Below are 72,089 nucleotides of genomic sequence, written 5' to 3'. Positions count from 1 at the left end.
GAAAATCGATTTTGGAAACACACAAAACCAAACCTTGAACAAATTGTCATGTTGCGTGGTGATGTCTGCGGCATTCATACTTTTCATTGCTATTATTAAACTTTTATCTCCACGTAGATTATTTGCATAGTAGTAGTATTCTTTTATTTAAAGTGGAGAAACCAAAACAGGCAGATGCCTAATAACAATGGACCCACTGTGTAGGGTATAGCCATGTTACATGTTCAGATATGAACTCAAGCTGAGAAATGAATACGCCCTCTTCCATTTATGGGTCCACGAAAGCCAAAACAGGAAGTAAAGTTCAAAAAACCCACTTTTTACAGCATTGTGTACACCGGGTACAATCTTCACCAACTTGCTGCCTCCCCCCCCCCCCCAAACAGCGGCCCAAGGCCCATCGAGCACTCGGAAACTGTGATCGCATGCATGTGCAAACAGATTTTAGCACTTTTCAGCTAAAAAAAGCTCAAAAAGGGCGATATTCACCAAAAAACGCAATAAAGGGCGAAAGAAACGGGCTTTTCCAAAAAGGGCGAAAAGGGCGAGCACCTTTGGTAGGCACTTCACCCCATTTTTTGAAATCGCGTTTTTTCCAGGTTTATCATCGGTAATCGTTGGTGGTGGGTATCACAAGGTCACACAGAAAATTTTATTGAAATCCACAGTGATACTGTAGTATCCCTGCCCGACCAATACGGAAGTAGTACGGAACTAATACGGAGCTTTGCCTGATGTATATTAATTTTAGTGTATCTCCGTATGTAAGCGTACGGCGTCTGCTGCATAAAAGCGGCTGCGCATTTCTGTTTTGATGAAGAGGAGATTTTGATAATAACGAGCTATTCAACCTCCAGGTGAGCACCGGAGAGAAACTCATTTATTCCCGTAGCTATGCAGAAGACGTTACTTCAGTAACGTCTGGCGCTAGCCAGGGTCCACACAGCTTTAATTTGGTGTTTGTTTGTGTGTTTGTTTGTTTGTGTCACGCCTGGCGCTATCCCGTATCTGTCCCGTACTGTACCGTACCAGCAAAGACAGCTGGCCACAATATTTTTGTTTGTATTGTTTGTGCCATCGACATGTCTGGCGCTATCCCGTACCTGTCCCGTACTGTAGTATCCCTGCTTTACAGTTTACACATGACTAGTAGTACATGTATTTTGCATGACTCTTATTGTTTAGAAGCATACAGTACTTCCTACATTTACGATTGTTCTTCCATGATCCTTGCATGGCGCCACTACACACTGGAGAGTAGCTAGACCAACACTAATTATCAGTAGTCTTCATTGTTTCCAAAATACAATACTTGTGCCGCTATGCTTCATTTGCAAGAGGTCCTTGTGCAGTTGTATGGACTTATCTTCACTGCGATATCTGTGTAATGCTCCAATGCTTCCTTTTAAGCACTGAGACGTGCTGCGAGTAATCAATGGCATTTCCAGATTGCTTGCTACACTATCCCATACATTCTTTAGCTGTTTTGCTGCCTGCTGCTTGTTTCCCGCAATAGACCCCAGCTGAAGCTTCCTAGCTGGCCCCCTTGCCAACAGCCTTGTTAGATTCTGTATAAGTTCTCTAGTTTACATCTCAAGAGGGAGAGATCAGAGAGAGAAGAGAGAGATCAGAGAGAGAGCAAGTTCACTTCCACTTTGATATAAGATAACCTCCAGGCCGTGCCGGAGTAAGTTCAGATACGTTAGTTGACTGACTGTGGGTAGTAGCCTCCTAGCCTTAGATCACGCACGTTACATTGGTGGCAGCGGTGACGCACGTTACAGTACCATCAAGAGTACGGTACCATGAAGGGAATGAGTATATATGCGAAGTGTATCGGGGGAATGCATTCAGTGCAGTAACATTTTGTGTGGATTTGTGTGCGAGGCCGAGATCCCACTAGCAGGCTGGCTGGGCCGCCTGTCGACCAGCCCGGGAATCGCATGTACACCGATACCATAATAATTATAACGTATATACAGTCCTGTAGATGTATAGCAGGGGTCATAATATGTAAACGACTCCCTGCTGTATGGGGAGATTTTCTGGAAAGAAATACGAAGTAGGGAGACGAGTAATGCATCAGAATGGATGTTAGTTGCCGTCAGTATAATAATAATAATAAGAAGAAGAAGAACGCCCGTGATCGCCAGAGTCAGCGCCGGTCCCAGGAAACGTCAGGACAGACATCCCGTCCACTTCAGAACGCCCGTGATCGGCAGGGTCAGCTATGCAGAAGGCGTTACTTCAGTATCTCATTGAAACGTTTTTGCAATACAATGATGTAGCTAATCAAAGGAAAAAGCATTTTCATCAGTTCTAACAACATGCACGATGAGCTAGGCAACAAGCATAGCGCAGGGCCCTGAGCTTCAAAGCTCTCTCGTTTGCAGCTTCTTCTTTCACTAATAATAATATCCCAGGTGTGTACCTGAGAGAAGAGAAGAATAAAACGAACTCTTGATTTCACCGCGCCTACCACTCGGCTACCCATTACATTGGTGGCAGCGGTGTAGTTTTAAATAAAACAACGTGATTCGACCCCAGACTCCGATGGCTCAACCCGCTACAGCTCCGTGCGACGAATCAAGATAAGAATCATGTTTCTTGCCTTCCTCGGCCTGGCACTGCTTATTAGCCTGCAGCTCAGTCAGGGTGCTAGCGTGGATCACCCTTCTCTCCACACGGCACACACTGGAGACTCCGATGGCGATTCCAAGCGACCCGCTACCTACATGTATACTACCGGTGGTGATGGCGAAGCTGATGAGGACGACAACAGGCAGGCTGGTACCCAAGACAAGGAGGGTATTTCCCAAGACCAGCAGCGTTTGATTTTCGCCGGCACGCAGTCGGAAGCAGGAGCCCACTCTTCACTTGGTACTTCGCCTCCGTGGTGGGATGCAGATTTTCGTCAACACTATTCCTGGCTAGACCATCACTCTTTACGTCGCGCAAAGCGATGCTATCGACAATGTGAAGACCACGATTCAAGACGAGGAGGGAGGTCAATCAGGTCATTTGTCTGACGCAGAGCTAGCCGCTCTGAGTGACCGGCTCAACCAAGATGAAGATAAAACCTGGCTTGCCCTCCGCCATAGCTCCAGCCGCCGCCGTGGTTACTAACGCTGATTCCAGGTATGGCATTTTCTTTCCTGTCTTCCTTCAGTCTCCCTGTTCTTTTCAGTTTTCCTTTATGCGAGTGTGTGAGTCCAGTTTAGTTTGGTAGGCGTCTGATCATGGTGAGCCACGGTTTACCCAGCTAACGTGGGACAATGTGTGTGACAACGCCCCTTATAGTTATAGTGTATTCAGTTCGGTTTTTGAACTGCGATGTTCCTGGCGGGTTGTGCCAGCGAAGTGCAGCAAGAGTGCTGTGGTTTCAGGTCCTATTTGAGGACAGTTCTTTCCCTTTTGACCCCGTGAGATCGTGTGAACCTGGTGTGCTTTTACTTCTATTTTATGATTTGTTATCAGTTCATTTCTTCTGTCTACTCTAAACGTTATCATTTCCGATATAATTTGCCATCTTCCGGTTGACGCTGTTGTTCATAACTCTTCACTAATTTTTGAAAATCACGAGGGCGTGATTATCTGGAGGAAGGGAGGGTGTAGTATCCCTGCCCGACCAATACGGAAGTAGTACGGAACTAATACGGAGCTTTTCCTGATGTATATTTAGTGTATCTCCGTATGTAAGCGTACGGCGTCTGCTGCATAAAAGCGGCTGCGCATTTCTGTTTTGATGAAGAGGAGATTTTGATAATAACGAGCTATTCAACCTCCAGGTGAGCACCGGAGAGAAACTCATTTATTTGCCGCTTCTTCTTTCACTAATAATTATATCCCAGGTGTGAACCTGAGAGAAGAGAAGAATAAAACGAACTCTTGTTGATTTCACCGCGCCTACCACTCGGCTACCCATTACAATACCACTCAGATATGAAGGGTTGAAGATAGGCAGTTGCATAAGGCGAAACCAATACAATTTGTGGCACCAACAGCATCTCCGAAGTATCATCAGTGGATATAGTCACAAAACATCAGAGTGTTTTTTTCAAGCACACATCACTCACTTACACCAACAACCCTGTATGGATCGAAACAATACAGATCAAAGTTCAGAATAGGCAAGAATACGGCAATTGTGACCGCAATCACTATAGCAACTCCATAGCAACCCATAGCAACGCCATAGTAACCCATAGTAACAGCTTCAGTTTGCTGTGAAATGAACTGATAACGACATACTGGCAGGCTCCTGCGGGTACTAAAGCGTAAGAGCTATAAAGACATTCTTCTGGCACAAAAACAACAGAGAACTTCCTCGTTGTACGCCGTACACCGCAACGTGGAGGGTAAGTATGCGCGCGCGCGCGAATTACTGCACAGGACATTCGTGCCCACAGTCATGCCATCTCAAGTGATTCCAAGTTGGCAAGAAGTTCCTCAGGACCTCTGTTGGTAGCTTCTTTCCCTGGTGTGATATCTGCCTCCCTCTCCTTCAACTGCTCCATGCAGCAATCATGAATTGCCTGCTGGTGAGCTTTGAAATTTTGGCGAAGCGTGCCTGGCTGCGTATATCAAAGCATCCCCTCATCAGAGGGTTTCTCCAGCAGCCACTGTGCCTTTTGATTGTTCGTAAACATCAGTAGGCCTTTCAGCGCAACCGTGTCAAAACTTGGCTTTCATGTACGCTTTGAGAATTCGCCCAGGTAGGACGACGCATCGTCGTTCTCCTCCGCCTAAACTAAAGCGCATACTTCTCAGTGCCTACGTACATAATGTCTCCTTGCGCAGCGATGCGCAAGCCCTGGCAAACAAGAACTCTACTGTTTCCGAATGGAAAGACGACGCTGAAGACGATAAGCAGCGTTTCAAACGCGAGGAAACAACAGTTCTTTGTGAAAAAACTCTTTGCTGGTAGTGTACGTGATCTACAACTCGCAAAAATGTACGCACTATGACGTATGCGGGATCTGCTGAAAGCTGAACGTCAGAGCAACACGATGCGCCCAACTATCAGCCCGTACAACGAAGCATAGCGCGTACCTGTACAGTTTTGCGCATGCACTTGACTGGTGCCACGCAAGTACGCACTCTCACCTTATAGCTTAGCAAATTTTGACAGGTCCTGTCACGTGACTGAAGTGCCTACCTTTGGCTTTGGGAAAGGGCTACCGGTAGTCTGGTATACCCAGGTGTTGGCGGATAATGCCGGCAATATCGAGCATTATACACCACCCGGAGCATTACGAGCATTATAAAGCATTACGAGGCCAAAAATGGCATTATACGACTTTCTACATGACTGCATGCATAGTACTACACACATCGTCAATTCGTCATGTACAGATTCGTATCGGCTATAGCGTTGGTCTTTGATTGGCAACATTTATTACGCGATGTATTACTACAACTAATAATTACTTACAAGCGATAGACCACCATGTCCATGGTGCACCGACCGTACACATCATGCATGGTACCCAACAGATCGTGGCACGCAGTGCCAGGCGCAGTGCCAGTACTGCTAGCTAGCTAGCTGTGGTCCAGCACAGTCAGTGTGGAAACTCTCGCAGAAACTTCCGGTCCCGGAAGTCTATCTTCGGCCAGCAACTTTTTGAAGATCCAGATAACAACGCCGAACCAACGAAACAAAATTTATGTGAGCCAGCATGGAACGGTGGAGGTGCGCACACGCACACATAATTCCAGACCTTACCCGGTTACAGTCCACAATGTATTGTTACAAAAAAACATTCTTCATCGAAGCAAGAGTCCATGTCTTTGTCGAAGAGTAACGCTGGACTTTCACCGGACATTGACCATTGTGTACGACCAGCTAACTAGCAGCCAACGCTGATGGCTGACTCGCCGCGATGCCGTTCTTGGGATTGGGAGGAAGCTGGGCTTTCTCCAGATGAGCTTTTGGCGGAGTCCTCTGATGATAGTGACGTCGTCGAGTTGGAAACTGCAGATCCTGCCGCGATAGCGAGGAAGCGGTCTTTTCAGAAAACACTTCAAAACAGCTATTACCAAGTCTGAAAATGTTTCCAAAAGGACGCGAGTAGCTCATGGACAGAGCACTGAAGTGGCCATCAGTGCCGAAACACGGGTGCGGGAGTTCCCAGATGAGCCGCTCAAAAGAGACTATGGCAAGTTAGTGTGCCTGGCATGCCATACAACATTGTCTGGGAAGAAGAGTATAATCATGTCCCATATAATTATTGCTACCGCAAGACACAAACAAGGAAAGTCCCGTTTGGAGAGGGAAACTCAGAGGCAGAAGCTGGTCAAGGAGTCCTTCTTGGCGTATCCTCTTTGTGCCGCCTCAATATAACTGTATGTGTTTGTACCTAGCGTACATGTTTACCTGATATTGTATTATGTGTTTATCATAGCATGGGTGCAATATTATAGCGTTTTTCTTAGCCCAATACCGCAAGGTTAAGGTGTTTATATTCCATCCGGCGGAGCATTATCAGCATTATTTGGAGCATTATATGGCCTTTTGTGGAGCATTACTGAGAGCATTATATCCCATATTACCGAGCATTATCCGCCAACACCTACCCAGGAGCCAAAAAATGCATTTACAATTTTCTCACATTTTCTTGCCCATTCTGTCCGTGCGCAGGATCCAAACCTAAAAAAAGTCCAGAAGCAGCCAAGGGTGGTGGGATAGGGCCCCTCAACGTGGCCCTGGAATCTGTCACAACGGCACGAGTGGGCGTTCTCTCACAGACTCCAACAGACTAGTCCTTGGCGGATTATGCTGGCATAATATTTGGCATAATCTTGGGATTTCGCAAAAAAATTATGCTCCGGTATATTATACGGATTCCAACGTGTAAGGTCGGCATAATCTTTCGGTTTAGACAAAAATTATGCTTAGAGGCATAATACAGCTTTGTCAGAAAGCCTGCAGATGTCAGAAAGCCTGCAGATGTTTTGTTTTTTAAATACCCCAGTTACGACTCCTTGTCATAGCCCTTGGCGGATTATCCCGGCATAATACTTGGCATAATCTTGGGATTTCGTCAAAAAATTATGCTCCGGTATAGCTCCGGTATAATATACTGTACGTGTCATAGCCCGAGAGTGAGGGCTTGTAGCTGTAACTTACTGCTGATAGCTACTGTGCGTAGAACGTGGACACACTGTGTCTTCCGGACCGTAGTTGGAATAGTTATTGTACAATATACTATACGGTGTGTGCCGGCGAGGTCACCTACCCAGTGAGAATGTAAAATGATAGGTTTGGCTGCTGTCAATAGATGAAGCGCACGACTGTGCATTTGCAGTAGAAAGTGCAATACCTGTAGTTATGAATTTGCTTTATAGTAGTAGTACGCTAGGTGTGGATGTGCGTGATTGCACCTGCTTGACCATTGACTGGCTATGCTTTTAATCAAGTACATGTTGCGGTCCAGACGCCGGGTCTAGGCTTGCCCCGTTCTTACCCTTTCACACTTGGCGTATCTTATGATGACAGCCGCTTCTAGAGCACGCAGACCTGTGCGTGTATGTGTGTGCGTGTGCGTGTACGTGTCCGATCGCCGTTCCGTGCAGCGGACAAAGTAGCAGTTTAGCTGCATGTTTAGCAAGTACTATCGCTACTGCCGCTGCTTGCTGTTTTCTACAATGTGTTATATCATAGCATGCTGTTGCTTTTAGCGAGAGGTTCTTTCGGTGCTCTTCTTCCAAACACTGAACATATTCTCTGCTCTGACGAGATCAGTTAGTTATGTGTGTGTGTTGGGTTAGGACTGGGTGAAGTTGCGTTATGCCAGCCGTGACTATACTTGTCACAAAACGTTCCGAGGGTTAGAGACGACACAGCCAAGGGCGAGACTAACCGGAACACGCTGTCCGAGCAAGTTATCACAAGTGGTGCTGTGACCAGGATGGCTGGCAAGAACGAGGCAACAAAGTTCACCATTCCTAGAAGAGGCGCGAAGATCTCGGCCAGGCGCTTGTAGACGGTGCAAGCGCAGTCTAAGTATATTGAAGATGTTCAATGTATCCTGCCTCACTACTGGTTGTGTTGTTGTGGGTGCGGTAACGGGCCTCCACCAGGGAATAAAGAGGTTTGTTCTCTGTTGTGCTCGATAGGCATGGCGCAGTGATGACTGAGCTGCCTTTTGTGATGAGAATTGCACGCTGCATGATGGGCATACAGTTCGTAAGGAGAGGTATGGATGTGTCGTATCTCTCTAGTCTGTTTGGTCTAGTCCTCAAGCTGGGATGCCAGCCGGAGTGATTAGGGTGAACTATTGGCGGCCTTGTGCGCGAGGAATCATGGCATGATGTTGAGAGGCATGCATGATGAGGCTTGCACTGGTCGGCTTGGCTAAATGTGTGATGAACGGGAATCCGAATGGCGCACGAGGCTCGGCGAGATGTCGCGATTCAGGCATGGGATCGGGAAACCTGATGCGACGGTGGTCGCTTGGCATGTTCACATGGCGGTTAGGGTTACAGTGGTTGAGTACGCTGTGCCCACGTGCAATTGGGGTGTGCACTCGTAGGCGCGCGCGGGCCGTGATCGGACGGCAGCGGCGTGGCTGAGTATATCAGGCGAGCTGAGGCGAAGAGGATTGAGTTATTCGCGGATCAGTCGTCCTGCTAGCGCTATTGTTTTGTCTACTTTTCTCGTTCTTTTGCTGTGTTGACGATGGCTCAGCAACAGCAACAACAAGGCAGAGGTGTTAATGCGCCTGCTGCAAATGTTCATCAACCGTTAGTAGCTGGTTGTGCTGCTGCGGTGGGTGGCCCTGGTGCAGTGATGGCTGCAGCAGGGGGAGCGGTAGCTGGTGCTGGAGGAGCGCCAGTTGCTCCAGCGTTCGGGAGGCCTGCGGTGATGCCCGAGGCCTAAGATGGTTCCGGAGACTGGGTGGAGTATATCCAGTACTTCGATCAGTGCGCGCAGGTGAACGGGTGGAATGACCCGCAGAAAGCGCAGTACTTAGCGGTACGCCTCAGAGGTGGGGCGCAACGCTTTTTGGCTACTATACCGGCTGCAAGACAATGGCAGCATGTGAGTGCGGACCTTGAGCGAAGGTTCGCACCACCTGCTAATGAGCGGCAGTTTAAGGCTCAATTCCGCACGAGGAGGCGTAAATCCGGTGAGGATTTAGCGCATCTGGCGGATGATCTGCGTCGGCTGGTGGTGCTGGCGTACCCCAACATGCCGGGTGGGTTACAGGATGAGCTGGTGAGGGACCAGTTCATCGAGGCGGTATCTCCTGTGGCTTTGAGAGTGAGGCTGCAGGAGAATCCTCCGGCGACGGTGCAGGCGGCATTAGAGATGGCGCTGCACCTGGAAAAGGTTTGGCGAAGTGTTGACTTGCCAAGCGAAGCTCCGCAGAGGCTGGTGGGCCCCTACGGAGAGAGCCAGCAAACACAGTTGGTGACGGCCGCTGTGGATGTTGCTGAGGCTCCAGCGAGAGGACAGACGGACGTCCTGGAGCGTACTTTGAGCAGCCTGGTGAGGACGCTCGACCAACTACTGGTGAGGCGTGATGCTCCAAGTGGTCAAGGAGGGTGAGGCCGAGGAAGAACTCGGGATCAGGAGCCCGCTCGACGAGTGAAGATGTTCACTTGTTGGAACTGTGGTGAACCGGGCCACAGGGCAGCCCAATGTCCTCGTGAAGCGCAGATGGGGCGCGGAGGATACGATGGCTCGAGGAGAGGGCCTTTGGGAAACGGCAATGACTGGGGCGATGGCCCACGTGCCTGGTCAGACCATTTCTTTGGGTCGAGAGTGTAATCCGGCAGCACCTGATGAGCGTGCTGTCGAACCATCCATTCCTATGGTCGAATGCGACTCTGGAACGGGGATGTTGACCACGGGGACAATCGATGGGTTGTCAGTGGAGATGCTGGTGGTGTCCCGTCACTTCGGAGCGTGACGTCTCGTCGCGCGACATTTCGAAGCGGTCATTTCGAAGACAGTCAGTTAGGAACGGGGACACTTCGGAGTGTGTCAAATTCGGCTCTAGACGATTCGACGAGAACCAGTTCGGAGAATGGCCACGACATCGCCTGTTCATTTCGTCGTCAAACCCGCTTTTGCTGGGAGAAAAATCGCACTTCTTTTCGCCTGTTCATTTCACGACTCCCTGGTTTTAACTTTTCGCCTGTTCATTTCACGACTGCCTGGTTTTAACTTTACACCTTCGTCCTTCAAAAGCAATGGCACCAGACTAATTACCACAGATTCTTGTCGAGGTCGACGATGGCTGAGGAACAACACCAGACACCAGCCCCGACACCAGCGTCGCTACTGGATTTACAGCTGCCTGACCGTTACCTTAGAACGCATAGAACTGCCATTGTTATAATAATTTGGTTTGACTGTGAGTCTGTCACTGCATTGATGTACAAAATACCTATACAATACTACACTATACTGTATTGTACTTTGAAGCAGTCGGTCTGTAGCTGTTCAGCTGTGGGAACATTGCAATGGCGCTTCGAAACGTCGGGGGTCCGAACTTCCCGGGTCCCAGTTGACGTGCGATGAATTGTCGTGGCAGCGAAGTGACCCGTTTCGAAATGTGTCCGCGACGAGACGGTTCTCGACGATATGACCTCTTTTAACTGACGCTCGTCGAAATGTCCCGCTCCTAAGTGACGTAGAACCGGTAGATCCTGGAGCGGCTGTAAGCTTAGTATCTGTGGATCTAGCCAGGTAGCTGGGCTACGATCCGGATCGACTCACGGCGGATGTGCCTGGGTTGAAGTTTTGTGGGGCAGATGGTAAGCCTCTGGTGGTGAACGGAAAAGTGATTGTTCACCTTGGCGGTCAAGGATGTGTTTGTTCGCCGGAAATGCGGGTAGTCGATGGGCTACGATTTCCATGTGTGCTGGGACGTGATGTGCTGTGCAGCATTCCCTGTAACATAATCTCTACGAATGGCAAGCTATGTTTCAAGGTCGAAGAAAGGCGAGGGGGTGGTGCAGATGAGGCTCCGCTCCGCTTGCAGGAGAAGATTGTTCTCCCACCACACCACGAGATGACCGTGGCGGCTGTGGTGGACACTCTTGCATTCGATGGGATACCAGAGTTGGGGCTCACGGAACCAGATTGTGGGACTGCGAGCGACCCTGGTCTCTTGGTGGCAAAGTGTGTTGTGCGGCCACAAGAGAATCGTGTTCCCGTGCGATTGATGAATTGCACGGCTGAACAAATCACTCTGCCCAAGAGAGCCCAGATTGGCAAGCTGTGTGCAGTTGCAACTGTGGTGGACGGTAGTGAAGAGATGGACGAGGCGAATGACTGGTGTAGCTACGGGGCTAACCAGGATTTGTGGTCTGTACTGCGAGTGGGGAACCCCGATGGTGGTCCCGGCGCAGAGAAGCGCTCTCCAGGCGGGAAGAGGCTGCTTGAAACCGGTGGTGGTGATGACGATGGTCGGTCACACCATTGTGCGATGAGGGATGATGAGGCAGTACACGAGGCCGACGTTGACCAGCGTGGTCGTGGTACGATGCCTGATGGCTGTTACTCTCAGGAGGATGCTTGCATTCATGGTAGCATTGACTGACATGCTCCCCACCTGATACAGGCAACAGCGAGCAGCCTGTGGTTGAGGCCGAGCAATTGGCTAGGCTCAGAACCTTGGTCGAGCAGTACAGATGTGTATTCGCTATGAACATGTCCGAGCTGGGTCGGACAGACGTGTTGAAACACGAGATTAGGACTAGCTGTGATGGTCCAGTTTATGAGCCCGCAAGGAGATTGCCGTGGAGCTCGCGAGAAACATGTCGGATTTTGGTTGACGACATGCTTGAACAGGGTGTGATCGAAGAATCGGTCAGTCCATGGTCTTCACCAGTTGTGTTGGTGCGGAAGAAGGACGGATCGACGAGGTTCTGTGTTGATTATCGGAGAGTCAATGCAATAACCGTGAAAGATCCATACCCACTCCCACGTATTGATGATACGTTGGACGCGTTGGGCGGTGCGATGTACTTCTCGACGCTTGATCTGTGCTCTGGGTATCATCAGATGCCAATGGACGAGGCAGACAAGGCCAAGACGGCATTTTCCACGCCTGATGGGCACTATGAGTTCAATGTGATGCCATTGGGTGTGTGCAATGGCCCGAGCTCATTTCAACGGCTGATGAGTGCCGTTTTGCGAGGTTTGCAGTGGCAGTTGTGCCTGGTATACCTCGATGATATTATCGTGTTCTCAAAGACGTTTGACGAACACTTGGAACGACTGGGAGCAGTGTTCCAAAGACTGCTGGAGGCTGGTCTTCGGTTGAAACCCTCGAAATGTCATCTGTTGAGGACAGAAGTCAATTTCTTGGGTCATGTTGTCACGAAGGATGGTGTGCGCACCGATCCGGACAAGATTGAGACCGTGTCAGAGTGGCGGTGCCCAAAGAACGTAGCAGAGGTGCGTTCTTTTATGGGTTTCTGTGGCTACTAATATTATCGACGGTTTGTGAAGGATTTTGCATCCATTTCTCGGCCGCTGGTGAAGCTGACGAGGCAAAATCAGAGGTTTTCATGGGATGGCGAGTGTGAGATCGCATTCCAATTTCTGAAACAGAAGATGTCTTCAGCACCCACGTTGGCGTATCCGAGGTTTGAGACCGATGCGCCCCCATTCGTAGTCGATGTGGACGCAAGTGGCCATGGTTTGGGAGATGTGTTGTCCCAGACCGACGCAGATGGTCGGGAGCGACCTATTGCGTATGCAAGCAGAGGGTTGAACTCTGCCGAGAGGAATTATGGCTCGACGAAGGGTGAACTCCTCGGACTAGTGTGGGCATTTAGGCATTTCAGATGCTATTTGCTGGGTCGAAGGTTTGTCGTGCGCACAGACCATCAAGCACTAAAATACCTGAACCGTTTCAAAGAACCAAGTGCGATCGTGGCGCGGTGGCTTGAGTTTCTGAGTGATTTCGATTACGAGGTGCGTTATCGGAAAGGTAAAGTCCATGCCAATGCTGATGGCTTGTCTCGACAAGTGCAGGATCAGAGGTGTGGCACCACAGTCTCTGATGAGGTGATCGCTGTGGTATCAGACGAAAGGAGCTCAGTGGCGAATGCTGAGTCGGTCCAGAGTGACCTTCCTACGCCCTTTGTGCGGCGACGAAACTGGACATCAGCTGATTGGGCTGATGTTCAGCAACGTGATCATGAATTGACACGGCTGAGTGAGTGGCTCAGCTCCGGGTAATCTTCGCCTGACTTGACTGGTGTGAGTCCGGCTCTGAGGCATTATTTCCGAGGACGAAAATGTCTTGTGGTGCGAGAGGACGTGATATGTCGCGTTTTGCACAGTGAGAACGCAGGAGAGGGCACAAAGTTTCAAATTTTGGTGCCAGTTGCGTTGCGCGGTCAGGTGCTGAGTGAGTACCATGATCATCTAGGTCACTTAGGCGTGACTAGAACGTATCACCAGATTCAGTCCAAGCTCTTCTGGTATGGCATGAAGAGAGATGTGGAAGACTGGATTGGTAGTTGTGCGTCGTGCAGTCGACGATCGAGGCCTGTGGGGCGTGGCAGTGGCGCACCACTAGAGGTCACTTGGTCGGGATATCCATTCGAGAGAGTTGGAATGGATTTGAGTCCCAGATTGCCAGAGACAGATGCTGGCAACAAGCACATTTTGGTAATTGTTGACTATTTTACCAAATGGGCTGAAGCGTAGAAAAGGATGGATGCATCCACGATAGCTTCAAAGTTTGTGAGTGAGTTTGTTGCAAGGTTTGGAGCACCGGAGAGTGTGCACACTGACCAGGGCAAAAACTTTGACTCCAGATTGTTCAGAGATGTCTGTTCAATGCTCGGTATTAAAAAGACCAGGACGACGGCTTATCACCCTGCTGGAAATGGGTTGGTAGAGCGTTTTAATCAGACATTGGAGAAGATGATTTCTCACTATGTCGATGTGCATCAGCGAGATTGGGATGTGCATTTGCCGGCGGTTTTGATGGCTTACAGAGCCACGCATCAGGCGAGTACGGGTTACACGCCTGCGTATCTACTGTTTGGTAGACAGATGTGTCTGCCACAGGATGTCGCTTATGGCTTACCACCTGATGAGATGGTCAGCTTATTCGAGCCTAGCTACGTCAGAGATTTGAGACAAAGGCTAGCGCATGTGCATGCAGTTGTGCGGAAGAAGTTGGAAATTCTGGGATTCGAACCCGCACTATCGCCCTGCATGCATCCCCCGATACATTTCGCATACATCCTAATTCTTCATCTGTGTTGGGTTAGGACTGGGTGAAGTTGCGTTATGCCAGCCGTGACTATACTTGTCACAAAACGTTCCGAGGGTTAGAGACGACACAGCCATGGGCGAGACTAACCGGAACGCTGTCCGAGCAAGTTATCACATTTGTTTGTGTGTTTGTGTGTTTGTGTCACGCCTGGCGCTATCCTGTATCTGTCCCGTACCGTACCGTACCATCAAACACAGCTGGCCACATACAGCTGGCCGCAATATTCAAATAGGGCTTTCAAACGCAAGATCATAACGTGAAGCAACTTGGAAGAATGAGTATGAATGCGAAGTGTAGCGGGGAATGCATGTACCGGTACATGTACATGTAGCTAGCGATAGTGCGGGTTCGAATCCCAAGTTATGCCTTAAAAATAGGAGAATTTTAAAAATTTATAACATCCCTATGCTTTTTTTGCCTAGGTCATCAAGGCGGTAGACGGTGTCGTATTACCCTCGACGTACCTGTCCCGTACCGTACCGTGCCATCAAAGACGGCTGGCCACAATGAATATTCAAATAGGGCTTTCAAATGCAAGATCATAACGTGAAGCAACTTGGAAGAATTAGTATGTATGCGAAATGTATCGGGGGATGCATGCAGGGCGATAGTGCGGGTTCGAATCCCAGGTTATGAAATTGAGAATTCGAGAGCCGTGGAGATGAATAATGTGCACATTGTCACTATAACACAATGCACCATAACAACACAAGAAAGTACACCACAACAACATCCAGCTCAAGACCAAAGTGGACGCTGCGACGAGGTGATCATGGTGATGCCCCCATCGCCATCGTTGCCGTTCCCTCCCCCAGAACCGCCACCTGCATCTGCCATCGGCAGTGCTGGGGCTGAGTCTGTGGTGTCGCAGGCACGGGCAAATATGGATGAGGTAAGCACTGAACATGAACAAGAAGAAAGAAGGCTGACGGAAACGGAATTCAACAGAGAAAACAACACGATCAACATTCAAAGACCTAGACGATCAACGGCTAATTATTCAATGAATTATTACAGTACTGGATGTCAAGCACCGGCGAAGACACTGGGAACAGAAGATTTAGCAACAACAGGAACAACAACAATGACAACAACAACAATGGTAACAAATTACCATCAAGATCAAAGGAGGAGTCAACGAACAGAGGTTCAGCAACGTGAAGCGAGCCTGGGACCGATCGGTGGTGATGAGGAGAATGACACGGAGGACGACACTGAGGACGAGTTGGAAGATGAGACGGGGGACGAGGTTGCGGTTGGTGGAGACGAGGAATCGGATGGTGATTGTGATCGTAAGAAGTCTGCCGTTTTTCTTCATCTGTTGTCTCACCCTAAGTGTCTGCAGGTGTATGATGATTTTAGTTTTTCTGTTCTTCGTCGTGCACGGTACGCTAGTCAGTTGAAAGTACTTGAGGCTGTTTTCGTTTGCATAAGCCTGATGTTTGTAAGCAGAAGAAACATGTAATTGCGTTAAGATTGTTTTCGTAGGTGCACAGCATGATTGTTTGTCTCACTACACAGTTCTAGCGTTGCAATTAGTTCCTCACCCCTGTTGCACTTAGCTCTCACTTTACTTCTATTGTCTCACCTTCCCTCATTCTATTTTTAGCACTTTGTTTTTTCTCGTAACACATTATTGAATGTATATAAATTATTGATTTGGCATGGTTATTCTTCAGTCACGGCTTTCCACTGATGATTGTGACAAGAAAATCGATTTTGGTAAACCTTCATGACTTTGTTGTAGTGTGGCGATGACAGCAGAATTTGTTCTCTTTATAGCTATTATAAAATTGTTGTCTCCGCGTCGATTATTTACAAATTAAAAAAAGGAAAATTTATATGAATTTATAACATCCGTATGCATTTTTTGTCTTGGTCATCAAGGCAAAAAAGCATAGCGTAGGGCTCTGAGCTTCCAAGCTCTCTCGTTATCATACAATATTTGTGTTACTAAGAAAAGCTCACTAAAGGGAACGCACACTCACACAGTGACACATTCCACATTCGTGCACAACGGAAAGCGATTCGAAGAAACAATAACCTTGAACTTTCTACATGAACTCCGAAAAGCAACTGTTCACACCAACTAGTCTAAAACACTACTAAAAGTCCAACAACCCTGAGGAACTAAACAAAAGCAGCGCAGCACAGCGCGACGCAAGCTCCGGTGCATGCATCCGGGAACTCGCGAGACAGAAGCATGCACGTGACCTCAGGTCTACAGTCAATGCTACCATGAATGCAGAATAATAACTGATGCGTAGCAGTACAGCACAATCATGCATGTAACATAGTCGTTGGTTCAGACCTCGGGATCTTCTGAACAATTTGTATACTGTATAACCCAACAAATTCTGCAAATACTTTTGCCTAACTCATATTCAAACTGATTGAAACGTTTTTGCAATACGATGACGATTCCTGATGAGTGTTGTACGAAAACCTTTTTGAATCCTTATTTTTTTCTCCGCACTATTTCTTCATATTTTCATCGTTTTTATTGCACATTGTCTCCACCGTTTTACATTGCATGAATAAAGTATGCACAAAATGTCGATTCAAATTGTCTTATTGATTGCGCGGTTATCAAATTATTGTCTCCTCGCCGTTTGTTTCAATACAATGATGTAGCCAATCAATGAAATAAAAACATTTCCATCAGTTCTAATAATATGCATGATGAGCTTTCCCAAATCTTTCCCAAATCGGCCATTTATTTTTGGCCTATTCGACTTTTCGATCGGCTGAAAAATCGCCAGAATTGGCTGAAAATTTCTGTAAAAGGTGGAAATTCGGCTCTAAAGTCGCAGCCACCTTTCGCAGATAATGGCTACAGAAATTGTATTTGCATGTATTGAGGCACTAAACCATCAATTTTCGGCGAGTTCAGTGCACAAATTGCGTATTCGGCTCAACGATCGGTGATTTTTTCAAAACCACTATTTTCGGCCAATGTTTCCGCCGGCCGATTTGGGAAATGCCCACGGGCCGTGACGCAGGCGCGCACGAGCGGTCATGCCCAGTTGCCCACGACCCTGCAAAACATGTATATTCGGCGATTTCTTGGTAAAATCTCAGAATTCGGCCAAAAGATCGGCGATTTTCTGAAAAGGCTACTTTTCGGCGAATTTTTCGGCCGCCGGTTTGGGAAATTCAGGAACCATGAATTTAGTGAATACGCACTGATTAAATGTCAGTAAATCACACAAAGCATTTGTTAGTGCAGGATATCAAGGCCATGAACATAATTCTAACAATAGGCATAGCCTATCTGGAACAGCAAATATAAGTCACAGAATAATACCATGTATGCCAAGAGAAAGAAAGAGGTAAGCTTATGATTAACTACAGGCATTCAAGATCGCTTTAAACACGAAGAACAGTTTGTTGATGGCACTGAGCTGGGTCTGTCGTGATTTGGATACTCTCGCAAGTGCAATATTTCCAGCCTTAGCGCACAAGATTCCGGGTGACAGCAGTATGATGCAGTGGTAAACAAGATGAGACAAAGTCACGAGCAGGCGGAGGGTAAAAGCTGCAGACATCGTGTCACGCAAACAGAAGCAGCTACATGTATGTATACCAAGTACTGAGTATACCTGAGCTGCTTAAATCCCGCATAAAAAAATTCATGCAAAGAAAACAGAGCCTAAAGTTTACTGTAAACTATCACGACTCAGCAGAAAGGGCAACAAGAACTGCGATTTTGATCCTGAAACCACCAGGTAAAATGAAATGGACAAGAACCTTACCAAAAGAACACCAAAGTTGCACATGCGCTTGGTTACAAGCCGGGAGGGGGGGGGGGGGCCTATTCAAGAGAGGGCTCTATTTTTTCACTGGCTCTTAGAGACTGGGACACTATTCGAGATAGGGCACTATTCAAGAGAGGGCTCTGATCGCGCTGGCACGGTATTCAAATCATACTCCAGTGTAAGCTGAATGAGAATAAAATCAAAATTGGAAAGCGTAAATTGGCAATCAATCTACCTAGCATATCCACTAGGTACGTTTCATCTAGACCGGCGAAGCCAGTATTCATTAGGAAAACAGATCTACAGAGAACAGCTGGTCGCGTAGACACTACTATCGGTGTACATTTCAAGCTCAGCTTGCTTAGTTACCGCGGTGACTCTAGCTGCAGCAAAGCATCAAATGGAATACGAACTTGATGTTCATACCAGCTCCAATTTTACATGCACACCGGGTTCTGGCTTGACGATTATTGCATTTACCCAAGCAGGCTGTTTGGCGTGAGGGTCTGGCGTAAAGCGGAACTTGGACAGTATCATGGCCATCACCACCTTCATCTCGTCCATGGCAAAGTGCTTCCCAATACACGTGCGTGGACCGCAGCTGAAGGGGATGAAGGCATAGGAGCTCCGTGTACTGCTTTGATCTGGTGAGAATCGATCAGGATTGAACGTGTCCGGGTCAGTCCAGACTTGTTTGCTCATATGGACCCCCATCATGTTGATTTGAAAGCCTGTACCAGTAGGCAGCCCAACACCATCCACCTGGCTGGCATGCTTGCTTGTCTTTGCTACGAACGGGAGAACATTGCTCAAGCGCAGCACCTCCTGAATGGTTTGTGTCAAGTACTCCAGGTCAGCCAGGTGCCCATGAGCAAAGTTGTCCAAACCACCACATCTCTCCAAGACGGCTAGTACTTCGTTACGGCAGCGGTCTTGGACATCACAGTTTAGACTGAGATAGTGTATGATCCACTGGAAGGCCGAGGCCGTAGAGTCGTGGCCCGCAAAGAGGAACGTTTCGACATGGTCACAGATCTCCGTGTCGCTATATCCCACACCGTCTTCATCTCTTGCCATCAGTAGAATGTCGAGCATATCTCGGTGCCTTTTGTTTCCACCATCATTTTCACCTTCAGCATTCTGAAGACATGCCCGTCGGTCTCGGATAAGTTGTTCACTGAACTTGTGTGTTTCCGCTTGCAACTTCTGGAAGCGATGACCAGTTGGAGAATGAAGGAATATGAAATCCGAGTAGAACCAAGGTTGCGTGAAACGCGAGAAGATAATCTCAAGGATTCCTCTCAATGCAGCAGCATAACGCAAGGCAGGGGCACTTGGATCACTTTCCGTTTGGCAGTTGGTCTCCGTACCCATAGCACACCGCAGGATGATGTCAAATGTCAGCATTGGAAAATACTGCGACACATCCACACTCTTGTGGAGCTGCTCTTCCCAGAGATCAAGCATGATGAATGCTGCTTCCTTGTAGAAATTCACATACTCGCGGCGCATGTCCGGCGAAAACACGTTAGAAATCAACTTGTGATCACGGGCCCACCGCTTACCCTCCGTGAACACGAGGCCATTTCCAAGCCAAACGCGGAAAACTCTTTTAGATAGTGGTTGTTTTTCCGACTTGATTCGCATGACATCTGCAATGGTGTCCGGATGACACACTGAGACTGAGGTCGCAAAAGGTCCCAATTGCCGTAAGAACATACGCGGCAGTTTTCGAGCATATCCCAGGTAGGTGTCCCATTCGAGACGGCTGTCCTCTACCAGGTGTCCCCGAAACCAGTGGGCATTGCAAGGCTCCGGTATTCGCTGCCTTAGAAAGCGCCGATGAAGCCACCATGTGGCCACGATATGCAGAAACTTCGCCAGAAACAATGAAAGTCCAGCGATAGCGATGAGGCTGGGTAAGTAGTTCACGTCCATCGTACTGGTGAGCGGTCAAAGCCTCTTCATGCCGCTGCAGAATGACTGCAACCAGTTTACTGAGTACCTTGGAGAGTGAGACTAAGATTCTGACCTAGTAGTAGTACACATATCAACGACTTGTTTACAATAATTGTTTGTGAATGTTCTGTTTGCGATAGCCAGTGTAGGTTTTATAGGTTTGTAGGCTCGCCAGCGAATCATGACATGACTGACGGTCCGAGCTCTAACCTGCGCAGGTCACAGGGCTAGGGAGTGTGTACTACGGACAGGTGTGTGTGCGTGTGTGTGTGTGTACATGGTGTGTGCGTGTGCGCGAGAGTGCTCTCGCAGTCTCAACCGCGGTGCAGCGGGTGATGACTGATGCCTAGTGATGTATGGAATCAAGCAAGAGTACGAGTGTGAGATCGCCTAATCACAGCCCGCCGCGCGAAGCGCGAAGGGCTGTGATGCAGGCTGATCGAGCACGAGTGCGAGTGTTTTGATTGCATTTCTGACATGCACCCACGCTTGAAACTCATATCGAACTAATACGGAGGATTAGCAAGACGAAATTCGCGTTCGCGTTCGCTCTCCAAGGAAAGTCGAACTCAGTGACGGAATTCGCGTTATGAGAAGGATTAGCAAACAGACTTCGCACATGCATGACGTTGACACGTCGTCCATTGTGTGCAGAATCTGCAGACAGTATAGCGTAGTCAATTTATGACTGTCCTTACACGAATCCGCGATTCGTGTTCCGACTACTTTTCCGAACGAAAAATGCGAAAGTTCGCAATCCAGTTCGCTGACTGAAAAATGTTTGCGAGCGGGAACGCGAATTTCGTCTTGCTAATCCTCCGTAAAACTTGTAAATACTTCGCGAAGGGCTGTGATTGGCTGATAGAACATGAACACGAATGTTTTGATTGGATTTCTGACAACAAAGCGCACTTCGATCTTCCTATCATGCTTGAAAGCACGACTCTCAGCCTTCTCGAGGCCGAGTCGAGTAAAAAAAGCGAGCTTGATCAGTGAATCAAAGCCCTAGTGGATCATGGAGCGGGCTTTGATCTGGGCGGGCTTTGAGCTGGGCGGGCTTTGATGGGAAAATCAAAGCCCGCTCCACTAAATACGAAGGTCTACTTCTTGTAGCGTGCTTTGATCGCCTCATCTAGGCCCTGCTAGGTGCAATGCGATTGGTCATCTCCGTGCCTACAGTCTTGTGACATGTCAGAAGCAGTGATCTGGGTAGATCTACGAGTAGAAAATAAAATCTGCTGTACAGTAGTCTACTACAGACTGTCATGTCAATGTTGACCTACCGCATTGTTTTCACATGCAATGAACTGACTAGTCTGTGCTGACATCCGTACTCCAGACTCTAGTCTAGATCGTCGGCCAACTCACAACTGGGTAGCTACTAGTACCATTGACTACTACTACTACATGTAGTAGCTAGCTAGTTCTACTAGTACGAGTACTCGGTGTGTTACAAGGATCCGGATGCGGACGTTTGTAATTGTAGGTTCCTCCACGAGTAGATCTACGAGTAGAGTCTGCGATCCAGTGTATCACCATGATCACGCTAGAGCCTGTGTTACGTGTGTAGTACAGTCATGTACTTAGGGGCCGTCCGTAAATATCGAACTTTTTTCACCAAACGAAATATTTTAGTTTAGACCCAGCCCCTCCCTCCCTCCCCCTCAGAAGGTAAAATTGTTGACATATACATGCATATACAACAAAAGTCGCAAGTGTGTCACTGCTCCTATGGCCATGTACATGTATCGAAGTTTTCTGAAACGAAATTGATCAACCCCTCCCACCCCATAACGAAATTATTTCGTTTCGTGAAAAAAGTTCGATAATTATGGACGACCCCTTACTTTTGGCCTTAGCATGGTTTACAGTAGGGCTCAAACGATTAGTCCGATTAACCGGTTGCAGACCGGTTACGAAGAATTAACGGTTAACCGATAAAGATAACGGTTACGCAGTAACTTTTCAGTCAATTTTTCAAGTATCAGGTCGTTGCAAAGTGTGCACTTTCGCAGGCTGTTGCACGCGTACGCAATTTCTGGGCTGTCAACTCGGTCATATCTGGTCTCTTGGTGTGAGAGTATGTATGAATGAGCATGCAAGAGAATGTACAAGTGTGCGTTGTACTGAATAGGGTACATTTTTTGAATGAGTATAGTCAAATATACGGTTAAAAAAGAGTCCGCAGGATTGCCGTGGCTTATAGGTTATAACCGGTTAACCGACCGTTAGCTTAGCAGTTAACCGTCAGGGGTAAAACCGTGACCGTTTGAGCCCTAGTTTACAGTGAGCATGCGTTCTGCATGCACGCCAATCGATTCATGATTCGCGCTAATCACATCACCATGTGGGAATGGATTCCGAATCCATGGCTCTCGACATCGTCGACATGATCATAGTGACTATTATGAGCCATGGATCCGTGTCATGAGCCATGGATTCGGAATCCATTCACACATGGAGTGCTGTGATTAGCGCGAATCCATTCATGAATCGATTCGTGAATCGATTGGCGGGCAGAACGCACTCACTGCAAACCATACGAAGTACATGACTGTACTAGTACTCATGACTAGCCCTTTCTCAAAGATGCTCACCACTTTTTCGCAACTTTTGGTTGCTTTGGAAGTAATCGCAACTTTCGCAACTTTCTTCATTTTCACGAACTACTTCGCAACTTTTCCGCAACCGTGAGCAGAGAAGCGCCTTGGAGGAGACCATTGAAGTGTCCGTGATGCTCCCCTTCAACAAGAAACGCTGAAACAATACATCAACTCATCATGACAAGTGTACTTCTCGAAAAACATGTACAGTGTACAATGATTATGCACCTGTACATGATTGTGCAAACATTGTGTTGGTTGACAGTATGCTACAAGGCGGAGGACCGCTGTGTTCGGAAACAGTGGCCTTACTACAACCATCCACGGTTGGCAGAGCCCTGGTCTTGCGATCATTTGAACCGGCTCTGCCGACCGTGGATGGTTGTACTTGTAGTGTCATGACCGGGGAGTGGGCCAGCCATACTATCAGGATTCTACAATTCCAGGTTCTTTACGGAAATATACCAGGAGTCCAGATACCCATTCCTCACCCTCACCACACAAGAAGACCAAAGCTACACTCTAGGACCAAGTTCCAAGCAACCGAGAAGCAACAAGAACAACAACAACCTCTCGAAGCAAAGCATCGAGCACTGCTATTATGTCCTAGTAGCGTGCTAGCTGAAGGAGCGAAGGGCGCGAGCAGCCAGCCAGCAAAGCATGAATAGTGATATGTTTTCCAACGCTATTCATATACGAGACACATCGACGCCACGGCAAACACTTAACAAAGATACATGTACATGTAGAAGCAGACGGAATACAATACAGATAGCAACACACGGACACGACATATCCCCCGCCTACGAACATGTTACGTCCTCGTAACAGAAGAAAAGTATTTGAAACGGCACTGAAAAAGAAAGCAAAACAATAAAACTCTTGAAAACTTGAAAAGGAGGAACCAACCTCTTCCGACCCAAGAACCAAAGAAAACATATGCGCCAGTCTTGCACAGACTCACAAGCACAGCAGTGTTAAAATAAGTTATGCCGTTACAACTACGTTCGAACAAGCTATTGGTCAGCCTGCAGGGATTGCTTCTGTGTTACTATCAATATAGTATCATTATGAACTAATAAGACAAATCAAGACTAGACGGGTGACAAGACCAGAAACGTGTCCAGGAACTGGTAACTGACCCGAACTAACTTCACTTGAAATCCGCCGCTCCCGTTTGCATGTTGCCTTCATCTTAACTTCCTCGATGTACCTCCTCTCCAGCTCTGGCTACGTCCAGCAGTTTATCGTCATGCTCCGGGACGGATGGTGACCAACCGCGGTCGCCAGGGTGCAGTTTATCGTCGTACCCAGGACGGGCGCGTTGGTTATGGTGACCAACCGCGGTCGCCAGGGTGCAGTTTATCGTCGATCGTACCCAGGACGTGCTGCGGTGTGGTGGCGATGGCTATTGGCAGCGCTCCCTCTCGCTGCCGAGGGTTCGGAATGTTAGTGGCACTGGACATTATAGCAATAAAAACTGCTTTATGGCAGTTTTCTAAAAAAGGTTATTGTGTTCTAGTCCATGGACCCCGTCTAAAAAGTAAGAAATTACCGAAATGTGATAGCTGAAAATTACAAAACCTCACAATAATCACAACACTTGAAATGCTGCTTTCAACACTAAACTTGTACTGCACCAACAATTGGCAACATGCATGCATAGGAAAGAGGATCACGAGGGGAAAAGGTCTTCTGCATGTAGCCTTTCATTCTGTGTGTGATTATTGTGGGGTTTTGTGTGAAATTTTAATTTTCAGCTATCACATTTCGTTAATTTCTTACTTTTTAGACGGGGTCCATGGACTAGAAGACAATAACCTATTTTAGAAAACTGCCATAAAGCAGTTTTTATTGCTATAATTTCTTTTGTTTTTTCTGTCACCAATCAATGGAATGCCCTATATCAATATGTAAATGATGGCCTTCACATCATATCAATACCATATTATACGCATTGATGTGCAAGCCTTTTCTTGCAGAAAATGGCACTAGCATAATACATGTTCTTCTGCGGGGAAATACATGTATGTGAGCAGTGGTGGTGATACTTTTTTTATACGGAGGTCATTCTGTGCATGTTGCTGCTGCAGAATTTCATGACTCTGTCATAAAATTGTCTTGCCTTTCAGATATTTCAGATTTCTCCACCCTCAATCAGATTTATTTGAGAAATGTAGCCACTAGCCATGCGCCAGGTGCGTGTCGCAGATGTTTTTGTTGATTCTGTGTTTATAATGGTTTATAGTCATGGGTTGTCGTGATAAGGTCATCCAGCATCATATTGAAACTGAAATCGTAATCCTGTTGATGTCGATACAACTTTTGGAAGTAGTTCAATGACTTCAAACTGTTAGTCCACGATTGTCTAAAACAACACAGCAAAGGAGGAACAATAAACATGTATTAAAATGTAAACGAATATATTGCTGAGTCCAAAACCTTGTTCCAACAACTACACTAAACCTGAGGATAAAAGGGGCAAGGCTATGGTTGTGTTAGGGTAGAAATGCATACATTATGACATGTACATGACTTGATTGCGACTACTAGTACTGTAGTACATGCACGTAAATGTAAGCCTCGTCATAAGCTATAATTAGATCTCCCATGCTTGTAACCTTGTTGTCAGCACTTCTAGAACTAGTACTTCTACCACTTCCTTTTAGTTAGTCAATCACGTCGTTGATTCCGGACTGTTCCATACCTTACAGTAATATGCCTGATGAGTAATGCTGCTGACTAAATTGCATATCTCACCTTCTAGAATACCTCGCTTAGTCATTATGTTTATGTTACGCAATGCTCATTTCATCTACATGTATAGCAATGATGATCTAGGTTTGCCTTCTCCACTATTCTAGAACTTGTACTAGAAGGATGATTTCGCAATCACTGGCTTACCAACCTTAGTTCTCTACCTTCGCTATAAAAGCTGCTGCCTTTCTAGTTTCCTACGGACCAGTACGGGATTAGTTTTCATGCTAGACTACAGTGTATTACCTGAGAACTCTTTCTCTCTCTCTCTCTGAATAAGTGTGCAATTCTGTATGATAACCATTAACCATTACTGTACCCTCGTGCTCTGCTGACTGAGCGAAACCGGGACGTAACAGTTGGAGGTACTGAGAGATAAACAAGGCACTCCACAATAATAAAATCTTACACATCTTTTGGTGAGTATGAATGATATCCAGTCGAACCTCTTTAGGACGAACACCAAGGGACCGATGGTATTTATTCTGTGAGCTTAACCTATTTTATAACCAGAGAATACAATTACATCTCCAATAGACATACGAATAGATTTCTTCTACAGCGAAAGATTCTAAGCCACACCGACTCGTCTCGTATGAAACAATTGAGTCACTAGAGAGATTCTGCAAAACGAAAATGCGTACAAACTTTCGCTCTACATCATGAAGTGCGAAATTTCGCACCTTTGGACGCGAAACTTGCAGGGAACGCGAAATGAACTGTCGTAGGAAATTTCGTGAGATCGGATCATGGCGTACGTGCACTTGGCCCGCGCAAACTACGAAAATGTGCAGAACGCAAAGTTCGTGCAAAAATTCGCACACACTTTCGCAAGGACTGTCGCGAAACTTCGTTCGAATTTTCGTTTTGCAGAACCTCTCTACTGAACCTTTCTTTAGCAACATGACGGCAACTGAAACAGCAACAGAGAAAGTACGATACATGTGCTCCACATTCTTGCAGGTACTACAAACAGATTGCAGATCGTAATTCTTGCTTTGGCGGCACAAAACTTTATTTGGGGCAGTGCAATCTCGGCGGTACTCACAAATCAAACAGCCCAGACTTGAGTAAACAAATCCAATAATACAAGTACGAGATTTTCACGAGACGAGACTGCACCCATTGGCTTGTTTCGTATGAAACAAACAAGTTACTGAACCTCTCCACAATAGAGATTTCCCCTGATATGCGAATTTATTTTGCAAACTCGGTCAATTGGTACTTGAACCTTTCCCTCCAGATTGGGAACTGCCAACGATAGTATGCCACTGACCAGTGCCTTACTTGGAACGTACCAATGTACAATGAATATGAGTATTTCGACAACACATCTAACATAAGCCTTACCGTCAAGAAGTTGAACTCGCGTTCTTCGCACACTGTAGACAAGGGCAAAGAGATAAAAATGGATCTAAATCCGAATAAAATCAGCACACGTTTCCGTAAATGAAAGGTGAACATAAGCAAATGAATCGAAGGAAGCCGGTCAACTTAGAGATCACCTGTCATCGAGTATTCCGTAAAAGGAGGCCTCGCAGCTCGGCAGCAGAAAAGCAAAATTTAGAAAAGAGATCCTGTCAACTTTTCCATTATTTATTGCATTCCGCCCCAAAATCAGCACACTTTTCCTGAATGAAAGAGTCAACACAAGCAAATGAATCAAAGGCAACTGGTCAACTCACCTGTCATTGAGTAATATTCCGCGAAAGGAGGTCTCAGCAGCGCCGAAACGAAATAAGCCAGGCCATGAGACGAAATATCCGAAACAGCTCATGCAAGAAGCAGTTCCAAAGAAGGAAGTTCCTCGCGCATGCACATCCGAACACGGATCTGCGGACTGCATGCACTGAACACAATGGCTGCCGTGCACGTGCACAGGCAGCACAGCACACGGCTACCACGCGTTGGTAGATCTAATACCGAGCACCTTACGTAGAGACTTACGTAGCCTAAGTGAAATACCGAGCACCTTACGTAGAAACTTACGTAGCATAGCGATGTCGTTTTTTCTGCCATGTGAACACAATAATAGAAAAGCTGACAGGATCGCTTTTCTAAATCCTGGCGTGGTCGCCAAATGTCATGACCGGGGAGTGGGCCAGACATACTATCAGGATTCTACAATTCCAGGTTCTTTACGGAAATATACCAGGAGTCCAGATACCCATTCCTCACCCTCACCACACAAGAAGACCAAAGCTACACTCTAGGACCAAGTTTCAAGCAACCGAGAAGCAACAAGAACAACAACAACCTCTCGAAGCAAAGCATCGAGCACTGCTATTATGTCCTAGTAGCGTGCTAGCTGAAGGAGCGAAGGGCGCGAGCAGCCAGCCAGCAAAGCATGAATAGTGATATGTTTTCCAACGCTATTCATAGACGAGACACATCGACGCCACGGCAAATACTTGACAAGGATACATGTAGGAGCAGACGGAATACAATACAGATAGCAACACACGGACACGACAGTAGTAAGGTCACTGTTTCCGAACACATTGCTGTCAACGTGTTTTAAAGGGTTCTACGTCACTTAGGAGCGGGACATTTCGACGAGCGTCAGTTAAAAGAGGTCATATCGTCGAGAACCGTCTCGTCGCGGACACATTTCGAAACGCGTCACTTCGCTGCCACGACAATTCATCGCACGTCAACTGGGACCCGGGAAGTTCGGACCCCCGACGTTTCGAAGCGCCATTGCAATGTTCCCACAGCTGAACAGCTACAGACCGACTGCTTCAAAGTACAATACAGTATAGTGTAGTATTGTATAGGTATTTTGTACATCAATGCAGTGACAGACTCACAGTCAAACCAAATTATTATAACAATGGCAGTTCTGTGCGTTCTAAGGTAACGGTCAGGCAGCTGTAAATCCAGTAGCGACGCTGGTGTCGGGGGCTGGTGTCTGGTGTTGTTCCTCAGCCATCGTCGACCTCGACAAGAATCTGTGGTAATTAGTCTGGTGCCATTGCTTTTGAAGGACGAAGGTGTAAAGTTAAAACCAGGGAGTCGTGAAATGAACAGGCGAAAAGAGGTGCGATTCTTCTCCCAGCAAAAGCCATTGCTTTTGAAGGACGGAGGTGTAGAGTTATAACCAGGCAGTCGTGAAATGAACAGGCGAAAAGTTCAAAACAGGGAGTCGTGAAATGAACAGGCGAAAAGAAGTGCGATTTTTCTCCCAGCAAAAGCGGGTGTGACGACGAAATGAACAGGCGATGTCGTGGCCATTCTCCGAAGCATAACCACCGGTGCACCGGCACCGGCAAGGAGAAACGCTCGTTCTCTGACTACATGACTGAACAATACGACTGATACGAGTGTAGTACATGACAAGTCCGTGTGTTGACTAGTTTTCAGAGTCTTGACTTGTGACTTGATCGAGTCTTGTTGTACATGTAGCTACCCCAGCACGGCAGTAGTTGCGGCGTGTGTGATGAGTTTGTTGACTACACTACACTCTACAGCACGCAGCGCATTGCTAGAGCCGTAGACTAGCCAGTGCAGTACGTAGTGCATGTCGACGGAAAAAGTCCAACTCGGAAACGGCTTAAATACGATAACCTCGAGGTTTACCGAGCTGAAAATCAGAGAGTACGTAGTGTTTGTAACACTGAATCGAATGGTCTTGGTCCGAAGAGGCTGCGACAAACGGTTCCCCAATCGAACGCGCTCCGAATATGGCCGTTTTGTACACATCTAGATGGTGTGGCTACCTGGCTGCACGCTTTGACGTCATCACCTGGATCTGGGTGAGGCGCGCTCAAATCCGCACATGTTCGATTGGGCGTATCTGACGAACCATAGGCCGCAGCCTCCTCGGACAAAGACCATTCGACTCAGCGCCCCGAACTCTACGGACTGTGAAATTTAAATTTTTCACCGGACTTCCCCTTTAAGGCAAAAATTAAAATTTCACCAGTTGTAGTCTTCGGGGTGCTGAGTCGAATGGTCTTGGTCCGAGAAAGCTGAGACGCTCCCTTCCTACTTGAATCCCAATCGAACTCGCGCACTTCCACCGAAACTGGGTGACTGCGCCCTACTAGATGGGGATTTGTATGCAAAATGTCACTAAAAGCACCGTTTCGTTCTTATAAAAGCACGGATGACCGCGATTGGCCCATATGTTGTAGTCTTTTGGACGCTGAGTCGACTGGTTTTGGTCCGAAAAGGCTGCGATGCAGCGTTCCTCCTTTATTCCCAATCGAACATGGTTGAACAAGCGGTCACGTGCTCCTGCGTATACCAGTCACCTGGTCACCGAGCCTGCAGGGTACAACTTACTAGCCTGTTTGAACTTTTTTGGGTGCAGTCCTGTCACTCGAGTTGAACTCGAGTTGAACCTTGGTGTGAAAGTTGTCGCCTGCTGGCGTGGTGACTAAGTGATTTTGGCACCCAGGAGCACGTGACCACTTGTTCAACCATGTTCGATTGGGAATAAAGGAGGAACGCTGCATCGCAGCCTTTTCGGACCAAAACCAGTCGACTCAGTGTCCAAAAGACTACAACATATGGGCCAATCGCGGTCATCCGTGCTATTATAAGAACGAAACGGCGCTTTTAGTGACATTTTGCATACAAATCCCCATCTAGTAGGGCGCAGTCACCCAGTTTCGGTGGAAGTGCGCGAGTTCGATTGGGATTCAAGTAGGAAGGGAGCGTCTCAGCTTTCTCGGACCAAGACCATTCGACTCAGCACCCCGAAGACTACAACTGGTGAATTTTTTAATTTTTGCCTTAAGGGCCCTTACACACTACATTGTACGTACATGTAAAACGCAACTAACTTGAGCATACATGTACATGTACTGATGTAGTGCAGTTCGGATGAAAATTAATGTTCTGCTCTCAGAACGAGTGCTGTGTGTGCTTCTTCGATTTCGTTCTGCATCTTGTGTTGGAGCCATGCCCATGGAGCTCAGGTTGACTCCGGCAAGGAGAAAGCGGCGACGTAAAATTGTTGCCGCCATGATATTGCAGGACCTGCAGAAGCTAGTGAAGTCGTCTGATGGCGGTCCTGTTCTTGATATTTTCTAGATGACTGATCGCAGTTGCTCAAATTTCATGGTCACGACGATGCTCAGCATGCTGTTGCGGAATGGTACCGTCAAAATACAGAATTGGTCGCAACTTGTGGACAGCTCACCCTGAGAACGAGTTTGGAACGCCTTGTTTTTTGATATATCGCCCACAGCTCTATGAGCTTCGTCTCCATTTCTTCTGTGCACTGGATTTTCGGCATCGTGTCGCGCTCAGCAATCAAACAAGATCGAGTCTACTACGGCTTGAACAACACGAGTTCAGGTACGAGAATTTCAGAAGCAGGCGAAAAGTCCAATGGACAGCTGAAATTGAAACACGGAAATCCACACAGCACCAAACAGCAAAAACACCAACAAGAAGTTGAAGTCCGAAAGCGCGGGAAGGCATAAAAGCTAAAAAGCTAAAAAGCAGCCTTCTACACCCGTCCGAGATCTGAGTAAAACGTTTACGCAACTTTTTAGATTTCGTGCCATATGACGTCAGTCGACATGGCAACTTTTACAGGAACGCAACAAAAAAGCGGTTTTCTACGTAGTGTGTAAGGGCCCTAAGGCTGCATTCACACACGGTACAAAAATTCGCGTTTACATGACGGTACAAGCCACTTGAAACGCCTGTGCATTCACACAGTCAAATGCAGTGCATGCCAAACACGTAAAAAGTGACCCGCGTGACACATACTCCCATAGCGAAGAGCCGGAATTTTGATTTCTGCATGAGCTGGGCGCACCGTACCGGTACCGGTACGGCTAAACATTTCAAAAATACTATTAAATTTTCTTGGTCCGCTAGTATGATCTTGGTGGAACGCCTCCACAACTGGTGTATTCCTCTGAGTGTACTGGAGCTGTGAACGATAGCGGAATTAAAATATTTTGATTTCTGCATGAGCTGAGCGCACCGGTACGGCTAAACATTTCAAAAATACTATTTCTTGGTCCGCTAGTATGATCTCGGTGGAACGCCTCCACAACTGGTGTATTCCTCTGAGTGTGCTGGAGTTGTGAATGATAGCGGCCGTGGGTAGGCCGTGTATATCATTTCCTGATCACTCCGGGTAGCTGCTTTGCGCACAGATTCAGCTCATCTGCAATCCTCTTCTCGGCAACAGCTCTTTTCATCATAGTTTCACTTTTCTCGCTTGTATTTTCCCCCTAGTTCTATCAGCCGTAGCTCCGCCTCGGCAGAAAAGACAACTCGAGGCATGGTACTACCGGACTCTCCAAAAACTAACAAAAACTCTGCGCACTGGACACACCAAACCACTTGTTTCGACTTGCCTGAAAACTAAAAGCCGAAATCCGCTTTCAAAGCCGCCTTCAAAGCCGCTCCGGGATGGCTTTGAACGTTGATGTGATTTTTCACTTTTCGCGCATAGCATGTTTCCATGCCCACTTCAAAGAACATGATGCTTGTATGCGGTTTTGTACCGTGTGTGAATGGGGCCTAACTTCCCCTTTAATTAAGACGTTTGTAGTAGGGGTGAAACGGTTCCATGTTTTTCATGTTCGGGTACCCGAATGCCAGCATTGTTTCCCACGGTTCGGGTATCGGTTCCATGCACTCTTTTCTCCAGACTGACAAAATGCATTCGCGACAATTATTTTTTAGAAAAAAACATTTTTACGAGCAAGAATGAGACATCGGAGAGTCCAAGTGTGAAGAAGATAATGACCAAAGAACTCTTTGGAAGAGTGGGGATCGTAAGGTAAGACATTTAAAATCTTGAGTAGACGACGTGTACATGTATTTGTACAAGAACGAGATTTTTCGAGTTTCGGTTCGAAATTTGACGGAACGGGTACCCGATTCTTTTCAGCTGGCGGTTCCAAAACCGGTTCCTTACCCGAACCGTTTCACCCCTAGTTTGTAGGTTCCTCCACGAGTAGATCTACGAGTAGAGTCTGCGATCCAGTATCACCATGATCACGCTAGAGCCTGTGTTACGTGTGTAGTACAGTCATGTACTTAGTATGGTTTACAGTGAGTGCGTTCTGCATGCACGCCAATCGATTCACGAATCGATTCATGATTCGCGCTAATCACATCACCATATGGGAATGGATTCCGAATCCATGGCTCTCGACATCCTCGACATGATCATAATGATAATGACTATTATGAGCCATGGATCCGTGTCATGAGCCATGGATTCGGAATCCATTCACACATGGAGTGCTGTGATTAGCGCGAATCCATTCATGAATCGATTCGTGAATCGATTGGCGGGCAGAACGCACTCACTGCAAACCATACGAAGCACATGACTGTACTAGTACTCATGACTAGCCCTTTCTCAAAGATGCTCGCCACTTTTTTCGCAACTTTTGGTTGCTTTGGAAGTAATCGCAACTTTCGCAACTTTCTTCATTTTCACGAACTACTTCGCAACTTTTCCGCAACCGTGAGCAGAGAAGCGCCTTGGAGAAGACCATTGAAGTGTCCGTGATGCTCCCCTTCAGCAAGAAACGCTGAAACAATGCATCAAATCATCATGACAAGTGTACTTCTCGAAGAACATGACTGTACAATGACTATGTACCTGTACCTGTACATGATTGTGCAAACATTGTGTTGGTTGACAGTATGCTACAAGGCGCAGGACCGCTGTGTTCGGAAACAGTGGCCTTACTACAACCATCCACGGTTGGCAGAGCCCCAGTCTTGCGATCATTTGAACCGGCTCTGCCGACCGTGGATGGTTGTAGTAAGGTCACTGTTTCCGAACACATTTTGTCCTCCGCCTTGTAACATGCTGTCAACGTGTTTTCAAAAAAACAAGGTTTATCCGTGCACATATGTACATGTATAATGTGGCAGCACTGAGCAATATTATTATGCTAAGAAAAAAATTCACGGTTCGCGTGAGACTCGGCTGGAAACCGAGTTTTCCGCATCCGTAGGAACGCCACCACCCTTCAAGGATCAAGGCGCAGATGCAGCTCCTAATAAAGCAATAATAAAGCGGTGGGAGGTGCGTAGATCATTCTATGAAGTATGATTGATATTATGGCATTTATGCACAAGAACTCGCTCATTTTGAGTTGCGATATCAGCAACTTTTGAGCTTTTTCTGAAAATATGGATGCGACTTCAGCAACTTTCACTTGTTTTGGTATGGTTGCGAAAAGCATAAGTAAGTTACTTGCGAAATATTTTGGCATCTTTGGGAAAGGGCTACTCATGACATGGAAATCGAACGACTTGAATGCATGCGAATGATTGTATTTTGTCAAACCCGGTTGGGGAGCGTTCCAGTTAGTCTCGCCCATGGCTGTGTCGTCTCTAACCCTCGGAACGTTTTGTGACAAGTATAGTCACGGCTGGCATAACGCAACTTCACCCAGTCCTAACCCAACAACCACATAACCAACTGATCTCGTCAGAGCAGAGAATATGTTCAGTGTTTGGAAGAAGAGCACGGAAAGAACCTGACGCTAAAAGCAGCAGCATGCTATGATAACACATTGTAGAAAACAGCAAGCAGCGGCAGTAGCGATAGTACTTGCTAAACATGCAGCTGACCTGCGACTTTGTCCGCTGCGCGGAACGGCGATCGGACACGCACACGCACACGCACACACATACACGCACAGGTCTGCGTGATCTAGAAGCGGCTGTCATCATAAGATACGCAAAGTGTGAAAGGGTATTAGAACGGGGCAAGCCTAGACCCAGCGTCTGGACCGCAATAACCTGATTAAAAGCATTGCCAACCAAGTGGTCAAGTAGGTACACTCACTCTCGTCCACACCTCGCGTACTACTACTTATTGCGAATTCATAATTACATTGTATTGCACTTTCTACCGCAACTGCACAGTCGTGCGCTTCATCTATTGACAGCGGCCAAACCTATCATCAAGAGTACATAACTGACTGTGCCAACTACGGAAGACATAGTGTGTCCACGTTCTACGCACAGTAGCTATCACAGTATCAGCAGTAAGTTAGTTACAAGCCCTCACTCTCGGGCTATGACATCTTCATGAATCGATTCAAGTGCAGAATCGAACGTAGCCAGTACTACTAGTACTACTAGCGCTAAGAGGGCAGATCTACGAGTACAGACAGCCCGCGCAAGGGGTGCATGAACTAGCGGTAGTCTGTACTCATGGAACTAGATCTACGACTGTACTACTACTAGACTACTACTAGTAGTAGTACAATCATACACGGACTACAGTAGTATAGCGGATGGTTCGACAGCCAAATATTTCTCCGAAAAATGCGGTATACATGTACACGTATGTGCACGGATAAGAACCTTGTTTTGTTGAAAACCCGTTGACAGCATGTAATTGTTACAACGCGGAGGACCACTGTGTTCCGAAACAGTGACCTTACTACAACCAACCACGGTTGGCAGATTGGTGACCTCCGACGTGAGTAAAGTGCAATATGTCCAGCGACGATGGTTCTTCCGCTTCCGCCTCTGGAGCTTCAGCTGCTGCTAGCTCCTCCGCCCCGGACGAAGACCAACCACTCGTCCGCAACGGCCAATCCGACGCACCGGACCGTCCGGTGTCTGCCATCACCTTCCGACTGCCGCGGTACTGGCCCGGCGACCCGCAACTTTGGTTTGCACAAGCAGAAGCGCATTTTGCCAACAATCGCATCACCACCCCGCCGGCCAAGTACAAGTCGTGAATTCGCTTGCTCCTGAATACGCCGCTGAGATTCGGGACTTGCTCCTAGCGCCGCCTGCCGAGGAGCCGTACCAAGTCCTGAAAGAGGCGCTCACCGCACGCACCCAAAAGTCAGATCACAGTTGCGGGAGCTACTCTCGACAGCGGACATCGGGGACAGCCGACCAAGTCGCGTCCTCCGACGCATGCAACAGCTTTTGGGCAGTACGTCTTTGGACCAGACTATCCTGCGCGAGCTGTTTGTACAGCGTTTGCCCGTGACAGTGCGCCTGATTCAGTGATTCTGGCTGCGACACACGCAAGCCCTCAGCTCAGCCTGGACGACCTCCCTGCGCTTGCTGAGGACGAGGTGGTTGAAAGCACGTGCTCAACCCCACTCACAGATGTAAATTATTAGTGTTCACGCTCTGAACTGCACCAGCACCCGCTCGGTCAAGTACGGCCTCATCATGTGGATCTACACTACAGCGTCCACACTACCACGGGCACAGATACTAGATGCGGAACAGGCCTGCACCGCTGACAGGGCTGAGCTGAGTCTGAGATGGTCCAGCTAGCTCCAAGCTGAAATCGCCAAGCTGACGTCCGCTGTGACCAGGTGACCGTGATGACCCGTGACACCGGTGCCCCTTCCCAGCGTGGTAGGCCTGACCGAAAAATGTGTTTTTTAAAAGTCTTAACGGAGCGATTTTGGGCCTAACACACTGTCACACTCCCAGCCTCATCTCCTTTAAATATGCAACCATAATTCCACGTCAGACCTTTAGGGGCCTAGCGGAATTATTTACGATTTTGGTAGCAGCCTTGTCGTAAATTTCATATGGCATTCAATTGACCGTAATTTTGGTGTCGTCATGTCTCCCAATGGATTTGAGTGAAATCTTCACCACACACTCCTGCCACTATGCTGGCCCTCTGGCTCTGGACATGATTTAAAAGTTCTTGCGCCTCACTGACAGGCTTTTCATGCCGGAAAAACTCAAAATTCCGGCGTAGTGCCACGGTGTACGAGTCACCCAGGAGTAGGATTCTGCCAGCAGAAAAATTGGCAGAATTCGGTACTTTTTCTGGTAAGTTTCATGCATGTTTGGTATGTGGATAAAGAAATGGAGCAGAATTCGAGGAATTGCCCGCCATAAGGTTTGTATGGTTCTGCCAATTTCACTGCTTTTCGAGCAGAATCTGCCACTTTTTCGAGCATAATCCGCCGGTCCCTAGTTGCCCTTGCCCCAAAAGTGCTCTTTTAATTCGCACTAAGTGCTTTTCGTGTCCCTCAAAATATCCTGAAAAAGTGCTCTTTTTTCAGTGAAAACAGGCAAAAAGTGCTTTTTCAGTGAAGCATAGTAGTAGTATTCTTTTATTTAAAGTGGAGAAACCAAAACAGGCAGATGCCTAATAACAATGGACCCACTGTGTAGGGTATAGCCATGTTACATGTTCATATATGAACTCAAGCTGAGAAATGAATACGCCCTCTTCCATTTATGGGTCCACGAAAGGCAAAACAGGAAATAAAGTTCAAAAAACCCACTTTTTACAGCATTGTGTACAATCTTCACCAACTTGCTGCCTCCCCCCCTCCCAAAAAAGCGGCCCAAGGCCCATCGAGCACTCGGAAACTGTGATCGCATGCATGAGCAAACAGATTTTAGCACTTTGTCAGCTAAAAAAGCTCAAAAAGGGCGATATTCACCAAAAAACGCAATAAAGGGCAAAAGAAACGGGCTTTTCCAAAAAGGGCGAGCACCTTTGGCTTTGGGAAAGGGCTACCCAGGAGCCAAAAAATGCATTTACAATTTTCTCACATTTTCTTGCCCATTCTGTCCGTGCGCAGGATCCAAACCTAAAAGTTTGGGTCATCCTAATAAATGTAGAAGAGAAAAGGACATATGGATACGAGTTAAGAGTAACTCTCCATCACTGTAACATGATACTATATACAGTCAGAAAGTGCAATAACTAGGCACAAAACTGACAGAGTACTGAGACATTCGACGTCCTGACACCTAACTTCAACACATCTCCCTAGCGCTAACCGACAGCCTTCCAACTTGGAAGGTTCAAGGTTATGGAAAGACCAAAGAGAGTTTGAGAGTTACTCTTAACTCGTATCCATATGTCCTTTTCTCTTCTACATTTATTAATTTTATGGCTCAACACCCGAGTTTCATCCTAATAAAGTTATTATTATTATTATTATTATTATTACGAAGTAGTGGGCGAGCTCCGGTGTGGGGAGCAAACCTTTATTATTATTATTATTATTAAAAAAAGTCCAGAAGCAGCCAAGGGTGGTGGGATAGGGCCCCTCAACGTGGCCCTGGAAACGGCACGAGTGGGCGTTCTCTCACAGACTCCAACAGACTAGCCCTTGGCGGATTATGCTGGCATAATATTTGGCATAATCTTGGGATTTCGTCAAACAATTATGCTCCGGCATAATATACGGATTCCAACGTGTAAGGTCAGCATAATCTTTCGGTTTAAACAAAATGTATGCTTAGGGGCATAATACAGCTTTGTCAGAAAGCCTGCAGATGTTTTGTTTTTTAAATCCCCCAGTTACGACTCCTTGTCATAGCCCTTGGCGGATTATGCCGGCATAATATTTGGCATAATCTTGGGATTTCGTCAAAAAATTATGCTCCGGCATAATATACGGATTCCAACGTGTAAGGTCGGCATACAATGTAATCTTTCGGTTTAGACAAAAATTATGCTTAGGGCATGGCCGTGTGTGTATACGTGGTTTCTCAATCCTCTATGTACAGCGTGAATACATAGTGGAACCGAGCATAATTCAGCATAATTCAGCATATTTGTTGGCATAATTGTGGCATACATGTAATCAAAAGCATAATTTGACGATTGGCCGAGCATAGTCCGCCAATGGCTACCACAGACCCAAGTCAATTTTTGAATTTTTTTAGGTTTAGCACGTGCTACGAGGTCGTACCTTTGTTACAACATCCAGTGCTGGGACCTCCACAGCAAGCCATTTCCACAGCGCTGCAAACCAAATCCAGGATACCCTCAAAAATCGGCAAAGAATACCACTCACGTTCCACTACTGCCTAGTACTGAATCCTACCTGACTTCTTGACACGACTCAAACTTGCCAAATTCACTAAATCAACGTCAACTACAGTCGTCCCTCTCTAATCCGGCACTTTATAATCCAGCACCCTCGATAAACCAGCACAATTTTCAGTAGCCAAAATGTCCTCTTCATGTACATTGCAGCAGTAAATCAGATTTGTTAATCCAGCACCCTCCCTAATCCAGCAGATTTTCGTGGCACAAATGGTGCCGGATTATAGAGGGACCACTGTACAATAATCAAGCCACATACATGTACATGTGCATGTACATGTATCTGCAACGTCACGAGGGTGCTGGCAAAAGTCCTGCTGTGCAGCCCAATACATGGCTAAAAAACGTGATTTTTTGGACTTGGAGCAAATTTAATTTCTGCACACTTTCGCGTGTTTCCATGATACGACAAGTAAGTAGTTAGTTGCACACGGTGTGCCCAGATTCCCATACAGTGCTGCCCAAAAATGACATCGTGCAACAAAAAAATCTTTCCTTGCAAGGGCACATTTTCGGCCATAACTCTTGAACGGCTGGTCAGATCGAGACAAAACTTTCAGAGATTTTGCAGCTATTCATGCTCTTTCAACTGATGTAGCACTCGATATGAATTTGCACATTCGATTTTTCAGGGATTTTACGACCAGGCTGCCCCCTTAATCTCCTGCTGGCAGCCACATATTGTCCGTACTTAAGCCGACGGCGGTAATCGCGCAAGTTGGCGAGTGTCGCCAATGGCATCCAGCACTGGGTCTCTACCAGTCAGCTGCAGACTGCCAACTAGGCATTGGCGGATAATGCTCGAAAAGGTGGCAGATTCTGCTCGAAAAGCAGTAAAATTGGCAGAACCATACAAACCTTATGGTGGGCAATTCCTCGAATTCTGCTGCATTTCTTTATCCACATACCAAACATGCATGAAACTTACCAGAAAAAGTACCGAATTCTGCCAATTTTTCTGCTGGCATTATCCGTATATGCCTACTGCCAAGCACATGTGCAATTGCCAGTGTGGATACGCCATCATGAACTATGGACGACACTGGACCAGGGGACAACGCTGCACGAGTGCCATCTGCCGGGTCGCCCGCCACAGCCGGCACCGAACCAGGCGATAACGCGGCACACGTCCCATCCACCGGGTCCCCCGCAGCATGCACACCGTCCACCAGCCCTCGATGCAGATCCGGAGGGCTCTCATAGGTTCCGGTAAGTAGGAGATGCACGAGTGACTTGGTCGCTCGGATAGAAACAGCCAGTTCTACCGGCGCGGTGTTCTCGAGAACCGGGATAGCCAGACCACCAAATCGCAGGTTGAACACCATCCCCCAACAGGGCCAGCAATAGGCACTCCTTCAGCTTCCTATCGAGCTCAGTCAACAGCCCAGGCACGCACGGTTAGCAGCGCAGATGATAAGCCCAGATCACAGCCAAGCCTTTGGTGAATACAGCAAAGGCAACCTGCAGTTGGGTCAGTGCCATGCCAGAGAGGTAATCTAAGGCCTTCTTCCACAGTTCTGGTTCTCTGCGGGATGCAGCCCGATGGAACTGCAACCAGTCACCGAAGTGTTCCATGAGGCGTTGTTCACCGCGAAGGACCTCTGAACATGACCATGCAATCAATCCTAGTTCGTCCTGGAATCGACTGTAACGTTTACATACCTTAGTCATATCTCACGCGGTTGCAGAGTTACTCTGAGTCAGGACACTAATTTCAATCCACCAGCCTGCGCCTTTACATCGCCATTCTGGGCCAGTTCAGAATCCACTGCATCATTACTTTAGCAAGACGTTTCAGAGACTTCTTGTTTACGTACAGTGAAAAACAGCTACGGTGATACTTTCGCTATACCATCCTTATTTTCAAGTTCCTTCAATATTCTAGCGTGGCTGCGTGTACGAGCAGCATCGAGCAGACTAAACTCTGCCTCGTATGTGGCGCACTGAGTAAATTTCTCTGCCAAGCGTCTGTTCTTCGCGTCAGGTTTATAATCCTGGCACACCACACACTTGCTCAGATCGTGCCTGTTGCGCTTCGGGTCTGCCTGCCTGATTCGGCTCCTAAACACGCTACAAATTGTTTGTGTGTGTAGAGCAAGAAACTAGTAGTAGTACATGAGAAAAACATTACATTGTAATGTTTTTCTTCAAACGTCAAAGGCTTCTTGACGGACTCTGTATGCAGAAACCCGCTACACCCTAGGATGACTGGGTTCGGGTACATGTACAATTTCCGTATGCAGCGGAAGATCGCCATATATAACAAACGGACAACTGTACAGACTTGCCGCTACTTTTTAAGTTTTATCGTCTTCAGCAGCCACAACTTATTAGTCAGAATCAGCTCTAACAAATTATTTGTGAGCTCCTACTTGCCACGAGACTTCTAAAAATCAATATGACTGTTTTTCGGAATGGGACCCCGCACTACACCTCCATAAGACGTAACGACCAAGAAAGGACGAGATGGTGGAGCACTCTGGCGGTACTTTACGGTAGCAGTCGACGCAACGATTTCGTTCCGTTCGGTCTTACTTTGTTGTCGTGTAAAGTAAGTTGGTAACATGTGTCCGATTATCGTATTGCAAAGACGTATCTATCAGTTTGAACAACACACATGACCACCTACAGTCTAGGTAACAACAAAGAAATGCTGGGGCTAGTCAAAATCCGAGCCCTCTCGTCGCAACAGTAGAATGAGGGATTTTGACTAGCCCCAGCATTTCTTAGAAACAGTTTCGTAGTTTACAGGGGACAGCGTGCTTTTGGCTGGAGCAGAGCAAGGCCACAACAAATTAAATAATAATAATAATAATAATTTGATAACCGCAATCAATAAAACTAGCTGAACCGACATTTGTGTACTTTATTCATGCAATGTAAAAACGGTGGAGACGATGTGCAATAAAACGATGAAAATATGAAGAACTGGTGTAGGGAAAAAATATGGATTCAAACAAGTTTTTTTTCCCTACACCAGTTCTTCATATTTTCATCGTTTTATTGCACATCGTCTCCACCGTTTTTACATTGCATGAATAAAGTACACAAATGTCGGTTCAGCTAGTTATATTGATTGCGGTTATCAAAATAATTATTGTCTCCTCGCCGTGTGTTTAAATAATAATAATAATGACAGTTCGCACATCACTCATTGCATGAGGTCAACGCACCTGTTGACAATTTCGAGCCAAGCAGCTCTATCAGAAGCAGATTGCACAGCATCCAGAAGGCCACAAAAAAAATTCACGGTTCGCGTGAGACTCGGTTTCTCCCGAGGCCGAGTTTTCCGCATCCGTAGGAACGCCACCACCCTTCAAGGATCAAGGCGCAGAGGCAGCTCCTTGGACCTAAAGCGGTGGGAGGTGAGTAGATCAGCTCACCAGCATGGGGTCAAAGACCGAAAATACCATTCACTGCATCCATGTTTTCCTCAATGCCACAAGCCATCCAGTAAATACGATGCATACAGTAAAACCTGTCAAGGCGACCACCTGTCCAAGAAGACCACCTGTCCAAGAAGACCACTGAAGCCAGGATCAAGGGATGCTATTTCCAGTCATATGACCCTGGATAAGGAGAACACCTGGTAACAGAGACCACATTTCCCTTCAGCGGTCGTCTAACGGTCTTAGACAGGTTTCACTGTAATTCAGCAACGTGGAGGGATAAACCAGAAAAATTACAGGTCAATCCAGAATATGCGGGAGAATCAGCTGGTAATTTCGAAGCCATAACCAAGCAAGCATTCTCCAACATAATCCATGCAGCAGTATAATAATAATAATAATAATAGTTACAGTTTGCATGTCACTCATGGAAGGATCCATGGGCTTAACGCATCTGTCAACGAAATCCAGGCAGAAGAGCCAACAAAAGGCATCGCATTATTGTTAGAACGTATCGCAGTAAGAACAACTACGCAAGCGCAGCCCATTTTTCCACAAGCATCAGCCATTTTTTCTAGAGCCAGTTCAAAACAGTCAGAAATATCAATATTGGCGTGCTTTAGATCATTTTTAATATTGTCAATCCATCTGAGATGGGGTTGGCCGCGTGGGCGCTTGATGTCCCGGGTATGAATTCCCATCTCCAGTGCTTGTGTATGCAGCATGTTCAAAGTATAATTCAATATATTCAAATCATACTCCAGTCTAAGCCGACCCATAATAAAATCAATATCGAAGCCATAACCAAGCAAACATTCTCCAACGTGATCCATGCTGCATGTTCAATGTATAATGTATAATTCAATATAATTATTCAAATCATACTCCAGTGTAAGCCGACCCCTAATAAAATCAAAAATTGGAGAGCGTAAGTTGTCACTCGGCCTCGCATTTCCACTAGATCCGATTAATCTAGAATGGCGAAGCCAGTACCCATCAGAACAGATATGCACGAACAGATCTATAGAGAAAAGGTGATGACGTTGACCGCACCACCACCAGTTATGTCAAGCTCAGCTTGCTTAGTTAGCGCGGTCACTCTAGCTGTCGCAAAGCACCTAATGGACTACCTATTTCATGTTCACACCAGCTCCAATTTCACATGCACACCCGGGTCTGGCTTGACGATCATTGCCATTACCCAGGCAGGCTGTTTGGCGTGAGGGTCTGGCGTAAAGCGGAACTTGGACAGTATCATGGCCATCACCACCTTCATCTCATCCATGGCAAAGTGCTTGCCAATACACGCGCGTGGACCGCAGCTGAACGGGATGAAGGCATAGGAGCTCCGTGTGCTGCCTTGATCTGGTGAGAATCGATCAGGGTTGAACGTGTCCGGGTCATCCCAAACTTGTTTGCTCATGTGCACTCCTAGCATGTTGAGTTGAAAGCCAGTACCGGTAGGTAGCCTAACACCATCCACCTGACTTGCATGCTTGCTTGTCTTCACCACGAACGGGACAACATTGCTCAAGCGCAGCACCTCCTGAATGGTTTGTGTCACGTACTCCAGGTCAGCCAGGTGCCCATGAGCAAAGTTGTCCAAACCACCACATCTCTCCAAGACGGCTAGTACTTCTTTACGGCAGCGTTCTTGGACATCACGGTTTAGACTGAGATAGTGTATGATCCACTGGAAGGCCGAGGCCGTAGTGTCGTGGCCCGCAAAGAGGAACGTTTCGACATGCTCACAGATCTCCGTGTCGCTATATCCCACACCATCTTCATCTCTTGCCATCAGTAGAATGTCGAGCATATCTCGGTGCCGTTTGTTTCCAGCATCATTTTCACCTTCAGCATTCTGAAGACATGCCCGTCTGTCTCGGATAAGTTGTTCACTGAACTTGTGTGTTTCCGCTTGCAACTTCTGGAAGCGATGACCAGTTGGAGAATGAAGGAATATGAAATCCGAGTAGAACCAAGGTTGCTTGAAACGCTTGAAGATAATCTCAACGATGCCTCTCAATGCAGCAGCATAGCGCAAGGCAGGGGCGTTCGGATCGCTTTCCGTTTGGCAGTTGGTCTCCTTACCCATAGCACACCGCAGGATGATGTCGAACGTCAGCATTGGAAAATACTGCGACACATCCACACTCTTGTGGAGCTGCTCCTCCCAGAGATCAAGCATGATGAATGCTGCTTCCTTGTAGAAATTCACATACTCGCGGCGCATGTCCGGCGAAAACACGTTAGAAATCAATTTGTGATCCCGGGCCCACCGCTTACCGTCCGTGAACACGAGGCCATTTCCGAGCCAAACGCGGAAAACTCTTGAAGGTATAGCATGTTTTTCCGACTTGATTCTCATGACATCTGCAATGGTGTCCGGATGGCACACTGAGACTGAGGTCGCAAAAGGTCCCAATTGCCGTAAGAATATACGCGGCAGTTTTCGAGCATATCCAACATAGGTGTCCCATGCGAGACGGTGGTCCGCTACCAGGTGTCCCCGAAACCAGTGGGGCTTGCACGGCTCCGGTATTCGCTGCCTCAGAAAGCGCCGATGAAGCCACCATGTAACCACGATATGCAGAAACTTTGCCAGAAACAATGAAAGTCCAGCGATAGCGATGAGGCTGGGTAAGTTTACGTCCATAGTACTGGAGAGCGTTCAAAGCCTTTTCATGCCGCTGCCGAATGACTGCAACCAGTTTACTGAGCACCTTTATTCTTGGAGAGTCAGACTACCTGACCTACACATATCAACGACTTGTTTACAATTATTAGTTTGTGAATAATGTTCTGTTGTTTGCGATTATTTTCTGTTTTCCACAAAACTGAATATTTTTACCAAGATTAGGCATGGGGCCGGGTCCAGCGCCGGGATGGCGTCAGCCAGAGCTGTCAGTGTCAGTGATTCTGAGACTGTGACTGTGAGAGTGACAGTCAGTGAATAGAAGAGAAGTCTGTGAAGCCTGAGCGCGAGGTGAGGCCAAGGCGGTAGACCAGGACGGCAGGAGTACATGTAGTGACAGTCAGGGAGTCGTAAAAGAGCTTTTACGACTCCCTGGTGACAGCCTTTTATTTCTTCACGACTAGACTCCCTTGTGAAGAATTCTAATGTCTTTGTACCTCGAACGATTCTTCACATTCTGTGTCACACTTTGTGAAGAATTATTTCTGCATTGACAAGTATCCTCCCCAAAGCCCACACAACATCCAAATCACTTTTCTTATTCAAAACCTCCCTTTTATGGAATTATCTCCCACCCACATTGACTTCGGAATCTTCTGTCCATGTATGCAAGAAAGAGCTGCGCAAATATTCCTGTAAGTATTCAGCCTTTCAGGTCTACTCGCTGGCATGCCGCTACCCTGTTCATCGTAGTCCCCCCCCCCCACCCCTTTCCCAATCTGTACTCTCTTATCATCTTTCAATGCGACGGACCCCACGATAGGCCGTCATGTACATTACTTGTAACACCCAAAACGCAAAAGGCACAACGGAGGTTTACAGATTTGTCGCATCTTAGAGTTTCTTGCTCAATGCAATCATCAGGCGACTATTACATGTTCAATGGGACTTGGCATCAGTTCTTTCCGGTATCTTGCTGGCGTCGGTAATGGTATGTTCCTCGCTGAATAGTTCATGTCCAGTTTCCGTATCCCGTCCATTGCCACTGACATCCGGGAGAGTACTCAACCTGAAAGGGAGCGGTCCTACAATGACTTGTAACACCGACACCGGCCGCACCTTCTACCCTCTTTTGCATGCACTATTATTATTATTATTATTATGGGGGTGGCTTTATTGGTTTTGTGTTTGTATTATGCAGCATCCCGGGTCATTTAAGACCATGGGGAGTACTGCTGTTGTACGTGAAGAAAGTATAATAAGGGAGACTGAGAAAAAAGAAAGAAAAAAGAGAGAAATACTGTGAACAGCAAATCTACAATGATGCATGTACAATCTATTATAGAACTAATCTGCGAGAATGAGACTTAACACAAGCAGGTACAGTAATAGCAAGATAGCTAAATCAGAAAACAAAATCCGTTGAAAAGTAACCATCATCAAATCTGAAATCGAGCCCTTCAGCGACACAATAGCACTGAAGGCAGCAATATAATTCTTCTCATTCAACATCAGTGAAGCACCGTCAAAACCGGTGAATGGGGGCTGATGGTATTATTGTTGTCTTTGTTATTGGCAAGTGATTAATATTACGATCAAAATTATTTTCTGCAAATAGGTGCTTCAACTAATAGTTCGAACCATGGGCATTCGCAAACCAATGTAACTTATTAGAGTGTAATTATTATTTCATCTGAGTTATTGACGCGTTATTATTATTATTATTATTATTGAAACTCGGATGTTGAGCCATAAATAAATGTGGAAGAGAAAAAAGACATATGGATACGAGTTAAGAGTAACTCTCCATCACTGTAACATGATACTATATACAGTCAGAAAGTGCAATAACTAGGCACAAAACTGACAGAGTACTGAAACATTCGACGTCCTGACACCTAGCTTCAACACATCTCCGTAGCGCTAACCGACAGCCTTCCAACTTGGAAGGTTCAAGGTTATGGAAAGACCAAATTATTATTATTATTATTATTATTATTATTATATGCACGTACGCGTTGCTGGCGCCCCCATTGGATGGAGGTTGCCCAGGTTCGCATGTGCCAAACTGATTATGCCAACGCCTCATGACGAAAACATACAGAGAGAAACAACTCGTGGGGGAAAAAAAAGAAGCACCACTAATACTATACTCGAACTCCGCGCTGTATTCATGTTCCCACACGCCAGGTTGACCTTAGCTAGTACACTGTAGACATTTTGATGCATTTCACTTTCAACCGCCCATGTATTTACAATGTATCTACACATATATAATTATACCATTACATAACCCTAACAGCTGTACATGCATCGTAAATACATCCTAGTGCCCCTTTCAACAGTTTTCTTCCTTGTATTTTTGCACACCTACACGATGTGTGTACACCCTTCTATCCAGTTCTTCCTCTACATTTATTCCTCTTGCACTGGAGCCATGTCCCGTCCTTTCCCCTGCCCACACCTGTACCTAGTTTGACCTTTCTTCTTACTTCTCTCAGCTTTACATATCCCTTGCCATAGGCTAGCCTTACTTACAGTTTCTCACCCGATATGAGCTGCTGCATGTCTAGTTTCCTACAGATTAGTCCCCTGCAGATTAGTTTCCTGCTAGATTCTAACTATTACCTGAGAACCCACTTCTCTCTTTCCCTCTTTCTCTCTCCTCTCTCTCTCTCTCTCTCTCTCTCTCTCTCTCTCTCTCTCTCTCTCTCTCTCTCTCTCTCTCTCTCTCTCTCTCTCTCTCTCTTCTCTCTCTCTCTCTCTCTTCTCTCTCTCTCTCCTCTCTCTCTCTCTTTCTCTCTCTCTCTCTCTCTCCTCTCTCCCCTCTCTCTCTCTCTCTCTCTCTCTCTCTCTCTCTCTCTCTCTCTCTTCTCTCTCTCTCTCTCTCTCTCTCTCTCTCTCTCTCTCTCTCTTTCTTTCCCTCTCTCTCTCTCTCTCTCTCTCTCTCTCTCTCTCTCTCTCTCTCTCTCTCTCTCTCTCCCTCTCTCTCTCTCCCTCTTTCTCTCTCTCTCCCTCTCTCTCCCTCTCTCTCTTCTCTCTCTCTCTCTCTCTCTCTCTCTCTCTCTCTCTCTCCCTCTTTCTCTCTCTCCCTCCTCTCTCTCTCTCTCTCTCTCTCTCTCTCTCTCTCTTTCTCTCTCTCTCTCTCTCCCTCTTTCTCTCTCTCTCCCTCTCTCTCCCTCTCTCTCTCTCTCTCTCTCTCTCTCTCTCTCTCTCTCTCTCTCTCTCTCTCTCTCTTCTCTCTCTCTCTCTCTCTCTCTCTCTCTCTCCCTCTTTCTCTCTCTCTCCCTCTCTCTCCCTCTCTCTCTCTCTCTCTCTCTCTCTCTCTCTCTCTCTCTCTCTCTCTCTCTTTCCTTCTCTCTCTCTCTCTCTCTCTCTCTCTCTCTCTCTCTCTCTCTCTCTCTCTCTCTCTCTCTCTCTCTCTCTCTCTCTCCCTCTTTCTCTCTCTCTCCCTCTCTCTCCCTCTCTCTCTCCCTCTCTCTCTCTCTCTCTCTCTCTCTCTATTTCTTTCTCTCTCTCTCTCTCTCTCTCTCTCTCTCTCTCTCTCTCTCTCTCTCTCTCTCTCTCTCTCTCTCTGCTGCTGCGAAGCCCGCCGCCGTGCAGCCCAATACGTAGCTCAAAAGCGTGATTTTTTTACTTGGAGCAAAATTCTGCACACTTTCGCGTGTTTCCATGATACGACAAGTACATCACAAGCACGTTCCCCCCTGCACTCCACCTTTGGAGCTGAAGCACTCCAGGAGACAGATACCCTGAAGCTGCTGGGAGTCATGCTCGACCCTACTCTCTCCTACAGAGCGCACACTCGCAGTGTTGCACTGCGCGCCTCCCAAAGGCTGGGTTTCCTACGAAAGGCAGCACCCATCCTGGACGACCATGGTCGAGTGACGGTCTACAAGGGGTTCGTGCGACCTCTACTTGAATATGCCCCACTGGCCTGGTCGAGCGCAGCCGCAACTAACATGGCCCAGCTGGACAAGGTTCAGCAACGTGCCCTGCATTTCCTGGGACCTGGAACCATCCTCCAAAGTCTTCAGTTTCGTCGGATGGTGGCAGCCCTGTCATACTTGTTCAAGCTGCACTACATTCCAGGGCCTCCCCAGGTAAAGGCCATGCTGCCACCAACCAAGGCTTGAAGCCCCCTACCGTAGCTAGCATGTGCACACGGCAAAAACGTCAGACGCACCATGCCTTTCAGCTGAAGTGGACACCCCCTCGCACAGCCCCTGACTACCTCCTGCGATCCTTTCCCTTCTTCGCCATCACACCCTGGAACAACCTGCCTGCAGACCTCCTGCTTCACGAACCTCATTCAAGACGCCTCCCAACCTTCAAGGTCAACGTATGCAAGGATCTAATCCGAAAGAGATGGCTGTGGTCCACACAGTACCTGTGACGGTGATATTGAGACCCATTTAGTATTTACCTCTCTACTAGTACTTGCTTGTTATGAGTATTGTTCTCTTTCTTCTTTTTCCCTTCTGGTTTAGTCATTACACGTATTTATATTATTTGGTGCAATACTAGCGCCCCTTTCTCGCACCAAATCATTATTTTTGCTACCTGACCATGCACCCCCCCCCCTTTTTTTCGATGCCAGGTTGCAACGCCAACGCCGAGACCCCTGGTCGGTCGAGTTGCTCCCTGTACATCGGCACGTCGCCCCTACATCCCCTGTGTCTTGTCTTGTGTTTGTCTCCACATGTCTCTTTGTAGGGCTGTGTTCCCAATAAATAAAAAATAAAAAACAAAAAACGGTCTGCTCACATTCAAATACAGTGCTGCCAACAAATGACAGCGTGCAACAAAAAAATCTTTCCTTGCAAGGGCACATTTTAGGCCATAACTCTTGAACGGCTGGTCTGATCGGGACACAATTTTCAGAGAATTTGCAGCTATTCAAGCTCTTTCAACTGACGTAGCACTCAATATGAATTTACAAATTCAATTTTTCAGCGAATTTTGGGTAGTCTGCCACCTTAAAAGCCACATACATTGTATATGTACATGTACGTGACATTAGGCACCGGCGGATTATGCCGGCATAATTATTGGCATAATTTGGTGGTTGAAAATTTGGAGCATAATTTGGCATCCGTTCGGAGGTTGGAGCATAAACTACATGACTGTACCACAGTTCTAGTATGTAGGCTACACAATTCTGTACAATGCACCTGATCAGTGCTGGTGGTCTGCATGGTAAAGGGTTCGGAGGTCATGCGGATAGTGTTTCCAATGAAAAGCAGCTAGGGTAGAAATCATCGCCATACATTGTTGTGTGCTCGAACTCTCTTCTGAGTAAGTTCAAAGTTCACTCTCACACTGATACAGTACATGTGTAGTATCCCTGCCCGACCAATACGGAAGTAGTACGGAACTAATATGGAGCTTTGCCTGATGTATAGTTAGTGTATCTCCGTATATAAGCGTACGGCGTCTGCTGCATAAAAGCCGCTGCGCATTTCTGTTTAGAGGAGATTTTAATAATAACGAGCTATTCAATCTCCAGGTTTGCACCGGAGAGAAAGTTATTTTGCCGCTTCTTCTTTCACTAATAATTATATCTCAGGTGTGTACCTGAAAGAAGTAGAATAAAAGTAATTATTGTTGATTTCACCGCGCCTACCACTCGGCTACCATTACATTGGTGGCAGCGGTGTAGTTTTAAATCAAACAACGTGATTCGACCCCAGACCCCCATGGCTCAACCCGCTGCAGCTCCGTGCGACGAATCAAGATGAGACTCATGTTTCTTGCTTTCCTGGGCCTGGCCATGCTTATTAGCCTGAAGCACAGTCAGGGTGCTAGCGTGGATCACCCTTCTCTACGCTCCGCGCACACTGGAGACGCCAATGGCGATTCCAAGCGACCCGCTACCTACACGTATACTACCGGTGGTGATGGCGAAGCTGATGAGGACGACGACATGCAGGCTGCTGACCAAGACAAGGAGGGTATTCCCCAAGACCGGCAGCGTTTGATTTTCGCCGGCACGCAGTTGGCAGACGGCCGAACCCTGAGTGACTACAACGTTCAGCAGGAGTCCACTATTCACTTGGTACTTCGCCTCCGTGGTGGGATGCAGATTTTCGTCAACAATCTTCCTGGCTAGACCATCACTCTTTACGTCGCGCAAAGCGATGCTATCGACAATGTGAAGACCATGGTTCAAGACGAGGAGGGAGGTTATTTGTCTGACGCCGAGCTAGCCGCTCTGAGTGACCGGCTCAACGAAGATGAAGATAAAACCTCGCTCGCCCTCCGCCATAGCTCCAGCCGCCGCCGTGGTTACTAACGCTGATTCCAGGTATGGCATTTTCTTTCCTGTCTTCCTTCAGTCTACCTGTTCTCTTCAGTCTTCCTTTATGCGAGTGTGTGAATCCAGTTTAGTTTGGTAGGCGTCTGATCATGGTGAGCCACGGTTTACCCAGCTAACGTGGGACAATGTGTGTGACAACGCCCCTTATAGGTATAGTGTATTCAGTTCGGTTTTTGACCTGCGATGTTCCTGGCGGGTTGTGCCAGCGTTGTGCAGCAAGAGTGCTGTGGTTTTTCAGGTCCTATTTGGAGGACATTTCTTTCCCCTTTTAACCCCGTGAGATCGTGTGAACCTGGTGTGCTTCTACTTTATGATTTGTTATCAGTTCATTTCTTCTGTCTACTCTAAACGTTATCATTTCTGATATAATTTGCCATCTTCCGGTTGACGCTGTGTTCGTAACTCTTCACTAATTTTTTGAAAACCACGAGGGCGTGATAATCTGTAGGAAGGGAGGGTGTAGTATCCCTGCCCGACCAATACGGAAGTAGTTTTTTTTTTTTTTTTTTTTCTACAAAATCCACATATCTCCAGACACTGGGGTGAATGATGGAGTGTGGTGGTGGGGCCCATTAAGCTCCGCCGACCAGAGGTCTCGGCTTCATAGCTCCATGGACGCACCAAAGGGATATTGGGTAGGGAGGATTAAATTGAAAAAGAAAACAGAAGAAAGAAAATGGAAAGATTGTATTGCTCAGTGAGCAAAAGAATAAGTTGAGTATTGATGTGAACGCTGTTAGACTTTTAAATTCAAGAGGAGACTGTCCGTGAGGAGAGATTACATGTATGTCCAAGCAGGGTAGGACACTGTACCCTCTTACTCGCGTATGCTATGAGTGGCCCAGTGCCAGTTCGTTCTGAGGAGATGGTGATAAGCTGCTGTCTTGAACTTTTGGATGTTCTTTGGGTGAAATGGGTGGGGAATGATAGAGGTAGGCAGCTGGTTCCAAATTGGGATGACGGAGTGGGGAAAGGCTCGGCTCACATTGTTCCTGGAATTGGCAGGAAGAACATTCTGTAACTGATGGGGATGCGCGGTGGACAGTCGTACAGCCTGGCGGGTGAGGCGTGTGGTCCTGGGTTGGTGTTTCGGGGGTGGAGCCATTCTCGAGAGAAGAGCGGGAGAATTATCGCAAAGGGCTTTATACAGGAGGCAGAGGGCAGCGATGGTGCGGCGAATTATGAGGCTAGGAAGCCAGCATTGCGGATGTATTGCTTTGATGGCACGCTCCTGCACCCAGTCCAGCCGATTCAAGTGGGAAGAAGCTGCCCCCATCCAGACGATTGGGCAGTACTCCATAACCGGCCGGACAAAGGCTTTGTAGGCTCGAAGCCGGGCAGGAATAGTCAGCAAGTGAAATGCCTTGCGCAAGGCTCCAAGTCTCTGCGTTGCTCGGACTACAACAGTTCGGATATGCTGGCTGAATTTTAGCTGATGGTCAAACGTGACGCCGAGTACCTTGATGGAGGGCTGCTCCTCGACAGGAGTTCCATTGAAGACAATGGGGGGTATTGGCCAGTCCCGACGATGGTGGGAAATTGTAAGGGCCTGAGATTTGGCTGGCTCGAACTGCACTTTCCAATCCGAGCCCCAACTGGATACTAGGTCGACAGCAGCCTGGAGTACTCTAGCGTTGTCAGGAACAGCAGCGAGCGTTGCAATTTCGGCGTATAGGGTTGTGTCATCGGCGAATGAGGCAAGGTTGGAGCCGATTGGGAGGTGGTCTTCAAGGTCGTTGACGTAGACCAAGAATAAGGTGGGGCCCAGGATACTGCCCTGTGGCACCCCAGCCTTAACTGGGCGTCTGGCTGATGTCTGGCCGGAGATGAGGACTTGAAGTGTGCGGTTGCAGAGGTAGTCTTGGAGCCACCGATGCAGGTCTCCCAAGATGCCATACACTCTAGCCTTGTGCAACACACCAGTGTGAGACACCCGGTCAAATGCTCCAGCAATGTCGATGGCCAGCACTCGAGAAGCTCCTTTATCTCCGGCGGTGTGCACCCACTGGTGGTGGAGAGCAGTCAGCAGGTCTGCTGCACTGTGGCCGCGACGGAATCCAAATTGCCGTTCTGACAGGACGTGATTCGTCTCCATGAAGTTGCTCATTGCCCTGTTGACTATGGTCTCCATGACCTTGGAGAGGATGCTCAGTAACGACACTGGTCGATAGTTTGATGGCGACGATTTAGACTTGCGCTTGTGGACTGGAACCACGTTTGCAACCTTCCACTGTTGTGGCTGGATACCGGAGCGAAGACAGCAGGTAAATAGTTTTGAAAGCGGCCGTGCCAATTCTGCAGAGCAAGCTTTCAAGACGCGGGCAGGTATCCCATCTGGACCAGTGGCCTTGGTGGGGTTGAGCTGGCGGAGAGTTCGCTCGACTGTGGTTTCGCGAAACCGGACGGTGCAGAGGTTGCGGTCAGTACGTGGTCGGACGTAAGGAAATGGAGCGGATAGGTCGTCTGCCCCTAGACTGCATTTGTTGGCGAAGTGTTCGGCCATGCACTCTGCTTTGCTGCGGTTGGTGTCGTGCTCCGTACCATCGGTGCTGCGGAGAGTAGGTATGGATGGGCTGTTTCCGTGGCCAGAGGCCTTCTTGATGGTTCGCCACCATTCACCAGACGCCATACACCCAGAGGCTAACTTCTGCGCCAGGCTTGCTGTGAATGCCTGCTTGGCAGTTGCCAGGCAATGGTTAGCCGAGTGCTTGGCGACATTGTAACGGGCTTGCAGCTGGGCACTTGATCGGTCGGCGCAGAGTCTCCTCCATGCTCTTTGTTTCTGTGCTACAGCCTCAGTGCATTCCGGTGTCCACCAAGAGGGGTTAGATGGTTTCATGCACAATTGCTTAGACGGTATGTATCGGCGCATTCCTTCCAGAATATTCTGGGTCAAGTGCATACACATTGCATCAGGATCATCACTGACAGTGGACTGCCAATCTGTTGTTCTAAAGAAGTGGCGGAGTCTGTCCCAATCTGCGCGTTGGTAACGCCAGACAGTTCTGGTCACTGGTGGTTCCTCTGCTGTGCTTACATGAAAGTCAGCTAGGACACAGGCATGGTCAGAGTTTCCCAGAGGTGCTAAGGTATTGACGGTCGCATCTCCCGGTAGGTCAGTCATTATTAAGTCGAGTGGGTTAAGGCCCCTGGTGGGCTCATGCACGTGCTGCTCCAAGCAGTGAAAAGCACACATGTCTTCAGTGTACACACCTGCATGAGTTGTCTTGGTGCTGCCGAGCCAATCCATGTTGTGTACGTTAAAATCTCCAGCCAATACCACATATTGACAAGATTTACGGGCCAGGTCTATGCCAGCACTGATGGCTTCAAGGGTACTGATGTCATTGTCGTGGCAGGAGCCAGAGCGATATGCAGCACACACAGCCACTGACTTCTTATCCACAGTTCTGACACTCAGCCATATTAGCTCCTCATTACCGACCTGGATGTCATCGAGTTCTCGGAGGGCCAGACTGGCTTTAACCCAAACCGCAACTCCTCCTCCATGAGCTGTTCGATCCTTCCGCAGTGGGGAGTAGTACCCAGGCAAGGACAGTTCGGAATCAGTAGCCTTCTCAGGGGTTAGCTTGCTCTCTGTGACAATGGCAATGTCAGGTTGGTGAACGTGTACAGCATGGTGAAAGTCACCAAGTTTACTCAGTAGTCCAAATGTGTTCGTCAGCAGGATCCGAAAGTACGGAACTAATATGGAGCTTTGCCTGATGTATAGTTAGTGTATCTCCGTATATAAGCGTACGGCGTCTGCTGCATAAAAGCCGCTGCGCATTTCTGTTTAGAGGAGATTTTAATAATAACGAGCTATTCAACCTCCAGGTTTGCACCGGAGAGAAAGTTATTTTGCCGCTTCTTCTTTCACTAATAATTATATCTCAGGTGTGTACCTGAAAGAAGTAGAATAAAAGTAATTATTGTTGATTTCACCGCGCCTACCACTCGGCTACCCATTACACATGTAGCAGAAGATGCGAGTGAATCAGCCTTGATCAGGTATCCCGGGGCGGACGAGAAAGTGACGGGTAGTCCGCAAAACTCCGCGTACCGTCACTGTACGTAATGTACAATATTATGCATGTAATACGTAGTCATAACCTCTGGATTTTAGCAGCCATGACTGTGCAGGCTATGGACATTGCTCTAATAAATAAAAAAATGAGGCATAGCTGATGTCCGGGTATGATGGAAGGAGAGGTGAAGCTACGGGAGAGGTGAGCTGATGTTTCGCAGGGCGAGGGTGACATCGGTTGGACGAGTACAATGATTTCGTAGACAGTTGAACATGATCATTTTCAAAGGTAACTCAAACTATTTTGGCAATGAAAAAATCTTTTTACAAAAGAAGTCAACTAATGAATGGAAGAAGTAGTGTTTTTTTTCTTTTCTATGTTGATCTCTAGCATGCATGGACATCTTGGTATGGGGATACTCATGTACATGTATTTTGTTGCACTTATGCCCACTTGCAAGTACGAAAAAGGCACAATTTTCCGAACTTTGAGGCTCCATAAGCACAACAAAGTGAATATGTATCCCCGCGTGCCAAAGCATAATACGAGGATTTTGCGAGCATAATGCGAGAATCCATAAAAGCATAATTCCATGATTTCGCGAGCATAATCCGCCGGAGCCTAGTACGTGTACATGACTGTACTCTTGGATACAGTCAGTTTTAGAAAGTGACGTGAAAAGCATGGATTGGGAAGTAGTCGCAGCACCTGTATTTTGCTGCTCCCTAACCTGGTCAAAAAATCAATAGCGGAGTTACAGAATCTGTACACAGGCGTGTTTAATCGTCTCTCGACCACACAGCTAGCAGGGAAGTCACCATGACGTGCAGTCGTGCAGGACATTGCGGCCAATGACAGTATGTCATCATGAACAAGTCAATAGGTCACGTGATTACGAGGTCATCCAAAACAGTGCGCTATCACTATCAGCTATCACCAGAACTTGCGAAAACATGCACAAATCCACAAGCAGCCCGGAGTGGCCTAGCGTGACTAGCTCTGGGTCCGGTCTCTTTCATTTCATAACAAGAAGCGGTTCAGAAGGATATTCAAAGCGTTGTTCTGGAGAGATTTGGCTGGAAGAACTCTAAGGAGACAACATCTGTTGAACCGTCAATCATGTCGCTACTGACAACAGTGACTCTGTTTGTGTGCTGTGTTGCACTAGCCTCTGCTGGTGTTGTTCAGAGCAAGGAGCGGAGAGATCATGAACACAGACTTTGGCCGTTGCAAGCAGCAGGTAGCCACGTCGCCAGCAATCCCGTTAAGCCGGGACCGCTGAAAGTCTTCATCCTTGCCGGCCAGTCGAACATGGAGGGTCCGGCGTCAGCGGATCAGGTCAACTCGAGCGATCCCAACCACGGCTACTCGAATGGCACACTACGGTACATCGTCAAGGACCCACGCACTGCAGAAGAGGTCAAGGCCGTGGTCAATGCCACGACTGGGAACTGGACGGTGCGGGACGATGTCTGGGTTTGGTTCAACGAAGGTGGGCCCGACAACGACGGGAAATACGGACCGTTGACAGTGGGATTCGGCGCTGAGGGAGATCCGCACAGGTTAGGGCCAGAGCTCAGCTTCGGGTTTACAATGGGCGACGCACTGGAGGAGCAGGTGTTGATCATCAAAACAGCCTGGGGTGGCAAGACACTAGCTGGGGACTTCAGGCCGCCCAGCTCTGGTGGTACTGTTGGTCCCTACTACGAAACGATGATGCAAGACGTGCAGAATGCCCTGGGTAATCTCACCAAGCTCTACCCGGGCTATGATGCCAAAGCCGGCTACGAGGTGTGCGGCTTTGGCTGGTTCCAGGGCTGGAATGACGGTCTTAGCGTTACCATGGTAGCTGAGTATGAGAAGAATATGGTCAATCTGATCAAAGACATTCGCACGACGTGGAAAGTACCCAACCTAGCAGTCAGCATTCCCGTTGCTGGATTTGACGGCTGGCATAACACAGTGCAGCGGCGCATCGACCTCATCCAAGCCCAGTTCAACGCCGCCAACTGCAGCATCCACCCGGAAATCAACAATGCCACGCATCCGACCGTAACGGCAGAGGAAACCAGGGACTTCTGGCGCGAGCCGCAGTTTTCGCCTGCCGATCGTGTCTACCACTACAACCTGAACGCCGAAACGTTCTGGCTGGTTGGCAGAGCGATGGGACAAGCGATGGTGAAAATGATCACATCATCCTAGTAGGGGCATGTACATGCATAACAGAGAGGTTCCAGGCTGTCCAAGAGAGTGCTTTTAGATTTGCGCCATGATGCAGTAATTTACACTAACTGTCTTAGCTTTGTGGGTATATAAACCAATACTGATCCCGATTTAATCATTGCTGTTTTCTGATGATCGCTTAGTGCGTGAAACTCAGAGTTAATTTTAAATGTACGGTCATATACATGTACATGTACAGTGTAGATCAAATATATTACATTGTTAGATGCATTCATCTTGGGATGGACTGTTGCGTTGTGTGATGTAGTTATTTCATGTACAATGTAGACATGAAAGGCGTACAATCAGGTAATTTCCCTTGGGTTTTTTTTTATCAAGTCTGCGGTTCGATACACAAGTATTCTTCTCAAGCTTCGACGTGCCACCAATCAATTATTTCAATCAATCTAGCACGGAGAATAAACCTTGAAAATTCCCCCCAAGGTTTGTATTTCATCAGCATGAGTGAATTATCGCCTGGACTGTTTTGCTTGCTTCCTCGAACCGGTGATTTGTTCAACTACATCCGAATTCTACTGATGTACCATTCAAACACGACAGGGAATACATTTTAGTGACGTGTATGACACGAAAGCTTGCCAAAACCACCTAAAGGCTACTTGCAAGCTCCAGAGCATACTCATAGTCCACCGATCCCCATCCCCTGCTCCAGCACTTATTTAAACAATCATCCTTGATGCACCATCCCCCTTCACACACCAGCAATATTGACACACCCCAGCACGATTTGAAGCTGCCAACACAATCCTGTTCATGCACACGACGACAGTAGAATTAATAGGATTCTTAATAAATTTTAAACGATTGGGAGAACTTCAAATTAGTTTGAAATTAATTGATCTAGCACCCTCCCTTGTTGTTCCAAGTACTCGTAGATTCCACGGCAGCCATTTATACATCAGGATCCCTCAACTCAAAGACTCAACACGGTCTCTTTGCTGCATACGTCACTAAATGTCTTCTCGGGCATGGCCCATTAACAGGATGAAAACAGAAAACCCTCCCTATACTCTTGCAGAATTCCTGTAGCACAAAATGGTGGCCGAGAGAGACCACTGTAATGGAAACACTATGAATACATGTACCGTCTACAGTACTTGTAAAATGATTGTGTTGCATAGCTGCTGGCTATGCTCCGAATTCATGCGAATTTGCGACTCTATCAAGATTTGGCGAAATGCAGTTAAAATGCTTTTAAAAAATCTAAAACTAATACTGTACATCAGCAGCATAGTGCCAAATTGAAAATCAATGGCTAAAAAAATGGTGTAAAATTTTTCTGAAATCTCAAGGTGAGGGTATTGTTCACTGAGAAGGAAGACGGCGGATATGCAGCACCACACTCTGCTGAGGTGAAGCCGTAAGGCATGTTCATCTTGAAATAGAAATATACAAAGGAAAAATCATCGCTGTGTATGCGTGTACTGATTGGTGAGAATAGCAAAGAAGGGGATTTCAATATTCCATGTCGAACTCGAAGTAATCCGAGACAACAACACATCAATAGAAAGAGGAAAAGACAGTTCAAACTTGAAGTACTAGTACGTAACGTTCGCACATGCGCAATACCACCGGCTATACAATTGTGTTGAGAAATTTCGCCATCACACTCATTTACGTGGAAGCTATTATTTTTTCTTGAATTCATACGTGTCCTTTTATTTCTGATGTACATGTACATGTATATGTATATTGTATACTAGGCGAGCAGGAGGCGACCTTGAAAATACGACAGGAGATACACCCCGGAGGGCCAGGAATGAAAATGTGATTACAGAAAATAGAATGACAGAATAGAATAATAGAATGAATTCTGAGAATGAACTGGCAAGAATGGTACGGTTTCCAACGGCCGAAGAACGTTGGAAAGTGCGTGTCATTGCCAAGCCACCCGACCGTGCTAATAGCATAGACTTCTACATGTACATGTATGTTCGTGTGTTGTTGTTGTTGTTGTTGTTGTTGTTGTTGTTGTTGTTGTTGTTGTTGTTGTTGTTGTTGTGAAAGTGGACCACAAGAACACAAGAGACTTCTGCGTGCGTACTGTTCTAGTAAGACTAGTTAGCTGGCGCTGGTTATGGATATAAACAACCTTCTGGCATTATGTACATATGCATATGTAGCACTTAGACCGGTGCGATAGAATGTTCAGACCTTGAAGAAATGCACAAATTGTCTTCCGACCGCTAGTGCGACGTAGCTTTCAGACACCACCTTCAGCTGTGTAGATGATGCAAAGCAGTACCTGTATTGACGGCATAAACGTGTGGGCACAAGCTTTACAACTGCCATTGCAATTCCAGTGCTGAATGATAAATGGGTGAAACTGTAACTTCATCGTGCCAGGTTGAGGCGGCCCAGAATCTCCGGAAACAACGGTCGACTCTTTGCTTCTTTGCTCCAGCAGTCCTCAGTTATCCGCTTAAGTTCGTAGAGCTCTTGCCCCGGAGGCAGGGGAAGGCGCTCTCCATTCTTGATGCCACGTATCACATCATTCTCGTCATCTTGCTCATTGTACGGTTTGTCGTGGGTAAGAATTTCCCAGAGCACCACGCCGTAGCTGAATTGGACATCAGAACAGCCCCAAATCAGAACAGCCCCAAATCAGAACAGCCCCAAATCAGAATGTCTTAATGCCGAGGCAGGCACGAGTAGGGAAGGGGGAAGGGGATGTAAAAGGGAAAGTGTGTGATCATGCAACCAATTATCTAGACAGTTGCGCTCACTGAAATGTGAAATCCGACCTAAAGTGCTGAACTCAGACAGTAACCTCTCTTACGGGAAAAGATGACCAACAAAGCAGTAAAGCCAGCTGCTCAGAAAAACTTCAAAAAATGATAAACTGGCCTGGCCCTGAACCTGTTGCGATTATATTACTGTACTTGTACATGTGCGTGTGTTCGGCCCAAACCCCAATCGTACCACTTCCAGTGCCTCAAGGGCCATCCAAGTTGAGGGCGCTAATTTTCCCTGGCTACCTCCTGCGACCCTCTCCTTTCTTCGCCAACACACCCTGGAACAACCTGCCTGTAGACCTCCTGCTTCACGAGCCCCATCCCAGGCTCCTCCAAACCTTCAAGGTGAACGTATGTGATGACGTAATCCGAAAGAGATGGCCGGCTGTGGTCCACACAGTACCTGTGACCATGATATTGAGACTCATTATACATGACTCGCACGACACACAACAATGAAAGGAGCGTTCAGATGAGTCACTTGGAGAAGGTGATACCGAAGATGAAGCGGATGGTGATAAAGTTGGTGACGTCGAGTGTGGTTGTGACCTGGAGTTGGATGTCAAGAAATCGGCAGTTTACAGGCATGTGGTAGGTCAACCTGACTGTTATCATTCATGCTCAGGTTCTTCTTTCACCGTGTTGTGTCGTGGGAGTCGTACTCATAATATGCAGCTTGAAGTTTAGAGGCAATCTTCTTGTACAAGCCAGTTTTGTGTGTACAGAAGGCAAGTGTTATCACCCTCACTTATAGTATGGTACGAGCATGGTGAGTGTGATTGTCCCCCCCCCCCCCGCACCCCTCCTCTCCGTTCACACTTTCCTCCGGTCTGTTCAGGCTTTGCTTTGTTTTGCTGATGTTCATGATTCACACTTGCATGTTGTTAGCTGCTGAAGCTATCCCCCGCTCAATACATGTAGTATAATCGCCTTTTCCTTTCTCCTTTTTTCCCAGTATTTCACTTTTAGTTGTCCATATAAGATTTGCTACAAGTTGTCCCCATTCCATTGTTATGTAGATTCACTGATGAATGTAACCAGAAAACAATTCTGAACAAATCCTCTCTTTCCTTTTCGTGGTGTGCCTTGCGATCATCGTTTCACATTTTACTCACGATGATGTTATGTCCACATTTAGGAAATGCTTACAGGGCAATTAGTCGTTCTGGCTGCTATATTTTTAAATTATTTGGTGCAGCATTAGCGCCTCCTTTTCGCACCAAATGTTTTTGCTCCTTGACCCTGCAATCTCCAACAATTTTCGATGCCAGAGCCCTCTGGTCGGTCCACCTGCTCTCTGTACATCGGCACGTCATCCCTACATCCCCTGTGTCTTCTTTTGTGTTTGTCTCCAGACCCTCCATATGTCTCTTAGTAGGACTGTGTTCTTAGTAAAAGAAAAAAAGAAAAAAAGAAAAAGAAGATGCACTTTTGGTGGGATCTCACTGAGCACATCTCCATGTAAGCCTCCGCTATCTCTACCCCATCTAAAGCACAGTCATGTACATTTACATGTACATGTAAATGGTCCCAAAAACAGTAAACCAAGGGGTGAAAAGCAACGAGCTAATCAACAAACAACTTGAGCGCATGTATATTCCTTTTTTCTATTTTGCAAGCGGTAGAACGTGTGTTGTAGGCGTTCATAGTCTCCGTGGCTTTTTGTTAAATTTAATGTTGCCCTACAAGATTGATATGGTTCTTCTTCTATCGCAAATCATCTCATTACTCATCCTGATTGTCCTGCTCGGTATTCTAATATCGATGAGTGGAGCTTTCCACAGAACACAGGATTATGATAATCCAACGAGCAGAATCAAAGCGGTGACGCAGAATTCGTCTCGTTTAGTTACATTGGTACGTTCGCCACCGCAGCATGCATGCATGAACGAACCACAGAACCGTATTGTTACAGATCTCTTCTGTTCGACCTGGATATTTGGATCGTGGAATTTGAGCGTGTTTTGACCTGTTGAAGTTAGTTTCACAAATGAATGTGTAGAGTTCTACGCATTCCAGTACCGGTACAACACGATACTTCTGACGTGACGCGAAAGTTCACCTTGCGCTACATTATGTATCTGGCTCGTGCGTCGAAAAACAACGCGAGTGACCTGCAGCTGACGTCGAAATTAATTGGTAGTTTTACGCCAAATGCGACGTGTAATTGCGCGTCACGTCGGACATAACGTGCATCTTAACGTACGTCTCTAATGTATCACTCACCTGTACACATCTGTGTATTCATCAAAGACGCCGTCAGTCAGGGTTTCCGGCGAACACCATCGACTCGTGCCCATGGCCTGTGTCAAGCCGGCAGTGCCTTCCACACGCATACTAGTAGTAGCAGCGTGATTCCTGCAGTCAGCGACTACCTGCGGCTGCAAATCTGAATGTTCTGCGCGTTGAGCGCAGGTAAGAAGTGGCTCCGTATCGTGCTCTTCCTCTGGACCGTCTGGTGTTGCTGTGAAAGGTCTAGGTATTGGCATGGTAACGTGGTTAAAGCCTGGGGCGCATGCTGCGGTGTTTGCCACTAGGTTCTCCTCAGGGTCCATTCTGCCGTAGAAGTCGATAGTCGATAGAAGACGTAGCATGCCAAAGTCCGCTATTTTCACTTTCCACTTGCTCGTCACCAGGAGATTGGAGCTCTTGAGGTCGCAATGAATTCGAGGTGGTTCCGAGCTATGCAGAAACTCCATTCCGCTTGCTATGTCCGTTGCGAAGTCAATCTTTCGCTGACAGCTAATAGCGTGCGGTGCGTGCTCAGACAGAATCTTGAACAGTGATTCTCGCATCACATACTCCATAACAATGAACGGTGAGCGCTGCGGCGGCTTTGTACCTGCACCAAGGAAGATTACAATGTTCGGATGGCGGACTGTTCGCATCAAATCAAGCTCCCGTATGAACTGCTGTAGAAAGACGTCGTCCATTCGACCGCGTCGAAGCACCTTCACAGCCACTGGTATATCCGACAGCTCTGCAAGGAACACATCACCGCTGGAGCCACTTCCGATTATCCTCTTGATGGATGGCTCAATCTCTCTCCATTTCACCAGTACACCGTTGGCCAATTGCCTCAATTGCCAGCGCGAAACCTGCAGATCTTGTTCTCGTTGGCGAAACAGTTTCTGGCTCTGTCGTACACGCCTCCACACAAACAGGATTGTCAGAGCAAGAATAACTGTACCAGTAACGATCAGGATGATAACCAAGGGAAGTTGGCAGTTGTCATACGACAGATATCCCCAGTCACAGCTACACGTGGCTTTTCTATGGTTGACTAAGCACTCTCCGTGCCCATGGCAGAAGTCCTTGTAACATGGGTCCAATGCGCTGCATTCCTTGGAAGCGGTTGAGTTTGTGATCAGGTAAGGTCCACATTCGGTGCAAATGCCGCTTAGATCGGATGAGTAGAAATTGACGTCGCATGCCTTACAACTGTCATTCACCCATCCATGGCCAAGCGGGCAGTGATGTGGTGCCATGTTGTAATGACACGTTTTGTCGCTGAACACTGCACTCTGTGGGTTCGCCAGATTGGGAAAAGGCAGTAGAATGCCGCCATACACCACACTTCCCACCACGGAGTGTCCGACCATAGGGTAGCTGCTGAAGAATGGGATAACGTTAGTATTCCTCAGTGTTGTCATGTTTCTGAGATCTGAGAGCGGGGCTGGTAAAGGAACCAGGTATGAGGGAATCGATAAACATTTCTTCGCACGGTGATCTTTATAGTTATATAAGCACTTGATCTTGACACCACCCACGATCAGGAGCGTGGATTTAGAAAAGCTTGCCAGACTGTACATGATGCGGTCGAGTAGCGTTGGCAACAGTGGAATCGGTGTCCAGTCGACAGTAACTCTCGATCTGGACACGACAATAGTCAAAGACAGAAGTGCATGGTTTACCGGTTGAAAGTGGCTCGTAAAACCCCCGCCCACTATCACCTTGCCATCGTGTACCGTGGCTGTGTGCATCATCCTACGCGGCATTGGCCTGGCAGTGGAGACTTGACGCCATGAACCGGTGCATGTAGATAAATCGCTGAACGTGAACACGTAGGTCTGATTCAGGGCCAACGCTAACACACCGGTAATGGGATCCCATTCCATCCCGCCGTAGAGTAAAAAACTTGTGTTGGACAAAGTGACGGCAGAGTGGCCAATACCGGCAAATCCCGACCGTTCTGGAGTCTGGTGGCGATTGGTGAGATTTCCTATCCGCCAGTACTGGTCAAGCCAGTCAAAGCACCATACATGCCTGTCGGGTGGCGCCCCAGTCAGTGGGATGCCACCGTAGATGACTGCTTTCGGCCTCGTGCTGTCAAACAGCTGAAGCAACGAGTGACAAAAACGATCAGCAAACGGTGGACCAGGCTTGATGACTCGCATGATGTATTCATGCGCGTGGGAACTGTATGACCATATAGGCAAAGATTTCCAAGACGGTTCTGGCCAGGTATCTCCTTCTGCCCTTCGTGAATACGCGTAGCGAGGGAACATGCAGAAGCCACCGATCATTGCAGCGTATGGTTCGCCGAAGCTTTCATCACCTTCCTCATGTGGCCGAGGACGGAAATAGATAGGCGTCTGCATAGTAATGCATCCAACATTCCCTGGAAAGCTGTACATCGGGTCTTCCCCTGGCAGTGCTCGCCAAGCCACTGACGGCTGACCAGTAACGTAGTCAAACTCTACAGACAGATTAACTGTGAAAGGTATACTCGTCTGCACCATGAACAGAGATGTATTGTGGTACAGGAATCCCAGCGCTCGTATTCGCGACACGTCTTGCATCAGCTCGGGTGCGAAGTTAGTTGTGGTGGTTTGCTTGACAGTAGACCAATTACCGGTGCGCGTTCCTCGTATGGTGATACGGGAAATGGACAAACTGCTCTCAAAACATGCCAAGGGAACTGCACCATCGGAGAAGGCGATATTGACAATCGCCAACTCTCCAGCTCCTTGCGAGTAAGCACCGAACGGCCGTAGAGGGAGGCGATTCCAGGCAAAACAGGATGATGCCGCGCGTGCCTCACAGTTCTCCTTCAGATGTGTTAGTTTCGTCCACTCACGACTTGATGCATGAAATTGCCACAAGTCGCATTTCGCCTCAAGCGGATATCGCCCCGTTTCAGTACCACCTGACGAAGACAAAGACATGCCTCCATAAACGAACAGTCTCGGTCCGTCACTGGCGTCAGCATTAAGCAGTAGGGACGCAATTCGTGGAGTAGGACAGGGGTGCAAAACGCCAGAATTCGAAACCCGCGTTGTCCACGAACCAATCTCGAAATTGTCACCAGACAACTGAAGGACATGGACGTCGTTGGAGAATTGTTGGCAATGCTCAGCGAAGATGTTGCTCAACTCGCAGCCAGTACCACCGAACATCAGTATGCTCTCTGTTCCGTTGGGATTAGTGATGTCACGTATTGCCAGCATAGCTGCAGTGCCGCCCAGAATGAGTGGCTGAGCGGAGTGGCTGGAGAGCGCTGCTGTACGCTTACGCTCCGGCCCGCGCCCGCGCCCGCGCCCGCTGGCTGATACTATGCGGACTAGACGGTGTCGCCGTGTGCTGGGATTGTACACAATCGTCTGATTGCATTCCAGTCGAGCACCATATCCATAGATGAATACAAACTTTCGGCTCGTACTTGCGACCACTGTGCCACTGACATTTCGCGGATTTCTGCAGGACTCGGGCAAGAAGGAGATATCGATACGGTCGTGAATTCGCCAGGTCTGACCTCTTTCTCCCTCGACCTCGAAAAGATACACGGACAGGTGGGTTACACTAACAGGAAAGGTGTCGTTATAACTAGCGGGCACGCTGAACAGGAGCATTGCGTGGTATTCGTCAGTCATGGCATGTTCTTGAATCACAAGAGGCTCCCGGACGAGCATGGGGTGGCTGATGCTAGATATATCGTTTGGGTGAAGAGTCCTAAGCGTTGGTGAATAGGCCTTCGTACACTGGACTTCTAGGAGAGGCGGTACTTGGATGTCACTGGAGTTATCTTCAACTGCATTCCATTTTTGTTGGGCTTCAGGAGTGCTCCAGGGAACTGGACGAGAACTACGCGAGGCTTGCGGCCAAGTATCATGGGTCTCTCGGTGCAACGCGCGTGTGTACTCTGCACCTCTGGTCAATGTAGAGTGCAGGATTGCGCTTAGGAAGTTATCAATCAGGTCACTGTGGGCCATTCCATGATCGGCCGCAGGAGAGTCCCCGGACGTGGCGGCCTCGCGGGTTTTTCCCCTTCTACTACGCCGAGTATCACCAGTTGCAGGTACAGTCTTCTCAGTCTCTGCTGGGATATTGGATGGCTTGGACAACGATAGGTGAACACGATCATCTACCGCTGTGCGTCCGACCACAGCTCCCGACCGGCGAATGATCTCCACTATGTGCTTAGCTGAAGAAGCAGGAGCAGGTCTAGCGACACTGTCGCCTTCACTCCCGACTGCCAAGGTGGCCGCAAAGCAGGATAGCAAGAGAATTGCACTGTAGATTGCCACGTGCACTAAAGATGGCAATGTGGCTTGAGAGCTGCGCTGGCCTTGGCATCTGCATTCCCCTACTGATGCGCACGACTGTCTGGTATTGAGCTTCATCACTAACATCAAGCAAGGATGGATGAACTGGTATAGGCAAAGAAGTTAGTTGTCCAACAAGGCAATACGTTGGCGTGCATCTACATGAACAGCTGAACACGAACTCTGGTTTGTAATGTTGGATGCTATTCAAAATTTCAAATCCACAATTTCTCTGAGATTTGAACTGCCAGGGCGGTCGGCGATGCAAGTGAAGACTGAAGGAGCACACCGAGATTGCTAACCAGTTACAGGCGCAACAGCCCAGAGGTCTCCTGACCAGATGGGTAGACAACATTGGGAATAATGACCTTCTACTTCTCAACATTTCTCTTTTGAAAGTGGAGCAACTTACCTCAGGCAGAACGCCCTGGGTCGACGTTGTCGACAGATGCATGACTCTCTTTCGATGTTTCATATGAGTAATATGCGTGCTGTATTGTTAAAATTACAGGCTCACGGCCAAGTAAATGTAGATCTACATTTGCTCTCGACCGCACCTGATGTTCGTGACGCGCGGTCCTTGTAATAATTAGGATCCGACCACACCTGATGTTCGTGACGTCACAGTACCACTACAACGAAGATTTTCATCCCGCGGATAAGCCCATGGGCTTATCTGTTTCACAAGGACATTTCGGTGGGCTTATACGAGAACATGGGCTTATACGCGGGCATGGGCTTATACGGCGACACCAAGTTGTGCTAATGAAAGGTATCACGGAAGGTATCACGGAAGTGAGAAGTACATTGCTGAAAACCACTGTGCAAACAAAAACAACCGATGATTGTGCTGAAATGCACGAAAAAAACTATAATGTGCATGTACTACGTACATGGTATGGCCAGGAGTCCATAATTTATGGACTCTCGGTATGACCTAAGCCCATGGGCTTGTACGATGAAGCTTTGTGATGTTCGAACAAACCCTGGGCTTATGCGCGGGCATGGGCTTACACGCGGGTGGGCTTATCCGCGGGATTCTACGGTATTGAAAGACTGTGCCGTTTCTACTGCACGAAAACAGATGCTATCATGCTGTGACACAGGGAAGTCTAATTACAATCTTTATTTCAGGATTGCCCAAAAACACCTATCGGGGGATCTCCAGTTTGTGAAAATCCGACATGTCAACAACAACCAGTGACGCGTGTCAGTCGGCATCCGAATATTGCAGTATGGCTGAAATGGCTGTGAATGTGTGTACATGTACATGTATATCCGATATGTCGACAACAACTGGTGACGTGCGTCATTTGGCATCCGAATACCGTAGAATCCCGCGGATAAGCCCATGGGCTTATCTGTTTCACAAGGACATTTCGGTGGGCTTATACGAGAACATGGGCTTATACGCGAACATGGGCTTATACGCCGACACCAAGTTGTGTATCAAGGAAGTGAGAAGTACATTGCTGAAAACCACTGTGTAAACAAAAACAACCGATGATTGTGCTGAAATGTACGGAAAAACTATAATGTGCACGTACTATGTACATGGTATGGACAAGAGTCCATAATTTATGGACTCTCGGTATGACCTAGGCCCATGGGCTTGTACGATGAAGCTTTGTGATGTTCGAACAAACCCTGCTTATGCGCGGGCATGGGCTTATACGCGGGTGGGCTTATCCGCGGGATTCTACGGTATTGTAGTATGGCTGGTTACTATCACATACAGAATAGGCTAGGGGCGCGCACCAAGGGATAATCAGTATCGGGCAGCCTTGGTTGCGGGTTCTTGCGTTATTCGAGAATGCGACTTTACATTGTTCCCCTTTTTAGAGGGGAAGTATACCCTAACATCAATTTTTCACCAGCTGTAGTCTTCGGGGTGCTGAGTCGAATGGTCTTGGTCTGAGGAAGCTGAGACGCTCCATTCCTCCTTTAACTCCTCGAACTCACCACTTCCACCGACACTGGGTCACAGCGGGTGACTGTGGCCTGGTCACCTTTGCCTGCAGGCTACAACTAACTTTCACACCAAGGTTCAACTCGAGTGACAGGAACGCGCCTAAACAGGCTGCAATTAGTTTGTAACCATGGTAACAGTTTTACTATAAGTACTACATGACTGTAAGTTAGTTAGTTGTAGCTTGGTGTACGCATGGGCACGTGACCGCTTACTCACCCGTGTTCGATTGCGAATGAGGGCCGAACGTTGCATCGCAGCCTTTTCGGACCAAAACCAGTTGACGCAGCGTCCAAAAGACTAGAACATGATATGGCCGTCCGCGGTCATCCGTGCCTTTAGAAGAACGAAATGGCGCTTTTAGTGACATTTTGCAGACGAATCCCCACCTAGTAGGGCGCAGTCACCGGTGTTTTGGTGGAAGTGGAGAGTTCGATTGGGAATAAAGGAAGAAGGGAGTGTCTCAGCTTCCTCGGACCAAGACCATTCTTCTGAGCCATGACTTTCCACCCTATAATATTCGGATGAGCCCTATCTCTAGGTGGACAATCGAGCTCATGACGATGGGCTTGAAAGTGCTACGTCACAGCCAGCCCGGAGTCATGACAACGCTGAATTTTCGGGTCCACTTGGATACAGGTTTTGCATGGAGCCATACACATTTGCGTGGTTTTCCTTCAATATCACAGTGACATAGTCATTAAAGGGGAAGTTAAGGCAAAAATTAAAATTTCACCAGTTGTAGTCTTCAGGGTGCTGAGTCGAATGGTCGTGGTCACGTGCTCCTGCGTACGCCAGTCACCTGGTCACCGTGCCTGCAGGGTACAACTTACTAGCCTGTTTGACCTTTTTTGGGTGCAGTCCTGTCACTCGAGTTGAACCTTGGTGTGAAAGTTGTCGCCTGCTGGCGTGGTGACCAGGTGATTTGGGCACCCAGGAGCACGTGACCGCTTCTTCAACCATGTTCGATTGGGAATAAAGGAGGAACGCTGCATCGCAGCCTTTTCGGACCAAAACCAGTCGACTCAGCGTCCAAAAGACTACAACATATGGGCCAATCGCGGTCATCCGTGCTTTTATAAGAACGAAATGGCGCTTTTAGTGACATTTTGCATACAAATCCCCATCTAGTAGGGCGCAGTCACCCAGTTTCGGTGGAAGTGCGCGAGTTCGATTGGGATTCAAGTAGGAAGGGAGCGTCTCAGCTTTCTCGGACCAAGACCATTCGACTCAGCACCCCGAAGACTACAACTGGTGAGATTTTAATTTTTGCCTTAACTTCCCCTTTAATACATTATCCTCACGTAGTGACTGGATTGGGCCCTCCCGGTCAGGCCTGGAAGGACCCACTCTTTGTACTGGATTGTACTGGATGGATCTTAATAGCACACCAAACATGAGTAGAAGAAATGAGCTGCGAGTGCAGCGTAACAGAGTGCAGAAGGAAATCCGAATCCTGTCTCGACAGCTGGCGTTACAGCATCTTGAGAGCCGCATCAGAGAAGTGGAGTCACTCAAGAACGGGCCAATGATGTTTGCAGCGATAAAACTGCTGAAACCAAAGTGCCCACGAGATTTAACCATTGTAGACAACAACGGCAAGGCTGTCCTTGGGCCAGGAGAGCAAGCGGATAGAATAGCTGAGCATTACACTGGGAAATCCTCTCCTACTGCTGCAGAGCCAGCGGTCACGCCATTCACAGGAACACCGAAACCCCTCGATAAACCGATTTCCACAGCAGAGGTAGCGAGCGCAATGAGTCGTCTAAAGAACCAACGCTCCTGCGGGCCTGATGACATACCGGCCGAGCTGGTCAAATACGGAGGCCCTGCACTTGCAGAATGCCTGAGCAGCATTTTCAACGATGTATTCACTCAGCACAGCCAAGCGTCCCTTGGAGATGGTGTACTAATCGCTCTGCATAAGCCAGGTAAACCCAAAGGCCCCATGAACAATTTGCGTCCGATAACATTGCTGACTACTGCCAGAAAAATCTTGTCCCTCATCACACTTAGCCGGATCAGAGCTGACGTAGAGCGATATATATCTCCATCGCAAGCCGGGTTCCGTCAAAACAGATCAACCGCAGACATTGTGTTTTGCAAACGGATCCTGGCATCAATTGTTGAACGCTTGAACACTACCATCTACGTGCTAGGGCTGGACCTGAGCAAGGCTTTTGACACAATAAACCGCACAAAGCTGCTTGATGTCATGGAGCAAGAGAAAATTGGAGACGCGGACGGTTTACGACTGGTTAGGTACCTGCTATCTGGCACGGCGCTGACAGTTCGCGTGAACGAAGCACAGTCCGCACCTTTTGAGACAGCTCGGGGGGTCCCCCAGGGCGATGGTTTGTCACCGGTACTGTTCACGGTTTATTTGGAAGCAGCCCTACGAATGGTACGTGACCGACTGCCAGCCCGACCATCAGCAGACAACATTCTACCTGAAGAAACAGCTTACGCCGATGACGTAGACTTCATCTCCACATCAAAATCATTCCTTACCAGCACCCTACCCGTCATCGCAGGCGTCTTCTCCGAATGGGGTCTTACCGTCAATACCAGTAAGACTGAGTGGATCCGTATTTACCTGGAACCCACTTTGGGAGATGCCACCTCTACAACATCTAGAAAGGTCGGCACAACTCGTGGTAAAGAAGCTTGGCGACAGGTGAAGACACTCGGCTCGCTATACGGCTCCGGGGAGGACGTAACGCGCCGTATTGGCTTGGCCGCAAGAGCATTTGGAGACACTCTGAAGTTATGGTTCAAACACAACCTGCTTTCTACACCCATCAAAATTCGTTTATACAACACTTTCGTTCTACCAATCTTGACCTACAACCTTGCTTGCCATGGCCTGTCCCGTGCACAAGAAAAGCGCCTAGATGTGTTTCATAGGAAACAGCTGCGGTGTACCCTTGGAATTACCTACCCAGATGTCATCTCGAATGCAGATTTATATGCTGTTACTGGCCAGTGCTCTGTATCTGAAATGGCCAAGCGGGACAGGTGGAAGCTATTAGGACATATATTACGCCAGCCAAGTGACATCCCTGCGAATGTTGCTCTCACTGCTTTCTGTACATATGCTACCAGTCAGCCCTTTCGAATAGGTGCACCCCGCTCTTGCCTCACCACAAGTCTCCAGCGAGACGTCCGCCTCACACCTATCTGCATTTTTAAGCCCAGCTGCCTTCGTGATCTCGGCACCTATGCCCGCGACAGAAAACAATGGAGTAACATCTGCTCAGCCATTTAGTCTAGTACTGCTCTTCTTAAATTTGACCTTATTACAAGACTTCTTTTCTTTTTCATTTCGTTCTCCCACTCTCACACACACATGCTCACGGTTAATTCTGCCGTCGTGAGTCCCATTCGGGACGGATACGAGAATAATAATAATAATAATAATAATAATCACATCTACACTTTGTACATGCGACACGAGGGTCCAACCATCACCAGATCACATCCCATGCATTGTTCAGCAGAGTGGAACCAAACGTCTGTTTTTGTTGTTATATTTTGACTTCTGACTTCATCGCTTTCAAGCCCTATTCATGTACTAGCTAATGCTTCTGAAGTACATGTAGCTATTACGGAGGATTAGCAAGACGAAAATTAATAATTAATTCGCGTTCGCGTTCGCACTCCAAGGAAAGTCGAACTCCGTGGCGGAATTCGCGTTATGAGAAGGATTAGCAAACAGAATTCGCACATGCATGACGTTGACACGACGTACATTGTGTACTGTACAGACAGTACAGCGTGGTAAATTTATGACTGCCCTGACACGAATCCGCGATTCGTGTTCCGACTACTTTTCCGAACGAAAAATGCGAAAGTTCGCAATCCAGTTCGTGAACTGAAAAATGTTTGCGAACGCGAACGCGAATTTCGTCTTGCTAATCCTCCGTATTATCATTAGTAGTACTGTCTTGTACATGATTATGGAAGGGTCCAGTCTCCACTGGGTCAGTGCGAACCTGGCGGACGAGGATCACACGCAGCCCGCTAACTAAAATTTAGCTTGACGTGTATTGGCGATTATTGATGTAAAACATCAGCTTACATGATTGTACATGTCCCGCTACCTG

General features: G+C 47.5%; 3 protein-coding genes across 3 annotated transcripts; all 3 read right to left on the bottom strand.

Moving 5' to 3' along the window:
• Positions 1-17,488: 17,488 nt before the first annotated feature.
• LOC135823123 (cytochrome P450 4X1-like) lies at positions 17,489-20,071 on the bottom strand. Its single transcript, XM_065335966.1, has one exon. It carries the CDS (start codon positions 19,949-19,951, stop codon positions 18,434-18,436), a length of 1,518 nt encoding a protein of 505 aa, XP_065192038.1. The 5' UTR covers positions 19,952-20,071; the 3' UTR covers positions 17,489-18,433.
• A 21,671-nt stretch (positions 20,072-41,742) lies between these two features.
• Positions 41,743-44,305, bottom strand: LOC135823843 (cytochrome P450 4X1-like). Its single transcript, XM_065336697.1, has one exon. The coding sequence runs from the start codon at positions 44,162-44,164 to the stop codon at positions 42,650-42,652; it is 1,515 nt and encodes a 504-aa protein (XP_065192769.1). The 5' UTR covers positions 44,165-44,305; the 3' UTR covers positions 41,743-42,649.
• Positions 44,306-57,790: 13,485 nt separating this feature from the next.
• LOC135823842 (uncharacterized) lies at positions 57,791-66,406 on the bottom strand. Its single transcript, XM_065336696.1, has 2 exons — positions 61,696-66,406; positions 57,791-59,294 (listed from the first exon to the last, which is right to left on the bottom strand). The coding sequence occupies exons 1-2, from the start codon at positions 66,099-66,101 to the stop codon at positions 59,069-59,071; spliced, it is 4,632 nt and encodes a 1,543-aa protein (XP_065192768.1). The 5' UTR covers positions 66,102-66,406; the 3' UTR covers positions 57,791-59,068.
• Positions 66,407-72,089: the final 5,683 nt, after the last annotated feature.

Source organism: Sycon ciliatum, chromosome 8 (assembly GCF_964019385.1).
Source record: "Sycon ciliatum chromosome 8, ocSycCili1.1, whole genome shotgun sequence".
In the NCBI taxonomy this organism is placed as follows: domain Eukaryota; kingdom Metazoa; phylum Porifera; class Calcarea; order Leucosolenida; family Sycettidae; genus Sycon; species Sycon ciliatum.
Note: the sequence above shows the minus strand (reverse complement) of the source record. Positions and strands in the feature narration are given on the sequence as shown.

What these genes read in the sequence shown, in the direction of transcription:
- LOC135823123 (XM_065335966.1), bottom strand. Translation starts at nt 19,951, where the DNA reads ATGGACGTGAACTACTTACCCAGCCTCATCGCTATCGCTGGACTTTCA.
- LOC135823843 (XM_065336697.1), bottom strand. Translation starts at nt 44,164, where the DNA reads ATGGACGTAAACTTACCCAGCCTCATCGCTATCGCTGGACTTTCATTG.
- LOC135823842 (XM_065336696.1), bottom strand. Translation starts at nt 66,101, where the DNA reads ATGTTAGTGATGAAGCTCAATACCAGACAGTCGTGCGCATCAGTAGGG. An exon ending in GAATACACAGATGTGTACAG is followed by an intron (nt 59,295 to 61,695) that starts GTGAGTGATACA and finishes TGTCCAATTCAG; the next exon opens with CTACGGCGTGGTGCTCTGGG.